At 39.6% G+C, this 72,089-nt stretch overlaps 1 protein-coding gene across 2 annotated transcripts; it reads left to right on the forward strand.

Moving 5' to 3' along the window:
• The first annotated feature begins 11,901 nt into the window (after positions 1-11,901).
• Positions 11,902-50,759, forward strand: RRAGB (Ras related GTP binding B). Of its 2 annotated transcripts, XM_003807436.5 has the most exons (11): positions 11,902-12,724; positions 13,619-13,652; positions 16,485-16,584; positions 21,598-21,681; positions 23,583-23,649; positions 25,654-25,876; positions 43,085-43,180; positions 45,378-45,500; positions 47,827-47,918; positions 49,201-49,316; positions 50,231-50,759. In XM_003807436.5, exons 1-11 carry the CDS (start codon positions 12,633-12,635, stop codon positions 50,326-50,328), a joined length of 1,125 nt encoding a protein of 374 aa, XP_003807484.1. In that variant the 5' UTR covers positions 11,902-12,632; the 3' UTR covers positions 50,329-50,759. The 2 variants fall into 2 exon arrangements, with proteins under 2 accessions (XP_003807484.1, XP_003807483.1); XM_003807435.6 differs by lacking the exon at positions 21,598-21,681 and having other exon boundaries at positions 11,959-12,724.
• Positions 50,760-72,089: the final 21,330 nt, after the last annotated feature.

Raw genomic sequence — 72,089 nt, forward strand, 5'->3', positions numbered from 1 at the left:
ATTAACAACATAGATAGACCACTAGCCAGACTAACAAAGAAGAAAAGAGAGAAGAATCAAATAGATGCAATAAAAAATGATAAAGGGGATATCACCACTGATCCTGCAGAAATACAAACTACCATCAGAGAATACTATAAACACCTCTATGCAAATGAACTAGAAAATCTAGAAGAAATGGACAAATTCCTGGACACACACAAACTCCTAAGTCTAAACCAGGAAGAAGTTGAATCCCTGAATAGACCAATAACAAGTTCTGAAATTGAGGCAGTAATTAATAGCCTACCAACCAAAAAAAGTCCAGCAGCAGACGGATTCACAGCCAAATTCTACAGAGGTACAAAGAGGATTTGATGCCATTTCTTCTGAAACTATTCCAAACAATAGAAGAAGAGGGACTCCTCCCTAACTCATTTTATGAGGCCACCATCATCCTGCTACCAAAACCAGGCAGAAACACAACAATAAAAGAAAATTTCAGGCCAATATCCCTGATGAACATTGATGCAAAAATCCTCAATAAAATACTGGCAAACCAAATCCAGTAAGACATAAAAAGCTTGTCCACCATGATCAGGTTGGCTTCATACGTGTGATGCAAGGCTGGTTCAACATAAGCAAATCAATAAATGTAATCCATCACATAAACAGAACCAATGACAAAAAAACAAGATTATCTCAATAGATGCAGAAAAGACCTTCAACAAAATTCAACACCCCTTCATGCTAAAAACTCTCAATAAACTAGGTAATGAGGGGACATATCTCAAACTAATAAGAGCTATGTATGACAAACCCATAGCCAATATCATACTGAAGGAGCAAAAGCTATAAGCATTCCCTTTGAAAATGAGCACAAGACACGGATGCCCTCTCTCACAGCTCTCCTATTCAACATAGTGTTGGAAGTTCTGGCCAGGGCAATTGGGCAAGAGAAAGAAATAAAGGGCATTCAAATAGGAAGAGAGGAAGTCAAATTGTCTCTCTTTGCAGATGACATGCTTGTATATTTAGAAAACTCCATGGTCTCAGTCCAAAATCTCCTTAAGCTGATAAACAGCTTCAGCAAAGTCTCAGGATACAAAATCAATGGGCAAAAATCACAGGCATTCCTATACACCGATAACAGACAAACAGAGAGCCAAATCATGAGTGAAGTCTCATTCACAATTGCTACAAACAGAAAATACCTAGGAACACAACTTACAAGGGATGTGAAGGGCCTCTTCAAAGAGAACTACAAACCACTGATCAAGGAAATAAGAGAGGACACAAATAAATGGAAAAACATTCCATGCTCATGGATGGGAAGAATCAATATCATGAAAATGGCCATACTGCCCAAAGTATTTTATAGATTCAATGCTATCCCCATCAAGCTACCAACGACTTTCTTCACAGAATTGGAAGAAACTTCTTTAAATTTCATATGGAACCAAAAAAGAGCCTGCATAGCCAAGATAATCCTAAGCAAAAAGAACAAAGCTGGAGGCCTCACACTACCTGACTTCAAACTGTACTACAAGGTTACAGTAACCAAAACAGCATGGTACTGGTACTGAAACAGATATGTTGACCAATGGAACAGAACAGAGGCCTCAGAAATACCACCACACATCTACAACCATCTGATCTTTGCCACACCTGACAAAAACAAGCCATGGGGATAGGATTCCCTATTTAATAAATGGTGTTTGGAAAACTGGCTAGTCATATGCAGAAAACTGAAACTGGACCCCTTCCTTACACCTTATACAAAAATTAACTCAATGTGAAATATAGACTTAAACATCAGACCTAAAACCATAAAAACCCTAGAAGAGAACCTAGGCAATACCATTCAGGATATAGGCATGGGCAAAGACTTCATGACTAAAACAACAAAAGCAATGGCAACAAAAGCCTAAATTGACATAAGGGATCTAATTAAACTAAAGAGTTTCTGCACAGCAAGAGCAACTATCATCAGAATGAACAGGCAACCTACAGAATGGGAGAAAATTTTTGCAAAGGGCTAATATCTAGAATCTACAAGAAACTTAAACATATTTACAAGAAAAAAAACAACCCCATCTACACATGGGCGAAGGATATGAACAGACATTTCTCAAAAGAAGATATTTATTCAGCCTACTTACATATGAAAAAAGCTCATCATCACTGGTCATTAGAGAAATGCAAATCAAAACCACAATGAGATACTATCTCCTGCCAGTTAGAATGGCAATCATTAAAAAGTCAGGAAACAAGAGATGCTGGAGAGGATGTGGAGAAATATGAACACTCTTATACTGTTGGTGGGAGTGTAAATTAGTTCAACCATTATGGAAGACAGTGTGGTTACTCCTCAAGGATCTGGAATCAGAAATACCATTTGACCCAGCAATCCCATTACTGGGTATATACCCAAAGGATTATAAATCATTCTAATATAAAGAAACATGAACACGTACATTTATTGCAGCAGTATTCACAATAGCAAAGACCTGGAACCAATCCAAATGCCCATCAATGATAGACTGGATATAGAAAATGTGGCACATATACACTATGGAATACTATGCAGCCATAAAAAGGATGCGTTCATGTCTTTGCGGGGACATGGATGAAGCTGGAAACCATCTTTCTCAGCAAACTAACAGAAGAACAGTAAATCAAACACTGCATGTTCTCACTTGTAAGTGGGATTTGAAAAATGGGAACACATGGACACAGGGAGGGGAACATCACACACTGGGGCATGTCCAGGCATGGGGAGCCAGGGGAGGGATAGCAGTAGAAGAAATACCTAAAGTAGATGACGGGTTGATGGGTGCAGCAAACCACCATGGCATGTGTATACCTATGTAATAAAACTGCACATTCTGTACATGTACCACAGAACTTAACGTATATTTAAAAAATAAAAATAAAATAAAATACAATAACACAATTCACAAAGAAATTTGATTACCTCTGTGATGTAAAATGATTTTATGTAACAAATATAATTATTAATAACATATACAAAGTCATATCAGAATTATAGTTTTCCATAATTTTATAACATATGTCAAAAACACATTTATAGAATTACAGCTCAAAGAAAGCCAAATACCATTTCATATTTGACAATGCTTCCTGTATAAGTTTTACACAAAATAAGTCAAATGTCACTATTGCATTAGTGCATTATTGATGTCAAACCCAGTTTTATTTTATTTTCTTTTATTTTACTTTATATTGTTTTTTAACATACTTTAAGTTCTGGGATACATGTGCAGAAGATGCAGGTTTGTTACATAGGTATATATATGCCATGGTGCTTTGCTGCACCCATCAACCTGTCATCTAGGTTTTAAGCCCTGCGAGCATTATGTATTTGTCCTAATCCTAGCCCTTCCCTTGCCTCCCACCCCCTGACAGACCCCGGTATGTTATGTTTCCTTCCCTGTGTCCATTGTCATTTTTCAACTCCCACTTATGGGTGAGAATATTTGGTGTTTGGTTTTCTTTTCCTGTGTTAGTTTGCTGAGAATGATGCAAACCCAATTCTTAATAAAACTTTATAGACAAATATAATCAATCTTAATCAGTTTGACCATAAGGTAAGATTTTCAGAAACCTTTTAATACCCTTTTCAAATTTTTGTTTAAGAGCAGATCATAAGCATGTTTTTGCTCTAAGAAAAACCTGTTGTGCTTTTATTCCAATGCTAAATTTACAGAAAAACTGAATAATACTCCTTTAATTTTAGGCAATGTCCACATACAGAATCTCTTTTACAAATAGTTTTTCACAAACCTTCCACAACTTGCTTAAACCTTTAGCTTTATCATAACTTAAAACAATCCTTTAACCCTTTTGGCAAAAAAAAAAAATCCACATTTCCATGACTTTTATAATTTTTTTTTTTTTTACCAAAAACACAATTCACTTTCCTTACAAGCCTTACATGTAGAACTGTTTCTTTAATAGTCTTAATTACATGTTACAGTGTTAACTTTTGGCAATTTTTACTTTCGATGAAAACCTTGGTAAGTTTAGGATTTTAATTATGTACTAGATGTGGAGCCTAGGACACAGATAGAAGTGCAGATAAGGTATGACTCTTTCTAGTCTCTAACTTCATGTGTCCCAGGCCTTACCTAGCTGTAAAACAGGCAAGTTGTACAGTTAAGAGTCATAGTGGCATTTTATGAAGTATTTAGGAGGGCTAATCACCTTTAAATTGCACATTTCTTGCATAAATTCCCTTTGCAAATTCTTTCATGACTTATACAGACCATCTATGACATGCTTGGACTTTCTGACTTGTCCTAAACATTGCTCTTGTTAAACAACTATTCGTTTTACTTTAGGACAAGAATTTACCATACAACATCCTTTGTTTTATAAAATGTCTTTTCTTTATAATTTTCTTTGCATAGCTAGGGAGCATGGCTAATTCAACTTGTCCCCAGGCCTTATCTAGAATCTAATGTCCAAGTTAGGTAAATTGAACAATTTTCAAAAGTCAAAGAAGCAGTTTATGGACTTAAAGCATTTAGCAAACTTAATGTCTAACCTGCTTAATTTAGACCAAATGCTTACATTTTTGAAGATATTTTTATTTTACCAATAATCTTTAAAAAGGTCTTTATTTCCCAAAGATTAAGTCACATGAACTAAAGAAAAGGCATTACACTTTTACTTTTCTGACAAAATATTTAATTTAAGCTCTTATTATTATTAAACCAATTAATTAATGCTCTTTTATATTACACACACATAACACATATAATTATACAGACAGACAGAAGATAAAGGACTCATTCTGCAAGCCAGGAATTAAAACCTGAACCTGGGCTACTATTGTAAAAAGAGAAAGCATGGCCACGTGGTTATAATGTCAAGCTTCCAAGGACATAAAAGGCAAGAGGGAAACCTCATCCAGTTTTTTTTCAGGGAACTGCAGCAAAGTTTGTAACCAGTTTTCTGGGCCATCTTGAATAGTGGGCTCTGGGGTCCTAGGGCCATGTTCCATCCCAAGGTACTCCGCTTTTATGACAGAACAATACAGAAAGACATACAAAGAATGCCAGATTTGCTACAGCTTAAGACTAGCCTCACAAATCCTCATAAATCCTTTTTATCCGTTAATCAAACATTACACAGGAAATAAACAGTGATTTTTACCATTCTTTCAACTGGTTTGCACGGGGGAGCGGGGGGAGAGAGAGAGAGACCAGAAGTCTGACTCATAAGAAATTCTTGCCCTTTTGCCCGCATGCCAGGCTTCTGGGTTTCCTTTCCCTGATTCAACCTAGTGACCTGGCTTCCTGCACCATAGCCCTGGGGGCCAAGCTGCAACACAAAGGAAAATTATCATTTTCTGTTCTGGCCAGAGCAAAATACATATGACAAAACATAGACATTAGCCACTGTGCAATATCAAACTGGCAAGGCCCAAACTTGCCCCTGGTTGGGCCCCATTATCATTAATCCAACCTCTGACCAGGAGTTTCAACTTGTGGTCTCTGGGCAAGATGGTCACCCTGAGTAATAGAAAAGATAGGAAAGAGAAAGGAGAGAAAGAAAAGCATTGCCTGTGGCAGGGTGGGGAAGGTGAAGAACTCAGGGAGGTAAAGCAAAAGACCCACCCCCTGCAGCCACACTGAATCAAAAGTTCAGATGGGCGCTTTTCAGTTGTGAAGGCATATTTTCCAGCAGTCCCATCAGCTCTCAACTTTCTCGTTTTTGGGGAGAAAAAAGCTCCCCATATCCCACTATCCTGTACATGCCTAATCCTGTCACCCACAGCAAAGGGTGCAAGGCAGATTATTCCAAAGATAATAGCAGTTAACATCCTGTAGTGCCAAACTCATTCTTAGCCAAAAGGGAATTTACTGAGAGGAGCCTCTAACCCCCTAAGTCTTAGAAGGGAACCTAATTCTCCTAAGTTGGGCCTCTAACCCAAGGTTGGTCAAGTGTCCTTGCCTTTTATTAAGAGGGGCCTCTAACCCACTCTGTATTATGAGAGACTTTAACTTCTCTAAATTGGGCCTCTAACCCAATCGCGTCCTTTACCTGGGTACCCCACCACTTACCCAAAATGGGACAATCAGTGCTGCAGTTTATTTCCTTTTGGTCGGGTTGTTTCTTCAGTATTGTATTGTCCCTTCGAGGTTTGTCAAAAAGATGTTACTAGACCCCACCACTTACCCAAAGTTAGTCTTTGGGTTAGGTGTTTCTGCAGTATAGTCCCTTTGGTGGTTGTAAGAAAAAATTCAGGACAAGTCCATAAAGTGAAAGCAAGATATTAGGAAAGTAAAGTAATAAAAGAACAGCTACTCCATAGACAGAGCAGTCCCAAGGGGCACTGGTTGCCCATTTTTATGGTTATTTCTTGATGATATGCTAAACAAGGGGTGGATTATTCATGCATCCCCTGTTTAGACCTTATAGAGTAACTTCCTGACATTGCCATGCCATTTGTAAACTGTCATGGTGCTGGTTGGAGTGTAGCAGTGAGGGCAACCAGAGGTCACTCTCGTCACCATCTTTGTTTTGGTGAGTTTTAACCGGCTTCTTTAATGCCACCTGTTTTATCAGCAAGGTCTTTATGACCTGTATCTTGTGCTGACCTTGTATCTCATCCTGTAACTTAGAATGCCTTAATTGTCTGGGAATGCAGCCCAGCAGGTCTCAGCCTTATTCTACCCAGCCCCTACTAAAGATGGAGTTGCTCTGGTTCAAATACCTCTGACAGTTCAGGTTTTTCTACCTAGGTAATGGTTCCCAGGGAGGCTTCTGCTCATGGAATTTTGGTCTGGAAACTTGTCATTATCTGTATTTGCCTCTCTCCCCAATTCTGGCAGCAGCTGTGTGTCCTGTGGCCTCACTTCTCTAAAGGAATTAAGACTAATTGTTGATTTTTCAGTTTGTTCAGTTTTTTACTTATTGTTAACATGGAGTGGTGACTTTTAAGCTCCTTATATGTAGGATTGGAAACTGAAAGTCCCCATATTAAGTTTTCATCAATCAAGTCGTTAAATCTTGTTAAATAGAACATTTTGTGATATTTTAAGCCATGATGTGGGAATGGGGAGAAAAGAGCTGCTAGCAGTATGTAGGAGTAAACTTAAGGAGCTCTGGGAAGTAGCAGTGAGCTATGGAAAAAGAGGAAGAAGGGAAAGGTGGAGGAGGAGAAGGGCAGGCAACTTACGAGTGACAGTTTGAGTATTGGAGACTCAGGAGTATGTTTGCAGATACAGGTAACTAGACTGAATTTAGGGCATAAAAGGAAACTTATTAAAGGATTTGTTGGGGGCCTGTATTACTTTTTCTTGCTGAGATGGATGGTTAAAAAAATATATGTGTTGGGATCTAGACAAAGGGAATGCTGATGTTTGTGTGAGTATAGTGGAGCTGAGGTGTTAAGACAGAAGCATCTGACAGGCAGTGGAACCTGAAATAGAGTGATGTTTGTATCCCCGCTGTCCAACACAGTTCCTGGCACCGAAAGGCTGCTCAATAAACATTTGTTGAATGAATGTGTGAGTAATAGAGCTTAGTTCACACTTTCTGAAAAGAACCTATAATTAAATGTTTAAAAATTAATTCAACAAAAAATAAAAAGTGACCTCCGCTTCCTATGTATGTAAGGGTTTTTTTTTTTTTAAAGAATAAAAATGTGAAAAATAAGCAGCCAAAGGTACCTGGGTAGAAACCAGAATCTGAACTGCTGGACTATATAGTGTCAACAAAGAGTCAAACTCTGGAAAACATTTGATGAGATTTATTCTGAGCCAAATAGGAGTGACCATGGCCTGTGATACAGTCCTCAGGAGATCCTGAAAACAAGTGCCCAAGGTGGCTGGGGTGCAGCTTGGTTTTATACATTTTAGGGAGACAAGGGACTTCAGTCAAATACATGTAAGAAATATATGGGTTTGGCCCAGAAAGGTGGGACAACTCGGAGTGGGGGTGGGAGGGGGGCTTCCAGCTTATAGGTAGATTGAAAAAATTTCTGGTTGACAATTGGTTGAGTTTAAAGACCTAGGATCAATAGAAAGGAATGTTTGGGTTAAGATAAGAGGTTGTGGAGACTAAAGTTTAATCATGCAGATGAAGCCTGCAGGTTCAGAGAGAATAGAATGTAAATGCTTCTTATCAGATTTAAAGGTCTGTGTTGATGTTAAAGCTGGAGAAATATAATGAGGCATGTTTGACCCCTACTTCCTGTCATGGCCAGAAAGTCACTCAGGATACATTTTTAAAGAGTGCCCTGGCCGAGGAGAAAGCACATTCAAATGGTTGAGGAACCTTGGTATTTTATTTTTGATTTACAATAGGAATGCACTGCACATTGGCCCTATTCACCATTATTTGGAATCTACGCTTATTTGATTTAGTTTCTCAATCCTTTTCCACTACCTTTCTTCCATTCCCTTCCTCCTACCCCTATTCCTCCTTTTTCCTCTTCTCCTTACCCCTCTATTCCTTCCCTCTTTCCCATCTCCCCACTTCTCCCCCTTTTCTTCTTCATCCCTCCCCTCCCCTTCTTTATCTGTTCCTTCCTCTTCTTACTTCTTGCCTCTTGGCACTTTGAGGCAACTATCAGCAGTTCCTTATGAAGCTTGTGAGGTAGTGAATGTGGGTAGAGAAATATAGCTCGTGAGTTGCTATAGGCCAGATCTTGAAGGTCCTTGTATTGACACACTTTTTCCTTAAGTTATGGGAGGATTTTAAAGTAGAGAAGTAGTCTCCTCCGATTTGTGGTTTAAAAGATTACTCAAGTTGAGGTTGCAGTGAGCCATGATTGTGCCACTGTACTCCAGCTTGGGTCAGAGAGCAAAACCCTGTCTCAAAAACAACAAGAACAACAACAACTACAACGACGATAAAAAGAAATTTGATCGCACCTGTAATCCCAGCACCTTGGGAGGCCAAGGTGGGCAGATCCCTTGAGGCCAGGAGTTTGAGTCTGGCAACAAAGTGAGACCCAGTCTCAACAAAAACTAGTTAATTAATTAATTAAAATAAAGGATCACTTGAGCAGCTTTTAGAGAGGATGGATGGTTTGAAGGAGGGGGAAAAGGATACCAGCAGCAACAGGGAGACAGTATTTTTTTTTTGCTTGCTTTGTTGCCCAGGTTGGAGTGCAGTGGTGCGATCTTGGCTCACTGCAACCTCCGCCTCCTGAGTTCAAGCAATTCTCCTGCCTCAGCCTCCCGAGTAGCTGGGATTATAGGCGCGTGCCACCACACCTGGCTAATTTTTGTATTTTTAGTACAGATGAGGTTTCACTATGTTGGCCAGGCTGGTATCGAACTCCTGACCTCAGGTGATTCGCCCACTTCGGCCTCCCAAAGTGCTGGGATTACAAGTGTAAGCCACCGCACCTGGCCGAGACAGTACATTTTTATAAAAGAGTGGTTTAAGGGGCCAATTTGGCTGGTGAAGCCTGGGGGCAGTAGGTGTTGGAAGACATATTTGAAAGCTGCCTTTAGAAAGCAAGCACATATTAATTACGTCAAATATTTTGGGGGATGAGATGACTAATGAAGATCAACTCACTCACTCCCAACCCCTTTGGAGCTGCCACTGTGGGAAAATCACTTAGTAGGCTATTGTGGATATCTAGGCCAGAGATTATGACAGCTGGAACAAAAAGAGTGGCAGTAAGAATAAGAGCAGGCAGGTAGTAGAAAATAGACTGATCATGACCTGGTCTCATTGACACGTATGGAGGGCAGTGAATCTAAGGTGACTTCCTGGTTTGGGACTCAGGATCTTTCATCAGACAAGGAAAGCCAGAATGGAAGCTTGTTTGGGGGTAGTTGGTTGGAAGGAGACAAAAGATTAGCTAGTGATAGAGCGAAGGATCACTAATCAGAGTAGAATAACTTTTTTCTTGAGGCAAGGCAGTTGTGGAGAAAAGGAATCACACAGGACCTCAAGTGGAAAGTGTGGGAGCAGACAGTGTAACTGCCCAACGGGTTCACCTTGCCTGCCGCCTAGACAGAGCTGATTTATCAAGACAGGGGAATTGCAATGGAGAAAGAGTAATTCATGCAGAGCCAGCTGTGGGTGAGACTGCAGTTTTATTACTCAAATCAGTCTCGGGGGATTGAAATTTTTAACAATAATTTGGTGGGTAGGGGCTTGGGAAGTGGGGAGTGTTGACTGGTCAAGTTGGATATGGAATCATAGGGGGCTCTAAGTGAGTTTTTCTTGCTATCTTCTGTTCCTGGGTGGGATCGCAGAACTGGCTGGGCCAGATTACTGGTCTGGGTGCTGTAAGTGAAACGAGGGAAGTTCCCCTATCCCCCTTGCAGGGCATGCCACAGCGGGAGTGGCTCACTGCTTCACAACCTCTAGGGGGAGCATGCAGAGGGGCAGGCTGTGGGGCTCCGACCCCATGGCAACCTCTAGGGGTGAATATAACATTTGGGTGGGAAGGCAGGAGTGCCTATCCTCACCTAGGTCCATGGGCACAGGCCCCAGGGTGGAGCCCTAGCCAGGGACCCGCCTTTCTCTGCCCAGCACTTTCCTGCCCCGCTCCTGTATCATAAGCTGGTGCATCTGAATGCAGGGTCTGCAAAACATATCAAACAGTGATCTTAGGTTTTAAAACAGTGATGTTATTCCTGGGAGCAATTTGGGGAGGTTCAGACTCTTGCAGCTGGAGGCTGCATGGCCCCTGAATTGTAATTTCTAATCTTGTAATCTTGTAGCTAATTTGTTAGTCCTGCAAAAGCCCACTGGTTCCCAGGTAAGAAGGTTTTTTTTTTTTTTTAGTGGGGGGCCGCGGGAGGGAGAAAGGGCTATTATCAATTTTGTATCAGAGTTAAACTATAAACTAAATTCCTTCCCAAGGTTAGTTCGGCCTACGCCCAGGAATGAACAAGGACACCTTAAAGGTTAGATGTAAGATGGAGTCGGTGAGGTCTGATCTCTTTCACTGTCATAATTTCCTCAGTTACAGTTTTTGCAAAGGCAGTTTCAATAATGGTACTCTGTTTCCTGCAGTTTCTCTTCCTTCCTTCCCTTTTTTTCTTATCAAAGTAATATATGTACACACTTACGTGTAAATAATACATGTAGTATATCATATATTAATTATAAATAATATAATTAAGCTACACATTTATTTAAAATAACATATTTATAACATATTTATTAGTTGATTATATTAAATATAATTAAATGTCATATTAATCTTATTATTATATATCATTTATACATTATAGAAATATATATAGCACAGAAGGGCTTCAGAGAAAAAATAATAGTCCCCTGACATATCACGTCCTATCCCCTACCCCATTCTCCAGAAGGAACATCTTTGAACCCCTCTGGGCATTTTTCCTGGTGTGCATATCCCTACCAGTAGTCTTTCTGTTCTCAATTCTAGACTTCACTTATTTATAGATGGGGTCTCGCTATGTTGGCCAGGTTGGTCTTGAACTCCTGGCCTCAAGTGATCCTCCCTCCCCAGCCTCCCAAAGTGCTGGGATTAAAGGCATGACCCACCACTCCCAGCCCTAGACTTTATTTATTGACTTCTTACTATGGTACTTCCTTCACTTCCTGTTTTAAACAAGTGGGAAGATGAATGTGTGTGTTAAAATTCCTGATGAATCCCTGGTTTCAGCAATAACGATAATTTATACAGTATTTGCTATGTGGAAGACACAGTTCTAAGCGCTTTGGATGTATTAATCATTTAATTACAAACTCGATTGCAAGAATTAACAATAAAAAGCAGGAAGGCAAAGACAATGCTCGGTCTTCCCAGTCAAAAACCATTACCGGTAACCAGCAGTAAAAAAGAGAAGCTCAGAGGCACTGAAATTGCAACCGGCTCCTTTAATTCTCCATAGCGGATGGGTGGGGCCAGGCCCACCCACATTAGAGAGGCTGAAGGCTCCCAGCGCCCTACCCCGCCCGAGGCGCGGAGCCTGAGCCAAGGCCACGTGATGATGACAGACGGCACTCTGGCTTTCCTGGAGCTGTCTCTATGGTATTCTTCCCAGCCCACCCGTCCCTTTGGTAGCGGCAGTCACGTGACAGACTCCGGGTTAAGGCAGATGCCCACGTGATCCTGGCCTGCAGTCGGGTGGCTGCGGTGAGATACCTGGGTTCCTGACGGGCGGGTGGTTAGGTCGTAACTACTGCCCCCGCCGGCTGACTCTCCGAGCGGCCGGGCTCGGAAGCCACGAGCCAGCTGAGGCGTTCTCCGCTTAGTGCCTACGGCATGGGTCAGCTCTTTCTGCCACCTCCGCCTTCGCGGTCCTCACCTCTTTGCGGGTGAAGTTACCTTTGGGTTTCCAGACCTTGGGGGCCTGAGGCCCAAACTCGGGACGAACCCCTAACCCACCTCTCTTTTCCTGTCATTCTCCAACTCTTACTTTGTACCACGGAATCACTTGGCCTTAAAGCTAGCCAGCTCGGCCGTGCCTTGAGGCCAGGTTCGGGAGATAAAGGTAACCGTGGGGAAAGCGGCCCCCCAGTGGACAAAGGCGGAGGCAAGAATAGAGCAAGCCTGAGGGCCATAGGCGATGAGAATAGGCGGTTGAGGGGTGAAAAAGAAAACAAACAACAACAACAAACCCTGAAGAGTACTGAAGATTTAGAAGGGACTGGAAAGGACTTGTTGCGCAATGGAAGAATCTGACTCTGAGAAAACGACGGAGAAAGAAAATCTGGGGCCGAGAATGGATCCACCACTAGGGGAACCGGAAGGATCGCTTGGGTGGGTGAAGGGTATTTGTCAAACCTGGAAGTGGGGGTGTTCAAATTGAAGAGAGTATTGTGAATTAGAACACTTCTCCCCACCCCGCCCCATGATAAATTGCTTTGATTTACCAGTAATGTTGATTGGTATTATGCTTTGGACGACAGGATAAACTGGAAAGCGAATTGGTGCTAACTGATCAGAAACAACCCTTGGGAAGGGGCTGATATTCCTGGTGGTGGTGCTGGAGGAGTGTTCTAATTAAAGCAGTTATGAGTTGCTTTGAATTATCAGTAAAGGAGATTTGCTGTTACCAGGTTGGGGATGGAAAGACTAGAAAGAAGATTTGCATTTCCAGGTCAGAGCTTGAGGGTGTTTTCTGTGCCAATTTGGACCTGAATTTGAGACTTACATCTACCTTGTGTCTGTGATGAGTGAAATAGGGCTTGGAAGGACAGCTGAAGGACTAAAAAGATACTTCCAGATTTTAAAATTAGGAGGCTGAATGTTTTTTATACATAGAAGATATTCAATACTCAGTCCTCAAGTAGAGGATATCAATATATTCTGTTTTTTTAGAAATAGAAGATATTGTTTGATTAAAGCAGCTGTGTTGCTTTGATTAAGATGATGAAAAATTGAATCTTGAATTTTAATGGCTCATTTGTATTCCTAAATAAATCTTCCTAGGAGTTCTCTCTTGAACTTCTAATTAGGAGATAGAGAGTATACACACAGTTTTATAATTTAGGAAAATGGGGCCTCTATTCATCTGAGGTCCCACACACACAGCTGTACTCAGACGTTGTACTAAACATGCTCTTTTGTACCTCCATGTTTATTTATACTTCATTAATTTCAATTTCTAAGGGAATTGGATCATGGAAACTGTTTTTTGGTTTATATCTGCAGGTGGGTGCTACCAAATACAGCCATGAAGAAAAAGGTAAGACGTGTTAGATACGTCAAAACCATGAAGGTAAAGGTAAGAAGTTGATATTCAGGAACTTTGTGACATATATACACCATCTTTTCTGGACTATTGCAGGAGCCTTCTGTGTGGTCTGTCTGACTCTCTTCTCCTTGTATGCTATCAGATTTAATTTTTCTAATATGAAAATCCGACTGAGTCATCTACATACTTAAGAACCTTTAGTAACTTCTTTAAGCCCATGGAATAAAATCCAAATGATTTCATGGCCCTTTAAAATCTGTTCCTGACCAAACCCTGTGCCACACTTATGCACCCTATCACAGCCCTACAGAATTTATTGTTCTCCAGATTTACAAATTAATTTGCACTTTGTGTAAGCCATATACACACACCATACAGGCCTCTGTCTGCACATTTATTTTTAACCTAACTCAAGTGTTACCACTATAAGGTCTTATTGAGTTCTTCAGATAGAATTGGACACACCTTCCTTTGTGCTCTCATAGTACTGTGCCCTACGTTGGGGTTTAGGCAGAATTGGTAAGAGTGCAGCTCAAGCTAATTTCTTAACCTTTTGGGGCTTCAGTTTCCTCATTTGTAAAATGGTAGTAATAATATTAACTGTATCGTAAGATTGTTGTGACGTTTAAATTAGTAAATGCCTGTAGAACACTTAGATCAGTACCTAACATGATTAGCCTTGGTAAGTCTTTCATAGGCAATTGAAAGAGGTACACTGTATAAATTAATAACCGAAGGAAATGTACCATATTTAGCCTTAGCTTCATCTAATAATTCAGTTCTGTAACTACAGTTTGCTAAGAGAATGTTCTTGATGAGCCTGTCTGAAGTTGCTTTCATTGAGAATGCCTAAAAATACAGAAATTTCTACATGATTAAGAACAAAAATTAGCTTGATTTAATCATTCTGCATTGTATACATATATCAAACATTGCATTGTACCTCCTAAATATAAAGAGTTATTGTTTTTCAATTAAAATTTTAAAGTACAAAAGCAAACTTTTTGTAGCAACTTTAGACTGGCTCAGCAGTGGCATTTCCTTAGTGAGATAAAGTTATATAGCTACATTTTTAGATTAAATCAAGTCTGAGTGTAGTATATTTTCATCAATACTTCTTATATTAGTAATTAGAAATTTGTATAAAATATCTTGGGATTGAAGGTAGAACATAGGTTCCCTTCATTTGAAAAGCAAGTTAAGGCTGGGCACGGTGGCTCATGCCTGTAATCCCAGCACTGTGGGAGGCTGAGGCAGGTGCATCACTTGAGGCCAGGAGTTCAAGATCAGCCAGGCCAACATGGCAAAACCCTGTCTGTACTAAATATACCAAAAAAGAAAAATAGCCGGACATGATGGTGCATGCCTGTAATCCCAGGCATGGGATGGCTGAGGTGGGGGGCTCAGGTGGGGTGGCTGAGGCATGAGAATCACTTGAACCCGGGAGGCGGAGGTTGCAGTGAGCTGAGATCATGCCACAGCTCTCCAGCCTGGATGATAGAGCGAGACTTGGTCTCAAAAAAAAATAAAATAAAAAAGAAAGAACGAAAAGGAAAGCAAGGTAATTGGAACTATATTTCATAAATTCTAGATTTGAAAGGACTCTCAAAAGTCACTTTACTAAATTCCCTTTTAGTACGAGAGTATACAACATCATTGACAAGTGCTCTCTGTGTGACATGCTGACATTGACAGGAAGGCTGCTTACCTTCATGAGGCTACCCTTTCCCTTGGACAGTTCTCACTGTCAGATACTCTCTTGCTTTCTATATTTGTTTTGATAACTTACTTGTTCTTTTGATGTACATACTTTGAGCATCTGTTGTATGTTAGGCACTGGAGGTATGAGGGGACTTTCTCTCCCCTTCCAGAGCACAGAGTCTTCTGAGAGAGAAGGACAGACCCCCCAAAATAAGTAACTGCAATGCATTATAGTCTTTGCAATGAAATAACAGTGCCATGGGAGGACAGAGGTAAGACACTTAAGTCAGCCTAGAGCATTAGACTCAGAATATCTTCTTCCAAAAATGATTACTGAACCAAGTCTTGAAGGATAACTGCAATTTAGCTGAAGGAAGAAAAGAGAATGGATAGTTTACTGGCAGAGAGTACTGCGTGAAACAATGGCACAGATGCAGGACCTCCCAGACGGCTGGGAGCAATCAGAGGGACTACCAGCAGTTCAATTAAGTGTGGCTGTAAGCTAAAAGTTTCAGGCCAGGAGGGACAGGAGATGAGGGATGAGAAGTAAATAGACTAGATCAAGGAGGGTCTTATATGTAGTCTAAGGACTTCATCCTGCAGGCCATGGGAAGCTTTTGAAAAGAAAAAGGAGGGACAGTAATAAATGGAATAAGAGCATAGAGATAAGTGGAAGGGATGAGATCAAAGGCAGAGGTGGAAAGATTGACCTTGAGCAGGAGGAAGAACTTTCAGTTATGTTGCAATCCTCTGCTAGGTAATTCAGTTAACAAAACATTGGGTTATAATAGAACAGGGTTTAGTTTCCTCTAAACTTGGTATTTTTCTAACCTGTTTCTGAACATATTAATGGTGCATCTTAATAGCATAAATTCAGTGTAATTCTGTCACCTAAAGGATGTGTGTCCTGTGACAGGTAAGTACCTGGCTCCTGGAATTCTAAGTATCTCTGCATTCACCCTTCGTTGGGAAGAGTTTAGTTAGTTGTGAGTATGCGCACCAGGTTGTTGGTACTGTCAGTTCAGGAAAATATCAAATCCAGGAGAGAAATAGATCCCTTTAGACTTGATTTGCTCTAGATTGCTAACTTTTTTCCTTTCCTTTTCCCTACTTTGTCCTTAGGTGCTGTTGATGGGTAAAAGTGGGTCTGGTAAGACCAGCATGAGGTCTATTATCTTTGCAAATTATATTGCCAGAGACACACGTCGCCTTGGCGCAACAAGTAAGATGTTTTATCTTATTGTAAAGTCAGGTGATCTTAACTATTAATAATCTGCATAACACACTTGGTTTCAGTACCTTGGGGATGCAGAGAGGTTGGGGGATTTGTTATGGAGCATGTTTACCCTTTTTGCATTCGTTTTCAAAGAGGTGTGGCCTAATTCCAGTTACTACTGCTTGCTGTCTTGGGGGAGGTTCTTTTCTTTCTAGGTTGTTTATGAAGTGGATTGCCCTTGTCCAACTTTTTGTTTATCCTGCTATTTCTTAAACAAGCATTGTTTGTTTGTCTTGTGGGGAGAGTGTTTTTAACTCCTATACAAAGGGAAATCCATAGGTATTAACAAGCATAACAGTAAAATATCCTAAGATTTTTTAAAGCAGTAGTTACACCTTGTCTTCGTTGAAAGGTAAATTACGGTGGTGGGAAGGAAAGAAGTTAACTTGATCTGTACTCTGCTACTTCTTTTCCTGGATACACATAGATGATCTCATTAGAGTTTTGGTTCTGACTTAGGGAATATGTTGTTGCCTTTTATAGTTTGAGTGTTAGTATATACTAATTGGGCTGCCATGGACAGTGAATGTAGGATCCTGGGAGAGCCCTTCTGTCTCTGGGTTGTACTGCCATTTCATTCTGCAGCATTCAAGCATTTCTGGATTCTGCTTGGTCCTTGATTTTTAGGGAAAGGCCACCCACTACTCTACACAGTTCCTTAAGTTTCAAGAACAACATTTTAAAAACACAGTATGTTTCAGACCCTAGGAAATAAAGGAGAAGGAAACCTCATTTCTGTTATTATCGTGCTTGGAGTGTAAGTGTAGACTCTCATAATTGGGGCAGCTTTGTTGACTAGAAAGCTGTTTCTTGAATGTATATATATGTATTTTTTGAGATGGAGTCTTGCGCTCTGTTGCCCATTTTGGAGTGCAGTGGTGCAGTCTTATCTCCTGGGTTCAAGTGATTCTTGTGCCTCAGCCTCACGAGTAGCTGGAATTACAGGCAACCACAACGACGCCCAGCTAATTTTTGTATTTTTACCAGAGATGAGGTTTCACCATGTTGGCCAGGCTGATCTCTAACTCCTGACCTCAAGTGATCTGCCCGCCTCGGCTTCTCAAAGTGCTGGGATTACAGGTGTGAGCCACCGTGCCTGGCCTATTTCTTTTTTTTTTTCTGTTAGCTTGTTCTCTTTCTGTTCTCTTAAGCCTCTACAAATATTTGAGGATAGTCAGTGTCTCAGTTTGTCCTAGCGATCTCTTGCCTCACAAATCTTTTTTTTTTCTTTTTGGAGACGGAGTCTTGCTCTGTCATCCAGGCTGGAGTGCAGTGGCATGATCTCAGCTCACTGCAGCCTTCACCTCCTGGTTCAAGGGATTCTCCTGGCTCAGCCTCCCAAGTAGCTGGGACTACAGGTGTGTACCACCACATCCAGCTAATTTTTTTAATTTTTAGTAGAGATGGAGTTTGACCATGTTGGCCAAACTGGTCTCGAACTCCTGACCTCAGGTGATCCGCCTGCCTCGGCCTCCCAAAGTACTGGGACTGCAGGTATGAGCCACCATGCCCGGCCATCTTGCCTCACAAATCATGTCTTCCTTAAGTTAAAAATGTCCAGCTCTTCCATCTATTTCTCATTTGACATATTTTGAAACATTTTTGGGGACTTGTTCAAACTTGTTTACATTTTTCTTATGGTATTGAGAGTTAGATGCAGGTGGAGTCTGATCAGGGCAGAGTGGGCCTATCACATCTCTTATTCAGGACATTACATTGCTGTTAGCACAGTCTAACATGTATCCTCCTTTTTTGGAGTAACTTTCGTTATGAGGAGACTTACTAAAAAACTCTTTCAAATAGTTCAAATTCCCTTTCAGATATATTGTTATTAAAACACATACCCTTCTAGCTCTTGTGCAGTTAATATTTTGAACCAAAGAATAAATGCTTACTTCTATTAAATCATTTAGTTTTGTTTTAGCCCATGATATGTTCCTGTACCCTTTGTTTGTTAACTGTGAAATCCAGAACAAGTCCAATCCCTTTTTCCTCATCCATAAAAAAAGGGATTGGATCCTATTTTCATTTTAGCTACTTATTCTCTTATCTGATATATTAGCTATCTTTCCTAACTCTAATATCTGATACATTAGCTATCTTTCGTAACTCCATGGAGTTTGTACATTTGATGAATATCTCATCTAGTTTTCATCTAAGTCATTGATCAAAAGTTTTGGTCAGGATAGTGTCCTATGGCCTGTCATGCCTCTATAATTGACATCTGTAGCTCTGGCCTCTGGAATGTCTACCTGTCCAAACTTCTCTCTGCTTGATTTGATAGATTAAAACTTTTTTTTTTCTTTCAAGTTAAATATCTGGGCCTAATTACCCTTATGATTTCAGTAGATTAGAGGAAGCTAATGGTTATTGAACAACTGTTATTTGCCAGACTTTTGTTTACTGTTTTATTTACTTTAGTTCTCATGTTAACTTCATTTTTATAGAGAATAAAGAAGGAGGTACAACTTAGAAGTTAATATTACTCAGCTAGGAAGTATCAGAGCTGGAATGTCAATCTATGCTCTTCCTTTATTCCTTATGCCACATTCTATCTAGCTTACCCTCTGCTAACAATTCCCGGCAGACTTATTTTTATTTCTGTTTTAAATTCTGAACACTTTTGTTGAAGCATCTTTTTCTAGTCCAATTGCTGTTGCTGTTTTTATATAGCTGATCAGAGTTGACTTATTACCCTGAATCCAGAGAACAGTCTTGCAACCAGCATTTCAGAGTTATTCAAACTGCTTGAAATAGTTTTGACATAACCTAGCAGCCTTATTGTGAACAGAATTTTGCAAATTATATGAACCCCATACATTAAGGCAAACCATTTATTCAGCAAGTACTTTTCTGAAACTTTTTATGTAGCGGGCACAGAGAACGGGACAGAGCTCTTGCCCTTAAGAATATCTCAAGCAGGACCTTTATTACTAATACTTTGTTAGTAATCACTGTATCTCCTTACAGGTAGTGAAAGTATACTTTAAAATATTATGTTGGTCTTAAGGCTTTAGGATATCATCATGAGCTAGTTTGTCATTGCTAAAGAAATACCTGCGTTCTATTGCTAAACTTATAGACAAGTTCAAAATGCATATATAGTGCATTGCTTTTTACTTGATAGTCCTCTTTATGTAGTTGCTGATTTTCTTTAAAAGTAGTAAGAGTACTTTTAAAATATTGCATTGATTTTAATGTTTTAGTGTTTTTCTAGTTTCTTATTGCTGAAAATAGTCCAGTTTTATTTTGTTAAACTTAGAGCCTACTGTGTTTTGAAATTTGAAGTAAGAATACATGATGGTGATATTATTAACTTATTAGGGGGCTGCTAAAATGTATTTGTTGGAACAGTAAACTTGTCAATAAAAATGATTATGAAGTATTTTAGTCTCAAACACTGTTGACGGCTCCAAGATTTCCTACCTTCTCAAAATTCTCTGTTCCCTTGGCTTTTATTTAATGCTCTATTACCCTGGTTTTCTTCCATTATCTTTAATCATCCCATCCCTCTTTAAAAAAAAATCTTTATCATAGTATTTTCTTCTTTCTGCCCCGTAAGTGTGTGTCATTCCCCAAAGCTCTGTTCTTGGTTCTTTTTAGTTGTTCTTGTGATAATAGGGTAGGAAGACTAGGAGAGCTAGAGATCCATATATGGAAGACATGAGACTAAAGAGGGAAGCAGGAAGTGGGTGGTTAGATCATAAAATGTCTTGTAAGCCAAGTTAGATAGTAGGAACTGAGGGTAAAGAGAGTTTTAAACAGAAGAGCGATATTTTACAGGTCCCAGGGATTAAGGAAAATGTTAAAAAAAAAGAAAAGCAAAATGAGCTGATTTATATTTTATTATTTTTAATTTTCAGTTTTAATTACAAAAGTAGTACTTGTGAAAAATTCAAACATTACAGACGTGTAAAAAGCCTCTTTTCTCCCTCACTCTCAGGCCTGCTTCCTAGGGACAACCACAATTAGTAGTTTTGAGGTTATCCTTCTGGCCCTTTCTTTTCTGGGTGTATACAATCGTGCATATGCGGAGAGACATGGTTTTTTTCTGTTTAAAGAAGAATAAAAATCTGCATTTTGGAGAGAGATCACTCTATCTGTAATATGGAGGATAGATTGGAGGGAGGCAAGGCTAGAAACAGGTTGGTAAGTTAGGAAACTATTTTAATAGACCAGGTGAGAGATGATGGGGGCTTGATTTGGGCTAGGGTGATGATAGTGGATATGGTGAGAAGCAAATGGATTTGAGATCTATTTAAGAGATAGAGTCAGCCGGACTTTCTGGTAGATTTGGGGAGAATGATGAGGAAAAAAGTGGACTGAAGGTTGAAACTGAGGTTTTGGCTTAGGCAACTGGTTGAATTCACTAAGATAAGACTGAAAGAGGAATAGATTTTGTAGGAAGAAAGGGGAGATGATGAGTTACATATACTTGGATACGTTGAGTTTTGGATACTTGTGGTTCATTCAAATGGAGATTTGTAATATATGTCAGAAAGGTAGAGAAATCTGTCCTAGAGATACCTGTTTCTGAGTCGTCAGTGTCCAAATGGCAAATAAAATAATAAGAATAGACTAGCTTGCCTTGGGGAAGGTGGCCAAGGATGGAGTCCTGAAGAGCTCCAACATTTAAGGGACAGAAAGAAGAATAGGAATTGTAAGGGAGGATCTGCCAGAGAAGTTGTAGGTATGATATCAGAGACCAAGAGAAGAGAATTTTTTGAGAAGAGAGTAGTCAACAGTGTCATGCTGCAGAAAGTAAGACAAGGACTAAAAAGTCCACTAGATTTGGTTATGGGGCCATTGGTCACTTGATGAGAATAATTTCTATGATATGGGAGTAGAAACCTGATTTCTATCCCATGTGCCCCATGTCTAAACAGTCACTGACTCCTGTCACTTCTTTTGTTATTGTCTTTCCCTTTCTCAGTAGCACTTCTTTCCATTTTTTTTTAGTACTAGACCGTATACATAGTCTTCAAATTAATAGCAGTTTGAGCACCTACTCTCTCGTAGACTCTGTTGGAAATACAAAGACATGTAAGATATGATTCCTTTTCCAAGGAGGGGGAAGTAAAGGGGAGAAGGGAAGTAGTTTGAGCACCTACTATGTGCCAGGCACTTTATGTATGATAATTCATTGAATCCTCATAGTAATCCTGTGAGGTCAGTGCTATGCCCCGCCCCCCCGCTTTCTTTTTTAATAGAAGAGGAAACTAATACCCAGAGCTTAAGTGACTTGCCCAAGGTCACACAGAGAGGTAGAGCTGATATTTGAATGAAGATTTGTTCGATTCCAAAGCCTGTGCTTTTTAAAATAATGCTCTGCTGCCTGTGATGTAGTTTATAAGAAGATAAAATTGCACAAAAGTTAGATAGCAGTCAATTTAAGCAACAGCTTTGAGATAGTCATAGGAGAGATATCACTGTGTGATTGATTATCACAAATTGTATAGATGATAATTCCTAGACTTTGATAAATTTTCAGGATAAAATCTTTCATTATTACTCCTTGGGGTTTTTAGTGCCTGGCAGAGAGTAGATGCTTAATGAGTGTTTGAATGAATTCAGAGGGAGAGATGATGGTAAGTAGGGGTAGCTAGGCAGGGCTTTTAGAGGAGGTGGGATTTAGGCTGGCTCTTAAAAGATGAATATATTTTGAAAGAAAGATGGGGAGGGATTTCCAGGCAGATGAACAGAGTAGGTGAAGAATAGAGGGGAGGGAAGTGTAACTCAGAGGTCGCAAACAGGCAGCCTATATCCTGGATAAGGCCTGTAGATGTGTTTTGTTTGGCCCATGTGATGTTTTCTAAAAATGGGAATTAGTTATCAACATGTAAAAGTTTTCATAAAAATATGGATTTCCCACTACTGCTGAAAAACTTAAAGATCTGGTAACCCAGAGTCCCCATTCCTGCATGGCAAATGAACCAGAGCTGAGTAACTGCTGCTCACTCTACTATCTCATTGGGTAGATGTTTACACTCCATATGTGGCCAACTTTGCTCATGTACGGTTACTGGCCTGGCCCCTGTTAGCAAGTTTGCGACCCCTGGTGTAAAGTATTTTGGGGGTTGGGGAGGCAGTGGGGTTTGGGAGGACTGTGAATAAACCAAATTGGGCTGGAGTGAAAGGCTTTATTAATGTGGATCATTGGGGAATGTATAGGTAGATTGGAAGCCAAATTGTGAAGGACCTTGAATGCCTCCCCATAGGCATGGAGGAGCCATTGAAAGTGTTTTGAATGGGGAGTGACATGTTCAAAGTAGTGTTAAGAAGATGAGCCTGGCAGTAGCCTGTCGGATGAAGTAAAATTGAGTAAGGCTTTTTGGTGGGGAGGTGAGTTATGGAGCTATTGTAGTAGTGTAGACTTGAGATGATAAGGGGCTTCCTTAATGTTTGTGGTAGGTTATAAAATAAGGAATGGATTTGAGAGAGATTACAAAGGATTAGCAATGTATTGAATGTGGATAGAGGAGTCAAAAGTGGGAAAAAGTTAGGGTCATTAACTGGAAAGGAAATCAATAGCAGGAGTTCATTTGGTTATTGTTTTATGTTTGTTTTTTGTTACTTTTTTTTAATTTTTGTGTGTATGTGAGGTTGGTGGGGGCAAGTGGGACAGGGAAGACTGATTATATGGTATATATCTATTACATGTTGAAATTTTAACAGTATTATAGTTGGAGATTGTTTCTGCTCTAAGTATTAAACTACTAAAAAGTGAAATGACTTAATATGAGAGCCAGTTCTATAGCCCAGGGTAGTTTAGGTGCCTACCTTGCCACTAAACCACACTACTCAGCTGAAAATCACCTTCTTGTTGTGGCTTTGAGCATTTCACTCCACTTTGGTCCTTCTAAATTTCATGGGTTAGTGCTTCGCTTATTTTGAATTTCACTTCACCTGTTATAATTACTAGATTTGTCATATTTGTCTTCCAGTTGATGTAGAACATTCTCATGTTCGATTTCTGGGAAACCTGGTATTGAACCTGTGGGATTGTGGTGGGTAAGTACCATCTGCTTACTTGTTTGTGAAGCCGATGTCAGTAATCGTGGCATCTAGTATATCAGCATGGCGAATACACCTAGAGTAACTATCATTTGTAATAGATTGGATAGAAATTACTTTAAAATTGACACTTGAGTCAATAAACATCTCTGACTTTTATGGAATTGTGAAAATGCCCTCTGTATGTGACATGTTTAAATAGCGCTAATCCAAGCTCCATCTAGGTATCTGTAGTTTGGGATAGATTATCCCCTTTCGTGGAGGAATAAATTAGGTTTCTGTCTCAGGCAGCCTGACACCAGTGCTGAGCTCTTAGCTGTCACACCATACTACTTTGTTCTTAGTTATAATACGTCAATAATTTTCTCCAGGCAGTCTCAATACTGTAGATCAGACACTGAGCACACATTCTCTAGCTAAGTTACCTACTTTTTGGAAGAGTAGGAGTTAGCTCTTCCTCTTATGAGCAAAATATTCACCACATATTCCATGACAAATGTACACACACTGTGGATGTATGCTGGCTATGGTACATCTCTGTGCTGAAGGAGCAGTGTGCACTGCACAGTGGATAGGAGCATAGGTTTTGGAGTCAGATTGGGGTTTGTACCTCAGCTCTGTTAGCTGTGTTATCTTGGGTAAATCATTTAAACTCTCTGAGCCACAGTTTCTTCATCTGTACAGTAGTGAAGGCAATGGTACCAGCTCATAGGGTTGTTTTGATGATTAAGTAAGATAATTTATACAAAGTTGCATAGCAGAGTGCCTCACAAAATACATAGATATTGTTAGCTCAGTGTATCTCGCTCTTAGCATAGAGCCAGCCATAGAGTGGGTGCTCAGTGAATATTTGTTGAAAGAATAATGCAATAGCTAAATACTCTTTAAGAAAATGACTCCATTCCTGCTAGCAGATGGATCACTTAACATCCTAACACATATCTCCATACAAATCCTTCCTCATTATCATTGGTTCTAATTTTCTAATCTGTGTTAAGACATTAGTCCCAAGTCCCTTGCTTTTAGGCACTAAGATGTGATGATCTTCATTTTTAGAGATAAGGCAACTGAGGTCCAGGGAGATTATCATTCTGCTGAGTTCACACAGCTAATTAATAGCAAAGTACAGGACTAGAACCTAGGTTCCTGATTTTTTTCTCCTACTACCGGATGCTACTGTTTTCTGCCGGCCAAGTGGTAATTGAGAACTTCCTGGAAAGCAGCACTTAGCCTAACGAGCAAAGAGCAACATTCTGTTAAAAAGTTACCATTGGAGTCATTTTAATGTAGTTTAGAATATTTGACTATTGAGTTATTCATTCAGCAAATTTTCATTGAGTACTTAACACTCCATTAGAAGCTGGGAAACAATGAAGGATAGTAACAGACATGGAACTTGCTGTCTAGGGAAGTGAATGGTGTTAATGAAAAACTCACAAACAAGTGTAATAACTTGTGGTAAATGTTAGAAGTAAGAGGAATGTATTGATATAAGAACCTATGCTTAGTGGATTGACCTGTCAGGAGGCCATGGGTAGTTTCTGTGAGGAAATATGGATTGAACTGAAATCTAAAGAGACAAGCAGGAGTTAACTAGATGAGGAGGTGGGGGGTAGCATCTGAGACAGAGTGAACAGCATGTGTAAAGGCCACATAGTGGATAAACCATGTGCCACTTGAGGAATTGAGAAAAAGTCAGTGTGTTTAGAACATAAGGAGAGGGGCAGAGAAATGGATCTGGTACAGGAGAATCAATGAGACCGGGTAAGAAACAGAAAAGGGGCTGCACCAAATGGTTGATATGCTCTGCAAACTTCTTTTGTTGGCTCAAGTTGTGGCTCAAGAGGTGAGAAGGTAAGGCCAGACTTATTTGTTATGATTTGCCCTTTAAATTGAAGCCTTAAGATTATCTTTCACATTGATCAAGCCAACAAAAATAGGTTATAAGGAGGAGTGATTGAATTGAGGATTTGCTTACTATATATATATTTTTTCTATCAGGCAAGACACCTTCATGGAAAATTATTTCACTAGCCAACGGGACAACATCTTCCGAAATGTGGAGGTTCTGATTTATGTCTTTGATGTGGAGAGCCGCGAACTGGAAAAGGACATGCACTATTACCAATCATGCCTGGAGGCCATTCTGCAGAATTCTCCAGATGCCAAAATATTTTGCTTGGTACACAAAATGGATCTGGTACAGGAGGATCAACGGGACCTGGTAAGAAACAGAAGAAGTGCTGCACCAAATGCTCGACATGCTTTGCAAACTTATTTTGTAGAGGTATAGGTAAATTTGTACCATTTTTTCAGGAATAAAAAGTCAGCAGAAGTTTTCAAAGTAAAGTTTTGTCATTTACTTTAACTAAACACTCTTTTAAACACATTTTCAATAAGGGAAAGATTTATTAGTAAATAATTTTCAGAATTAGGCAAGGAATCTGTCCAAGTGATCTCACTAAGCAGCATTTATTTATTTTTAAAATATATTTGCTGCCCCAGTTTTATTGTCCTTCAAAGCAGGGAGATAGTGTCAAGGTTAAGACCCACTAGGAGTGAGATGAAGAGAGGTTGCTGCTTCATTAGATTGACTTAGGAAACTGGTATGTACCAGTTCAAGTGCCAACCACAGTGTGTTAGGCACTATGCCAGGTCCCTCATAATCTCACTGATTTACTAGATTTCTCTTTTCTGACATGGGAGTTAGTACACACAAATTTAAACCAGAGAAGGCACAGTAGCGGTGATGTCACCAAGATAGTGGAGTAGGAGATAACCAGTCTTCATTCCCCTACAAAAAAACAAATATAGATAGCTATCCACAAACCAAAATAGCCCTGAGAAGGCTCCAAGGCCCATTATAGAAAGACATAGTAAAATGGGTAAATTCCTGCTTAGCTGTGAGACTCCAGGATTGGCAAGTCATATAGTCTAGCTGCAATATAGTCTGTCTAGTTTGCTCAGTATAAAATAAGAGGATTGGATTTTAAGGTCTATGCTAAAAGAGAAGATCCTCCTCTATTTCTAAGGGTATAAAACTAAGGAAAGCAGTTTTAGGATATGCTGGTCATATAGAGGAATACAGTTTCTCTTTGAGTTGGAGTATAAGAATCTAAGGAAATCCTTTAATGAAAGGATTTTTTGGTAATTGCTGTGGTAAGGAATACTTTTTTTATATGACTAGTTACAGGATTGCCTCCACTGTTCTAGTGTTTTGGTATTTATAGGTTGGCTTATAGGCTTTCAAAAACCATTTGAAGGGTTCCATATTTGACTCAGAAAACTGCTTTTGATTATTTAGTAGTCTTTTTAGCTCTTTCTCCCTCAACTTCTGTCATGAAGTATTAATTACTGTTTAATACCTAATAATTAATATGGTTTTACTTCAGCAGAAAATCATGTACGCAGCTTGGGTCTTGAGTTTGTGAGGGCCTTGTTATTGCTCTTGCTGTTTTATTCTCGTTTCCTTTAAAAATCACTTTATTTCCTATCCAAAATTGCAGTAGAAAAACTTACAGCATTCCAATAAATGAGCTCCTTTAAACATTTAGAAGTGTTTTATTCACTTGTAATTTTGTGGGGTTTTTTTTAGTATTTTAATTTATTTTATTATTTCAGTAACTTTATGGTTATATGTGGTTTTTGATTACATGGATGAATTGTACTATGGTCACGTCTGGGCTTTTAGTGCATTCATCACTTGAATAGTGTACATTATACCCAATAGGTAATTTTTCTTCCCTCACCCCCGCCAACCTCCCCGTTTCTGTGTCTCCAGTGTCCATTGTACCACTCTGTATGCTTTTATGTACCCATAGCTTAGCTCCTACTTACAAGCGAGAATGTGCAGTATTGGGTTTTCCATTCCAGAGTTATAAACAAGAGATAGTTTGACTTCCTTTTTTCAGTTTGGATCCCCTTTATTTCTTTCTCATGCCTAATTACTCTGGCTAGGACTTCTAGTACTATGTTGAATAGACGTGTTGAAAGTGGATATAATTGTCTTTTTCCAGTTCTTAGGGGGAATGCTTTAAACTTATCTCCATTCATTTTGATGTTGGCTGTGGGTTTCTCATAAAGGGCTCTTACTATTTTGAGGTATGTTTCTTCTGTGCCTAGTTTGTTGGAGGTTTTTTATCATAAAGGGATGCTGGGTTTTATTGAATGCTTTTTCTGCATCTATTAAGATGATCATATGGTTTTTGTTTCTAATTCTGTTTATATAGCAAATCACATTTATTGACTTGTGTATATTGAACCATACTTGCATCCCTGGGATGAAGCCCACTTGATCTTGGTGAATGATCTCTTTGATGTGCTGGTAGATTAGGTTTGCTAATATTTAGTTGAAGATTTTTGCATTTATGTTCATTGAGTATATTGATTTGTAGCTTTCTTTTTTTATGTCCTTTCGTGGCTTTGGTATTAGGATGACACTGGCTTTGTAGAATGAGTTAAGGAGGATTCTCAATCTTTTGGGACAGTTTCAGTTGGATTGGCATCAGTTCTTTGACTGTCTCATAGAACTTGGCTATGAATCTATCTGGTCCTGGGGTTTTTTTTTTTGGTTGGGAAATTTTGGGTTTTTGTTTCTTTTTTTTTTTGAGATGGAGTCTCACTCTTTCACCCAGGCTGGAGTGCAGTGGCGTGGTCTCGTCTCACTGCAAGCTCTGCCTCCCAGGTTCACGCCATTCTCCTGCCTCAGCCTCCCGAGTAGCTGGGACCACAGGTGCCCGCCACCACACCCGGCTAATTTTTTGTATTTTTAGTAGAGACGGGGTTTCACCATGTTAGCCAGGATGGTCTCAATCTCCTGACCTCATGATCCGCCTGCCTCGGCCGCCCAAAGTGCTGGGATTACAGGCTTGAGCCACCGTGCCCGGCTGGGTTTTTTTTTTTTTTATTACTGATTACGTCTCACTAATTGTTAGTGCTCTGTTCAGGATTTCTATTTCTTTTCCTGATTGAAGCTTGTGTGGTTGTATATTTCCAAGAATTTATCCATTTCCTTTAGATTTTGTACTTTGAGTGCATAGAAGTGTTCATAGTAGTCTCAGTCATCCTTTGTATTTCTGTGTTTATCAGTATGATGTTTCCATTTTCATTTCTGATACAGCTTATTGGAATCTTCTTTTCTTGCTTTATCTAGCTAGTGGTTTATTAATTTAGTTTATCTTTTCAAAGAACCAACTTTTTGTTTCATTGACCATTGTATTTTTTTAATTTATTTTCAATTTTCTTGAGTTCTACTCTAATCTTCGTTATTTCTTATTTCTTTTCTTCTGCTAGCTTTGGGTTTGGCTTGTTCTTGTTTCTCCAGTTCCTTGAGGTGTGATGTTAGGTTGTAAATTTGTGATCTTTTTGTCCTTTTGATGTAGGCATTTAGTGCAATAAACTTTGATCTTAGCACTGCTTTTGCTATATCCCAGAGATTTTGATAACTTGTGTCAGTATTTTAATTCATTTCAAAAAATTTTATAATTTCCATCTTGATTTTATTTTTGACCCAAAGATCATTGAAGAATAGACTATTTAATTTCCATATATTTGTATGGTTTTGAGAATTCCTCTTGGAATTGATTTCTGGTTTTATTCTGCTTTGGGCTGATGTGATACTTGATATGATTTTGATTTTTTAAAATTTATTAAGACTTCTTTTGTGGCCTGATATATAGTCTATCTTGAAAAAGTTCCACGTGCTGACAATAAGAATGTATATTCTGCAGTTTTTGGGTAGAATGTTCTGTAAATGTCTGTTAAATCCACTTGTTCTAGAGTCCAGTTTAAGTCCAGTGTTTGTTGACTTTCCGCCACAATGATCTATCCAGTGCTGTCCATGGCGTGTTGTAGTCCTCCACTATAATTGTATTGCTTTCTATCTCTTTTTCTTAGGTCTAGTAGTTTCTGTTTTTATGAATCTGGGAGCTCTGGAGTTAGGTGTGCATAAATTTTGGGTTGTTATATCTTCTTGTTGAATTGATTTCTTTATCATTATATAATGACATTTTTTGTCTTTTTTACTGTTGTTGATTTAAAGTCTGTTTTATCTAAGAATAGTTATTCCCACTCGCTTTTGGTTTCCATTAACATGGAATATTCTTCCTACCCATCTGCCTTAAGTCTATAAGAATCTTTACAAGTTAACTGGGTCTCTTGAAGACAGCAGATATTTGGTTTGTGTTTTTTTCCATTCTGTCCATCTATTATCTTTTAAGTGGCACATTTAGACCATTTACATTCAATGTTAATATTGACATGTGATGTACTGTTGCAGTCATCGTGCTGCTACCTAGTTGCTTGGTTTTCTTCAATGTGTTACAGTTTTGTAAGTCCTGTGAATTTTTTTGCCTTCAAGTGTTTTTATACTGGTGCATATGACCTTTCATTTAGATATTTAGAACTCCTTTTGCATTTCTTATAGGTCTGGTCTGGTGGAGACAAATTCCATCAGCATTTGCTTGTCTGGGAGAGACTTCATTTCTCTTTCACATATGCAACTTAGTTTTGATAGATACAGAATTCTTGGCTGACAGTTATTCCGTTTGAGGAGACTAAAGATAGGACTCAATCCCTTTTGGCTTGTAAGGTTTCTGCTGAGAAGTCTGCTGTTAGTCTGATAGGTTTTCCTTTGTAAGTTATCCAATGCTTTTGTCTCACTCTTCTTAGAATTCTTTCCTTCATGTTGACTTTAGATAGCCTGATGACTTGGTAATGTCTTTTTTTATAATGAATCTTCTAGGAGTTCTTTGAGCTTCTTGTATTTGGATGTCTAAATTTCTAGCAAGACCAGGAAAGTTTTCCTCAAATATTTCCTCAAATGGGTTTTCCAAGCTTTTTGCTTTTTCTTCTCCCTCAGGAACACCTGTGATTCTTAGATTTGGATGTTTTATACCTAAACCCATATTTACTGGAGACTTTGTTCATTTCTTTTAATTCCTTTTTTAAAATTTTTATCTGATTGTGTTAATTTGAAAGCCTTGTCTTCAAGCTCTGAAATTCTTCTTCTACTTGGTCCAGTTATTTCTTTATGTTGGTTTCTAACTTTCTCTTGGATATCATTTAGCAACCTAATAATTAACATTTTGAATTCTTTATCTGATATTTCAAAGATTTCATTTTGATTTGGATCCATCACTGGAGAGTTAGTGTGATCTTTTTGGGGGTGTTGTAGAACTCTGTTTTTGCATGTTGCCAGAATCATTTTTCTGGTTCCTTCTCATCTGGGTGGACAATTTCGTCTTATTATTTTTGAATTTATTTCTGATTTTACTGGGTTTTTAAATGTTTTTCTCCCCTTGAGTATGTGACTTTAATGTGTGTAGTGTATGGTCACCTAGCTTTGGCTCTGGGTGCTTTCAGTGGCAAAGACTGTGTATGAGCTCTTTGGTTGTAGAGAATCTTTGTGCAATGGCTTTCTTAGCTGCTGGTTGTAGTAGCAGTGTGCTGGGTGTGTGAGAAGGCTCACTGTCTCCCATGGGCCAGAATGGCAGAGGTCTCATGAAGCTTATCTCATTTTCCCGTGGTGTATATTTTGTTATTTTTGTGAAAAATATACTGGGGAAAAAAATAACAAAGTGCATACCACTGGGGAATGAGATAAGCTTCATGAGACCTCTGCCATTGAATAGTTCAGCCTTCATGCTAGTACAGGCACCCACAGGTAAAAACCAGCTGCAGCTGAAGTAGGTGGGTATATGCAGTACCCCATTTGTGGGCAGAAGGCCCAGCCTTGACTGAGCTGGCTGGGGGAGCTCTCAGTGAAATGTACTGAGGTCTTTACAGGGAGACAGAAGGGAGCCACCTCAGCTCCTCTCCCAGGCCAGCAGGAAAGCCATCTGCTTCCCCATCATGCCCTTGTCCCAGTGTTCTGGATATTCAGATCAGACAAGCACCTCTGTCCATCTGCAGGAATGCTGACATTCCATGTAAAGAGGGGTTGTGACTTTACTTCTTGTGCAAGCCTGAACCCAGAGGGCACTCCTCTTGTGGAGATGTAGTCACCCTGAAGTGCTCCAGAAAGACTGTCTATAGGCACACTCATGCTGAGTTCCTGGAAGAGAAGCCCCAGCTGTATCTGCAAGTGGTGGGCAAGGGAGAGAAGTTTCCTTCTCTGGGTCCCTTCATGAGCACTGGAGCTGCCTGACTGCTGGGGTAGAACTGCAGTTTTTCACCACTGAGCATGGCCTTGCACCTGTGTCTCTGCTGAAGGAAACTTCCCACAAGTGGAAACTTCTGGGACTCAAGGCCTGCAGTCTGGTTTCTTTTGTCCCACAGGGTGCTCCCTTGATGTGGTGCACTCCCTGTTCCCATAGGTGTGGCAGTCCCTCAGGGCCAGACTACTGCAAATCCTGCTGCGCATCTGGTCTAGCCGCCTTGTGGGGCTTCCACACTCTAAGCTGGTGCTGGGGGAATATGTGCAAGGCATCCAGTGATGTGAAGACACAAGGATTGAAGGTCCCTGAGCAAAACAAAGTCTCACAATGGGTGCACATCCAGCATGGCACCCACTGCTATAGCTCAGGTCCAGGAGGAAAGTGTGAAGGGACCTTGTGTGAGCAAGGTAATGCCCTTGAGGAGTCCCTAAATCGCAGCCCACTCTGGTACTTGTGCTCGTGAGTGCAAAGAAGTCCTCTTTGAGCTTGGATACCAGCAGTCTGCTGCAAGGGCCAAGAGCACTCCCACCTCCTCTGTCCGCAGATTATTAAGTCTCTGAGGGTTTGATCTCTGCCAGCTTCTTGTTACTTTCTTTTTTCTTTTTTGGTGTGTCACAGATTCTTCCACTGAACTCTCTGATAAGCTCCAGCACTCTCCGCTTAACATTCCATTTGGGCTATGATTATTCACCTGTAATTTTGGTTCTTCCTTCTGAGGAGAATTGGTCACTGATGCTTCTTATCAGCCAAGTGGAGAAGCTCTCTGATGCCAAAGGCTGTGGGACAGGTCTGCAGGATGTGCAGTGTCTTAGGCTCTGCTCTGAGCTTCAGAGGGGGACAATGTTGGGTGGATCTGGACCAAGCTGTCCTGCCCTCTGGTCTCCCAGCAGGTGTAAGCACAAGCTATGATAAGGGTAGCAGGGGAGTGACATAGACTCTGAAAGATTTCCCTGGCTAAAAATAGCCTTAGTGTGATGGCTTTCTCAAATCCCAGCTATAGTAGTAATGTACTAGGCACATGAGTAGGCTCAAGACCTCCCGATTAGCTGGGATGGTGTGGGTAAATGATGTTAGCTGAGGTCACGCAGAAGTTTTCTCCTTCTCAAGTGGTGTGTTATTGTGTCAGCAGATGTTGTAATGGGCTGCACCAGTTGCCCTCTAGCCAGGAGGTGGCGTTTGTAGGAGAGAGCCAGTTGTGATGGTGGCCATGGGATTTGTGCCTGGCTTATGATACTCAGGGGAAGAACTTGTGTCTCAGGCGATGGCCAAGGCCATGGAACTCCCAAAAGTCCCTGTCTGTTGTGTTATGCTACCAGGGCAGGTGGAGGGGCAAACCGGGTTTGGGCTGGGTCAAACAGATTTGCACTCTGGCTCCCCATGTGTAAGCACAAGCAGTGGTCCCAGTGGGGCTTGGAGGGCAGTTCCCTGGCCACTAGGGTAATGTTCCAGGGAGAAGCACAACTGACTCTGCTGCACAAAAGAATCCACATTGGGAGAAGGAGTAGCAGGTGTCAGTGAGACCCACCCAACTCCCACAGCTTTGACAAGGTAGGTATCACATCCACAGTCTTCTGCTAGCAGCAGCTAGCTGGATCCCAGGCAGTCTGTGTTAAGAATGCAAAACTGCCCCAGGCCATAAGCCTTCCTGCTGCCTGAGACAGAAACTATGCCTTTCAGGCCTCACCTCTCCCTGTTTGTTCACGAAGCTGGGGCACTTGGCTGCTGCTCCTGTGGCGAGAGCGTACTTCCCACTCGCCCCTCAGTTCTGGCCAAGGGAGTTTGTCCTCACTCGAGAGATTAGACTGCAAATCTCAGTTGGGAGCTTCTCCCATCCTGTGACCACTGCCTGAGTTAGCTGTGAGGTTCCTCTATCAGGAATGGTTTCCTTCTGTCCCCACTGGGGTTTCAGGGTACATGCAAAGTACTTCTCAATACCGCTCTTTTTCATATACTTCCCACTGCTCACCAAATCAACTGCAGTGCTGGGTAGAGTTAAGGTGCTCCCCTGTGGCCTGGCTTGCTCAGCTTCTCAGTTGGAATGTGTATCAAGGAGACATTGTCTCCCCCTTTCATGCTCTGGAGACTCACAGTGGTCTGCCTGGCTCATGGTGTAGGTTGCTGCCCACCACTTCTTTCAAAGTGTCTGAAGCTTCTTTCAGTTTTTCTGTTGAGTTCCTGTGTTCCTTCTTGGATAAAAATTTACACTGTGAATCTCTACACACCACTCTGCTGTTTCCAAGCAGGTGAGGTCCGCTAACAAAGCCTTCAGTCTACCATCTTGGAAAAAACAAATCACTTTTGATTAATCGTCTTATTATTTTCTAAATGCGTATATAAAGATTTCCAAAGATAGATTAATATTCTTCAAGATACTTTAAGCTTAGTTAAGAAAAGTATATTCTTTATTTTATTAAAAATGTACTTAGAAGTTTTAAGGTAAAATGGTTAGTGTACTTCCCTAAATATCCATTTCAGCTAAGACTGGTGCAAAAATAATTGTGATTTTGCTGGGCGCGGTGGCTCACACCTGTAATCCCAGCAACTTTGGGAGGCCGTGGCGGGCGGATCACAAGGTCAGGAGATCGAGACCATCCTGGCTAATACGGTGAAACCCCGTCTCTACTAAAAAATACAAAAAATTAGCTGGGCGCAGTGGCGGGCGCCTGTAGTCCCAGCTACTTGGGAGGCTGAGGCAGGAGAATGGCGTGAACCCAGGAGGCGGAGCTTGCAGTGAGCCCATATAGCGCCACTGCAGTCTGGCCTGGGCGAAAGAGCAAGACTCCATCTCAAAAAAAAAAAAAAAATCATTGTGATTTTGAACCATGAATTTTAAATCATTATGACTAGGCTCAAACACATCTTTTGGAATGAAAATAGGAACCATTACAGTCAACACATTTTTGCCAACAAGAAACAAATTTGTTTATTCCTGTAGCACAAAAATCCGTGCTTTGGGATTCAACAAACTTTTGGAAAGAATTTTCTGCATCCTGCTGGCTGTGGAAGTGTTTTCCCTGCAAAAGGTTGTCGAGATGCTTGAAGTGGTAGTTGGTTGGCAAGAGGTAAGGTGAACATGGTGGATGAGGCAAAACTTCATAGCCCAATTTCTTCTACTTTTGAAGTGTTGGTTGTGCAATGTGCGATCGGGTGTTGTCATGGAGAATTGGGCCCTTTCTGTGACCAGTGCTGGCTGCAGGCGTTGCAGTTTTTGGTGTGTCTCGTTGATTTGCTGAGCATATTTATCATATGTAATGGTTCCCCCGGGATTCAGAAAGCTGTAGTGGATCAGACCGGCAGCAGACCAACAAACAGTGACTATGACTTTTTTTGTGCAAGTTTGGCTTTGGGAAGTACTTTAGAGCTTCTTCTTAGTCCATCCTCTGAGCCAATTGTCACCAGTTGTCATATAAAATCCACTTTTTGGTGCACATCCCAATCCAATTGAGAGATCATTTGTTGTTGCATAGGATAAGAGAAGACAACACTTCAAAATGATTTTTTTTTTTTTTGCTCAGCTCATGAGCAAACCTTTTGAGCTTTTTCACCTTTCCAATTTGCTTCAAATGCTGAACAACTGTAGAATGGTCGACGTTGATTTCTTTGGCAACTTCTCATGTAATTGTAAGAGGATCAGCTTTGATGATTGCTCTCAATTGATCATTGTCAGCTTCTGATGGCTAGCCACTATGCTCTTCATCTTGAAGTCTTGTGTCTCCTTTGCAAAACATCTTGAAACACTACTGCACCATACGTTCGTTAGCAGTTCCTGAGCCAAATGTGTTGTTGATGTTGTGAGTTGTCTCCACTGCTTTACGACCCATTTTGAACTCGAATAAGAAAATCGCTCAAATTTGCTTTTTGTCTAACATCATTTCCATATTCTAAAATAAATATAAAATAAACAGCAAGTAATAAGTCATTAGCAAAAAAACATAAAGCGAAAAATGGACATTAAAATGATGTCTAACATAACCACATTTACTTAAGAATGTATTCCAAAATCAAATGGCAAATTGCAACAATACAAAAACCGCACCTAGTTATTTTCTTCTATGTGTGTATCTTAGGGTTCTCCAGGGAAGCAGAACTAACTAATCATGTGTGTGTGTATGTGCGCGTGCATAGAAAGACAGGAAGAGACACACACACGCAGAGAGAGGGGTATTTATTTTAAGGCCTCCAACTGATTAAATAAGACTCACTTATATTATAGAGGGTAATCTTTACCCAGAGTCTCCTGGTTTAAATGTTAATCTCATCTGAAAAATACCTTCACAGTGATATCTGGACTGCTGTTTGACTAAATGTCAGGATACTGTGGCCTAGTCAAGTTAACACATAAAACTAAATATTACAGTCATACCCCTTGTCAACTTGGCACTCATACACATCTACTGAAACCATACCTAATCTTCAAATAAAAACAATAACAAGGTCATACTTCCATTTAACATGATACAGTAATCCTGCATACAACCAAAAATGCAATAATCATTTTCCCAGAAGAGGATGTAAAGTTATTGACTAATGTTTACTCTTCTTTTACATTATAATGTAAAGTTAACAATACTTAAATATTATGATATATCATATGATATGTTCATGATAAGGGATTAAAAGGGAAAAAACAGACATTTACTATATATACATATTCATAACAAAATCAAGATGAAGTACTCATGACAATTGCAATTCTCATTTGTATAACTGGTCACGTGATTTTTAACTGGTCTTTATAACTGCCTTATTCAGTTCCAGATTACCTTTGCCCACAGCACTCACCTCAGCTTGTTGTATATTCTCTGGTGGGGTGACCCAAAGACCATTAGTGGACCTTCCTGAATTGGGCATTGTCGTTTTCCATTAAGTTTAATCACAGAGCATGGTATTACTAAGAGACATCCTAAGAGCTCTCCTATATTCCAGAAATACTCTTCTTCCTTATATCTATTTTGGAGGAGCAATCCAGTTTCCCCATAGTAGTCAGGATCAGTCAGTCCAGTCAGCATAGTAACTTCCTTCTTTGCCTGTTGATTCAGAGGCTTGAGGGACCCAAGGTGGCTGGTTGGCAGTCTTAACTTCCAGTTCAGTGGAATCACTATGTCTCCTGGTAGACACATTTCTGCCTTTGGAACTGAGACCTCTAGGCCAGCAGAGCATAAGGTCACAGGGGCAAGAAACAAAAATTTTGCTAGTGGGTCACTGGAGTGAGTGGTGGCACTCCAGTTTCCACCCCATGAATCCTCACTATAAAATTAAAAGCACCATTTACTGGACGCTGATTCAGAGCACATACAGCCTCCTAGAGAACCTTGCCTAGCTCTGCAAAGTATTGCAACTATCTAACATAGTTGGCACTGTAAATGAGTCTTCAAAAGGCCATTCTAACCAGGTATGATGACTCATGCTTGTAGTTCTATCTCCTTGTGGGAGGGTAAGGCAAGAGGGTTGCCTAGCCTCGTTGAAATCCAGCCTAGGAACATAGTGAGATGCATCTCTAATTAAAACAAAACAAAAGGCCATTCTGCCATTCTGTCAAGCCAGCTGCTTTAGGATGGTGGGGAACATGGTAAGACCAGTGAATTTCATGAGGATGAGCCCATTGCCTCACTTTATTTGCTGTGAAGTGAGTTCCTTGATCAGAAGCAATGCTGTGTACAATACTGTGATGGTGGATGAGGCATTCTGTAAATCCATGTATGGTAGTTTTGGCAGAAGAAATGGATGCAGGGAAGGCAAATCCATATCCAGAATGTGTAATTCAGTAATCATGTCCCTTCCATGATGGAAGCAGATGAGTGTAATCAACCTGCCACCAGGTACTTAGCTGATCACCCTGGGGGATAGTGCCATATCAGGGACTCAGTGTTGGTCTCTGTTGCTAACAGATTGAACACTCAGTCATGGCTGTAGTCAGATCAGCCTCGGTGAGTGGAAGTCCCTGATGCTGAGCCCATATATAACAACCCTGCCACCATGGCCACTTTATTCATGAGCTCATTGGGCAGTTACCTGCATGGTTGGAGAAAGGGGCTGAACAGGTCATCCTATCTACTTGGTTATTAAAATCCTCTTCTGCTGAAGTCATTCTTTGGTGGCATTCATATGAGACACAAATATCCTCACATTTTTCACCCATTCAGAAAGATCTGTGTATATACCTCTTCCACAGACCTTTTTGTCACCAATTTTCCAGTCATGTTCCTTCCAAGTCCCTGACCATCCAGCAAACCAGTGGCCATAGCTCATGAATTGATAACTAATTGTACATCTAGCCATTTCTTCTTCCTAGCAAAGTGAACAACCAGGTGGTCAAAGTTCTGCCCATTGGGAGGATTTCCCTTTACCACTTTCTTTCAGGGCTGTCCCATAACTTTCTTTCTGTAAAGAAAGTTACCACTTTCTTACAGGGCTGCTGTAGTATTGCAGTTGTCCACTTCCGGATGGCACCTGCGTATCATGCAGAACTATCTGTAAACCAGTCCTGAGTTTTCTTTCTCTGTCAGCTGATTGTGGGAAACTCCCCATAAGGCCATAGTTGCAGGCTAGAAAAGAGAGGGTAGTATAGGCCGGACATGGTGGCTCATGCCTGTAATCCCAGCTCTTTGGGAGGCTGAGGTGGGCAAATCACTTGAGGTCAGAAATTCAAGACCAGCCTGGCCAACATGGCAAAACCCCATCTCTACTAAAAATACAATAATTAGTCAGGCGTGGTGGTGTGTGCCATGCGCCTGTAGTCCGAGCTACTCAGGAGGCTGAGGCACAAGAATTGCTTGAACCCGGGAGGTGGAAGTTGCAGTGAGCTGAGACTGTGCCACTGCACTCCAGCTTGGGTGACAGAGTGAGCCAAAAAAAAAAAAAAAAAAAAAAAAAAAAGGTAGTATAGCAGGAATGGGGACTGTGGCCATGTTCCTTACTTGTTCATCCAAGGCCTACTTGAGCCTGATCTCATATATACCGCTTTAATTTGGTGATGGAGTCCTACTGCGTATGCACAACTTTATGGCTTGGTAGGTCAAATAATACCCAGTTCATGATGGGTAGCTCAGGTCTCATGGTTACTTAGTGGCCCATGATTAAGTGTTCAGTCTATACTAAGACCTAATAGCAAACCAAGAACTGTTTCCCAAAAGGGGTATAGTTATCTGTGAACAGCAGCTGGGCTTTGCTTCAGTATGCTGAAGGCATGTGCTGCAGTTCACATATGGGAGCTTGCCAGTGACTCCAAATGGCATCCCTGTCTGCCATTGACACTTCAAGCACCATTGGATATGCTGGATCATATGACCCAAGTGGAAAGCAGCTTGAGTTGCAGCCTGAACCTTCTGTTCTGGGACCTACTCAAAACTGTCAGGTTTTTGGGTCACTTGGTAAATGGGCCAGAGTAACACAGCCAAATGAAGACTGTGTTGCCTCCAAAATTCAGAGGCTTGCTAGATGTTGTACTTCTTTCTGGGTTGTAGGAGGGGCCAGATGCAACAACTTATCCTTCACCTTAGAAGGGGTATCTCCCCATACCACTGCACCCCTCAAAATTTCACTGAGGTAGAAGGCCCCTGAATTTTTGTCAGATTTCCCATCCTCTGACATGCAGCTATCTTACCAGTAAGTCTAATGTAGTTGTTGCTTCTCGCTCATTAGGTCCAATCAGCATAATGTCATCAATGTAATGGATCTGCCTAATATCTTGTAAAAGCGTGGTCAAGATTCTTGTGAAGGTGGTCAAGATTCTTGTGAAGCAAATTATGACATAGGACTAGAGAGCTGATATACCCCTGCAGCAGGACAGTGAAGTGTATTGCTGGCCTTGCCTGCTGAAAGCAAACAACTTACAGTGTACTTATGGTGGGCCTTAATAAAGACAGGTATGGAGAAAAGAGCATTTGTTAGAAAACTAGCTGCATACAGGTACCAGGGGATATGTTAATTTGCTCAAGCAATGAAACCACATTTGGCACAGCAGCTACAATTGTAGTCACCATCTAGTTAAGTTTATGACAGTCCACTGTCCAGGAGCCATCTTTCTTCTACACAGGCTGAATAGGAGATTTGAAGGAGGATGTGGTGGTAATCACCAACTCTGCATCTTTCAAGTCTGATGGTGGCACTAACCTCTGCAATCCCTCCAGGAATATGCAATATTGCTTTTGGTTACCATTTTCCTAGGTAGAGGTCATTCTAATGGGTTCCACCTGGCTTTTCCACCACAACAGCCTGCACTCCACAGGTCAAGAGACCAATGAGGGATTCCGCCAGTTGTTGAGCATGTGTGTTTCAATTTTGTACTCTGGAACAGGGAAAATAACCCACAAGAAGGTTGCAAGGACCCACTGGGCCTACATGAGACAGACCTGAGCTAAAACTCCATTGATTACTTAACCTTTATAAGGCCCTACTTTGACTGGTGGACCACAGTTACATTTTAGGTCTCCCTAGAATTAGGGTCAATTCAGAGCTAATGCTCAGTAGTAGATTATTTCCTTTTCTGTAACGCACAGTCACCCTGCTAAAAGGCCACATAGGTCCATTTGGAGGAGGCTGGGAGGAAGATTAACAGTATAAATACTTGGCAGTGTCCTTCCTCAAGGGGACCCAGGCTCCCCTTCATTCAAGGGGTCTGGGTTTGTAAACTGGTAGAAGTCTGGGTATTGATTGAGAAGCTGTGAGTCTCCAATTTAATAATCCAAATTAAATTTTTTATCACTTGACCTAGAATTCTTCCACGTATACAGATCAAGTAAAAAATTAGTAGACTTCCCATCCATTTCACTTCTAGGAACATCATGATAACTAGCCAACACCATAGGTCTCTACGAGTCAGACTATTCTGATTAATGCTTTGACTCTGCTTCAGTTATGGTACTATGACCACCTTGTCTTTGGTGATTAAGTGCCCCCACTTGGTTCCTGCCATTCTAGGATCCAACTACTCCCGTCGCATTTAGGTTTCCCAATTCAGTGGCAGCAGTTCCCACTGAAAGTTCTAGCCTACAGAGAAGAATGATCACATAATTGGGGAAAGAAGCTGGGGCTGCCCTTACAAATTTATTTTTCATAGTCATGATGAAAGAAAGGTGTGTCTTCTGGAACCTCGCAGGTTTGGTGAGTAGGCCTTAAATGAATCTGTTAATACTTGAACATTACAATGTCCCTAAAGCCTCTTTTTCTATGGATCTCTTCTTCTAGAGTATACCAAGGCAGTTCTGGCATTTCAACTTCATGTCGTTTAGGCCACCTTTTGGTCCATGTTTCATCCAACCATCCAAACATACTGTTAAAAGCTCTTTCTTACCCCATGGGCTGCAACATTAAGTGTGGAACCTCTGCTTAATGAGCTCCTATCGGTAAATTTAGCCTGATCCAACTTTATATTTTTTCCACTATTATCCTATACCTTTAATATCTATTCCCATACATATTTCCTTGGTTTTTGTCTGTAAATTGGAGAAATTATGTGGTTCTTTGGAGTATAGCATAATTCCTCATGGGTCATACTTCACACGTCACCTTTAGGAGTCTGCTGAGACTTGAACTAGTTATAGGTGTAGAAGCAAAGAGGGGTAGTGGGAGTGAATCAGGAGTGTCTTGCATGGCAGATACCTCAGAGGAGACCATTGCAGTTTTCTCAGGCCAAATAGAGTTAATATCAGATATGGATGGAGTGGCTGCTTCTACTGGCAAAGAAGACTGAGAATTTAAGGTTTCAATTTTGCCAGCTTCATCAGGATCTTCCCAAATAACCTCCATTCCAAATTTTAGAATCCTACTTCTTCTTGGTCAATGCCCTCACTTTATTAGCAGATGCCCTGTGAGGTTGTGAATTCAGTTCGCATTGTAATTCATCCACTTAAAGGATGAGATTCTGAATTTGGTTTCATCAGTCTCAGCTCTGCAGCTATAGGGGGTAAGAGTTTTTTTTCAGGGCAGTCATAGAAACTTTGTGGTCATTTATAAAGTATTTATACTGATAATTCAGATCTCTGAGCTCATTCTTTCTCTACTTTGTTCAGCACAATTAGGATCAGCCAGCCAATCTCATATTTGTTATTTTGACAAAAATGTTCGAAATTATGTATGTGGTCACCTGGAACCTTGCCTCTTAAAAGTATTTTATTAGGAATATCCAGTGGTGGTATTTTGTGTATCTCTGCTGCCACATCACACTATAGATTATCAGTACTGTCTTTTCTACTGGAAAGTGAGTCATTAGGGCCTTTAAATCTAATCAGATTAGAGAACCAACCCCAGAACCAATTTAGAAAACTCATCCTTAAGATTATTCTCTAGAATCACTCTCAGTACTGAAGTCTGTGTTAGGGTTCTCCAGAATAACAGAATTAATAGAATATGTGAATATACATATACATACATACATACGTGTGTGTGTGTGTGTGTGTTTAGAGAGAGAGAGATTGAGAAAGATTCAGATTGATTTTAAGGAACTTTCTCAACTAATTGTAGAGACTAGCAAGTCCAAAATTTGCAGGGCAGGCTGACAGACTGGAGACCCATGGAAGAGTTAATGTGGAGTTAATTTTGTGGTTCGGGTCAGAAAGCAATCTGGAGGCAAAATTCTTTTTTCTTGGGGAAATGACAGGCTTTTTCTCTTAAGGCCTTCGACTGATTAGATGAGGCCCACCCACATTATACAGAATAATACTCAGAGTCTACTGTTTCAAATGTTAATCTTAACTAAAAAAATGCCTTTGCAACAACATACAGATTGGTGTTTAACCAAATGTCTGGGTATCATGGCCTAGCTAACTTGACACATAAAATTAACCATAACAGTGTGTATGTACATATTTAACAACAATCCACTGACTCCTGGGAAAATATCTGTGTATATATATTTATATAGATATTTTTCCATATCTATATATGTGTCTGAGAAAGATATATACAAGGGTTAAAATATTTTCATTTATATATTCTTGGTATCTGTATAACTATCTTAAAATGACCCAGATTTGGTGCTTTGGAGTGTTTGATGTATTTTATTAAGACTCCTCTGTATGATAAGCTTTATTTATAAACATAGTGCTCGTACTGAGTATTCAGCATAAGCAGGATAGGCCTGAAGAATTCTAACTATTGTGCTTTTAGACCTGACCAGAAACAGTTTCTGCCATCCTAGTTTGTGAAATAGACATACTTAAAATTCCTCTTAGAAAGGAACAAAAGCTCCTGGTTAAAATATGATAAAATAACTACATCTTAGCTTGAAAGATGGGAACTATTATATGCTGATCAGTATGTTGGGCTTTTTAATTTAGATTTTTAAAGAGCGAGAAGAAGATTTGAGGCGTTTGTCTCGCCCATTGGAATGTTCTTGTTTCCGAACATCTATCTGGGATGAAACCCTCTATAAGGTGTGTATGTCTCCCTGAGTTCCCTCATTTTAAGAGCATGAAAAAAAACCTAGAAGGATATTAACAAAACTAAAAGATTTTAAACTATTTCATAGCCATCTAGATTTGTTGTACTAAAAAGAAAAATAACCTGCAACAAATTGTTTGAAGAATATCAAACTTAACATTAAGAGACTTGGGTTTTGATCTTAGATTGGGTTGACATAGCTACCAAGTCACACTGAATTAGCCAGTTTGGTCATGATTAATTTGATACTGGTCTTTGTAATAGCAGAGGTTTCACTTACTGGCCATCATCCATTTTGACCTGTTGTGGTCTCAATGCTGATTGGAGTTGTATCTAGTATTCAGGTACTTCTACATGATATAAGCTAGTCTGCCTAAGTTTGGATGGCAATAAAATGAAAATATTTAGGCAAGAGATTGGAGAAGGAGTCTTAGAATCAGACATGTTATGCCTAGCATATGGTATAATAGCTTCAACTTTCATGCCAAATTGGAGACAAGCATTCTTTCAACCAGAAGTACTGTTCCCATTGCTGGAATGGATACCACACTGCTTACACTAATTATGGAGGTTACAACAATAGCTTTGTTATGGATGAAGCTGAAATTACCTCATTGGCACATAGGCTCCTTATTCTGATTCCTCCCTTTCTCCTACTGATCTAGTTATTTGGAGGACTAGGTCCTTTTGGATCCTTCTGTAGTTAGCCCTTCCCTTCAGACTGTTTCTGGTATCCATTGACAAGTCTGACTCTGGGTAGGAAAGCACCCTTCTCTGTCACTGGTAGCTACAGCCTCAGTATCAACAGCATCTGACAAGTATCTACAACCAGAAGCACAGAAACCTGATGTGGCAAGGAGAAAAACCATTGGACTTTTAAATAGCCATTGCTTTTTTTTTTTTTTTAACTAATTCATTTTCCCCAATATTATGTTGACCCAGCCTCACTCTAATAACAGATCATTTTGAGATACCTGTCTAGGAAATACTGTTCTAGATTAATATGGGCCGAATTTCTCTCAAAGCCTTATTCCCATAGAACAGGTAACCGTGAATAAGGATGGACATGACGCACTGATAAGAACCAACTGCGGTGTGAAGGATGGCAATACATAACACGACCAAAGACAATTGGCTAATCACAACACTGCTGTGAGTGACAATGTCTCTGCTGTGGTTAGCTTTGGTGCCTTCTCCAAGGTAAATTCAGCAGTGACATTAACACCGACCTGGGAACTTGGAACCTGAACCCTCATGCCTAAGTAATAAAACTAATTGGAACAGAGACATGGCACTTCTGTCTCTTACATCAATGTTGCATAGAGCTAACTTAAATTTTTATATTAAGTTTTATTCAACAAGCACTCTTTACATACCTGCTTGATGCTGTTGGATACACAAATGACTAAGACCAGGTTCCTGCCCTCTTGTAGGGGAGAGAAGAACAAAGTACACCTTACCAGACAAATTGGAGTGAGAGTGAAGGAAGTATTATAGTGAAAATACAAATAAAAGAGCCTACAAGAATAGAGGGAGAGTGTGGTTAATTTCAACTGCTTACATTAGTCATACTCCTGGATGAAGTCAGTTTTAGGCAAAAACACAGTAGACCATTTTGAATTCAATTGGATCAATAATTTATGCGGATAACAACAAACCTTTGGGAATGATAATGCCACTAGTTTCTCTTTTAATGGTATATTATTCTATTGAGGGGAGGGGCCATTTGTCTATGTGGCTCTGCTACTTTCATAAAATTGATTCTTAGGTATATGTTAAATATAGCATAATTAGGTTCTGATCTTTAGAGAAATCTACACTGTTGGACTTAAATATTTGTGACTAGATTAGGAGCTTTTTAGCAAAGTAGATCATGTTTTTCAACTTTTTTCCTAAGGCAACATGATGGCATTAAATATTTGTTTGCTTTCAATTATCAATGGAAAGAAGTTTCTCCAGCATTTTACAAAAGTGTTTGAACTTAAAAAAAATTCAACTCAAGGGTAAAAATCAGATGCTAGCTTCATTTTCTCATTTCATTTGTGTTATATCATATTTAATGTCAGTATTTGTTTGGGACTGGATTATCATCATATTTTGCTGTCCACATGTTATAGTGTACTTACTAATTTCAAAGGTCTGGGACTGACTAGCTGTTAATAGTAGTACACTGTGTTTCTGTTCTGTTAGGCTTGGTCCAGCATAGTTTATCAGCTGATTCCCAATGTTCAGCAGCTGGAAATGAACCTAAGGAATTTTGCTGAAATTATCGAAGCTGATGAAGTACTTCTTTTTGAGAGAGCTACTTTTCTGGTAAGAACTTTCTGCTTTGCAGATGTACTTCACACTGTACGTTCTTTGTTTTCAGCAACAGAGAACAGCATGTCACTACTTTGAGGAAGAACCTTTTTCCCTCTTGTCAACTTTAGCATGTACAGACTTATTTATAAAATAGTATTGTCAGCAAGTGACCTGAAAGAAGCCCTTTGGTGTGTAGCTCTTTGGAAGTTAGTGAAACTTAGATTTTTCCAGGTATGTATTATTAGAGAGTTCAGATTGTTGGCTGGGCATGGTGGCTCACGCCTGTAATCCCAGCACTTTGGGAGGCCGAGGCGGGTGGATCACCTGAGGTCGGGAGTTAGAGACCAGCCTGACCAACATGGAGAAACCCCGTCTCTACCAAAAAATACAAAATTAGCCAGGTGTGGTGACGCATGCCAATAATCCCAGCTACTTGGGAGGCTGAGGCAGGAGAATCGCTTGAACTCGGGAGGCGGAGGTTGGGGTGAGCTGAGATCATGCCATTGCACTCCAGCCTGGGCAACAAGAGCGAAACTCCATCTCAAAAAAAAAGAGAGTTCAGATTATTTATGCTAGTAACTGTTCATTTATGTTAAAGGATTCCTATTTCCTGTGGACTTTTATTATGAAATGTGGGATATTTTCCTTTTGAGAAAACTCACATCCTATCCTTTTCTCTAAAAGACTCATTGAAAACTTTTAATGTAGAAGAGATGTTATGGTCATCTCAGTGACATAGGAGTTCACATGAAGAAGTGGAGAGGGAAAGAGGCATGTTGGTATTTTTATTTTTCTTGTAAATTGAACTTAGCAACTATTTTAGAGCCTATTGTTTGTATAACCCTGAAAGGGGGATGCAAAAACCAGTATTGTATTTGTAAATACATTTTAAAAATAGCAATAATAGAAACTAAGGTGTCACAACACACTGCATAAGTAATTGCTAATTAGCCTTGGTAAATGTAACTCTAAGAGCAGTTCCCAGTAAATAATTTGTTTCTGAGCCCTGCCAATGCTTGGTGATTTTAGAAACAATTCTTAATCTCTAGGGGCTTGTTTTCCTTCTACAAATATCTATATCATAGATTTATTGTGCAGATGAAAATGGGACACAGGAACATTGAGCACCCAGCAAGCCTTGGCATTTAGTTGACAAACTATTAAATATTGATTCCTTTTGCTACTATAGCAACAGGGCAGAGAATCCAAAGTACAATTTTTCCCTCTTCCTTTGTGGAAATATTATTTGTAACCCCAGAGGTATTTGGGAGCCATCTTTCTAGCTGGTATAGATGGGGCAAGGAGTCCTAATTAGAGTATCTTTCTGTCTCAGCCCACTGGCAGAGGTCACTTGCTTGGAATTGTGCTACCCTGAGCCTGTTTTTCCTGCTAGTGTGAGTAACAATGAGCAAGAAAGCTATTCTGTCTTGATGTACGTGGCAGGACCGAAACCTGCTTCAGCAGTATTCCCCTACTATGTCTGCCACACATGGTTGTAGAGGTTAACCTAATATAAGCTCCCTGTTCCTTACTAATAGTAACAGGTAGTTTTTGTTTCTCTTGAGACCAAGTTTAGATGTGACTGAACATTTTCACTGAGCGGGGTGAAGTCAAGCAAGGGGGATTTGTTCTTCCACTGGTATAGAAATTATGTTTTGAAATTTTCACATTGTCTCATGGAATTTCCCTGTGAGTTTTCTTCTGGTGAGTGACTCAGTTTTGCTTCCTACTAGACACTCTGCATCTGTATATTCAGCCTATAGGTAATACTTGTGTGGTTTTATTAAAAACTGAAAAAGTTAGAAAAATTATTTTCAGCTGGTGTGGGTGTCCATCCTGAATAAGTTCATTTGTAAATATTCCTCAGGGATTGGAATCAAACAGTTAAGCTTTTAAAATACAATTCCAAAAGCTATTTGGTTAGCTTGGCCTTTATTAAAATTAAACACATGAAGTATACCTCAAGAACAGCTAGGAATTTTTATTTGTTTTTCTTTTTGATTGATACTTTTTAAAAATCGAAGACCATCATGCGAAATATTGAAATAAAATGAATATTTAGTGATTAAAGTTAGAAAAAATAGCAGTGAACCAAAATAGGCAATACGTAAATGATTTAATTATAACCAAATGGTACTAGATGGGCCATCTGAATGGACGTTGAAACCACACAGAATGTTGATAATATATAGGACAGAGGAAAAGAGACAATAAGCCAGGTGCCAAGTCTACCCTAAAAACCAGTGACCAAGGGACTGACAAATGTCTGCTTTGAGGAGTAGCAGAGGATGATGTAACTATTTTGCATGGATTCAAAGGACAATATTCTTTTTCATAGGTAATTTCTCACTATCAGTGTAAAGAGCAGCGTGATGCCCATAGATTTGAGAAAATAAGCAACATTATTAAGCAGTTCAAGCTGAGCTGCAGGTAAGAGATCTAGTAGGAATGATCTGTTTATCTCTTGAAAAAATTATTGTCATTTTTTAGAAGTTCAAATAACTATAGTTAACTGTACTTCTATATTCAGAATAGTTCCTTCAATCAAAGACAAAGCTAAATTCTAAGGGGCCTCCAGTTGACTGAAATGCAGGTCGTTGTCCTTTAATGCAAACTCAGCTGGTACAGAAGCGTATGAAAAATATCCAAACAGAATATTCTTTTGAGATGATTGATACTATTTGGGAAGAAATAAATAGAATATCCAAGGGAGTTTTGAAAAAGAAGGAGGAAGGAGAATTTGCCTTACTGAATACCAAAATTTACTCTAAAACTACTACTTTAAGTATTTACTATTTGACTTTAAAATAGTGAGGTACTGATTCAGAAATGGTACAGAATGGAGAGTCTAGAAATGTTTAATCACATTGTGTCAGCTATTGTTAAATAAAGTTTGAATCATAGCATTGTGAATCTAGGAAAAAGGAATGGCCGAACATCATAATTTAGCAAAGATTTAATAATCAAAATCCTTACCCTGATAAAAGTTTGATTCCAGAACAGCAGGAATAAGTTTACTCTCTTTATGCCTTAGCACACTTTGAGACTTTCTGGAATGTTTATGCTAACATTTTGAAGAAGAAATAGCCAATGACAAGCAAATATAGTTGCCTTGTTTGTTTTCAAAGAAAAAAGATCATTTCTTGAATTTAAATGTAACTGAAAAGTTATATTAATCTCAATGATAAGGAAATTTCAACTTAAGATGCTTATTAAATATTGAAGAAGTCTTCTGAAACATGATTTTAAACATGGATCTAGGTCTAAGCCAATTTTCATTTCACAGTCAGTTTCAAGTGCTTTAGCCAGATGTGGTGGCATGCACCTCTGTAGTCCCAGCTACTTGGGAGGCTTAGGCAGGAGGATCACTTGAGCCAGGATTTCAAGGCTGCAATGAGCCATGATGGCACCACTGCACTCCAGCCTGGGTGACAGAGCGAAACTCTTGACTCATAAAAAAATAAATTGAAATTTAAAAAATTTTAAAAGTCAAGTCCTAGCCTACTTTTGTCCCAGTTACTTTTCAAAACATGTTAAATTCAGTATAAGAGTTTCCTTGGAAAAAGTAGAGTTAGTGATTAACAATCTTAATGAAGTGGTGAATTGAGGTATAATGCTATACCTCAATCATCAAAAGATGTTTAACATAAATAAGAGCTTGTTGTAGTGTTATTATTTCATTCTTTAACCTCTCTTCTTCATTTTCCTATAGCAAGCTGGCTGCCTCTTTCCAGAGTATGGAAGTCAGGAACTCTAACTTCGCTGCTTTCATTGACATCTTTACATCCAACACTTATGTGATGGTTGTGATGTCTGATCCGTCCATTCGTAAGTTTAAACTTAGCTGACCTAGGTTCAAAGCCACATACTCTTTAAACGATTGTCCCAGAGGTAGTACTTTATTAGATACTTAAAAGCTATTTTATAGTGGGGATGGTTACATAACAATGTGAGGGCACTTAATCCCAATGAACTGTATGCTTAAAAATAATTTAAATGATAAACTTTGTGTTATGTATACTTTACCACAATAAGAAAAAGTATTTTAGTACTAGTGGTAAATAGTTTTTATTTAATAGACTTATATTTTAAAGCTTAAAAATAATTTAGCTTCTAGGGTATTACGTTTTTCTTCATGGGAACTTCAAAAAGCAAGTCACTAAATCCAAGAATTTTAAAGAAAAAACCCAAATACATGATTTATGCTGCATCTGGTATGGATTTTTAAAAGACTAGCCAGTCTAAGCTCTAAACTATTAAATGACAAACCATTTCATATGTCATTGCATATTCCTATGTACCACATTCTCATATTTCTGTTATGGGCATGAAGGGGTGTTTGATGCTTCCATACCATAATAACCATGACTATCACAACCATTGAAATAAAGGTTCTTGCAGTATTTTCAGGATGGTCCCAGAAATTTAAATTAATCTCTCATCCATTGGCTTTTGCAACTTTAGGTTAATATTAAAATATAACATACATTTTTGGGGTTTATGCTGTTAGCTCCAAACCAAAAGATTTTGGAAATTTATTTTGGAAATTTTGTGTTTAGAATATGAATAAATCTGCTTATTCAGAAAAATTAAACCTTGATAACTTGGGACCTCCTATTCCTGTATGTTCTCTGACATACATTGAGGGATTTGGCTCTCTTTTGTTTATTTGTTTTACTAGTCAGACATTCCTTTGGCTGCCCATACTTAATTCTGTTGGGTGTTTCCGCCCCCGCCCTCAGCTTCTGCAGCTACTCTGATCAACATCCGCAATGCCAGGAAACACTTTGAAAAGCTGGAAAGAGTGGATGGACCAAAGCAATGTCTTCTCATGCGCTAAACATTGATGAATATTGTTTCACACAAAAATTAAAAGTTTCCTAATTAATGTTGTATTCATATATGTAGGCTCTGAAATGTTGTGATGCTTATTGCTTCTGTATTTCTTCTCTACTCCCTAGTCTTAATGTTTAACCTTGAATGCTATTAACTTAAATAGCCATTGAGGAGTTAGAAGATGAATTGTTCATGAAGTCGGTGTTACATAAAAGTAGGTGATATGTAAGTTTTCTGATAACAAGGTTCTAATAGTGTTTAAATGTACTGGCAACCTGGTTCCAATAGTTGTGTTTGCCCAAGCCTTTCTCGGCATCATCTTGTATTCCTTATCAGATAGTAAGTAACCTGTAAGTTTGGAGTATTACTGTTTTCTCAGCATGCATTAAAAATATTCCTTAACTTCAATTGTAAATAAACTTTTGGTGTTAGGGATTTCAGTGTCTATTTTTCTTTTCCTTGTTTCTTCAACTTTGTCCTAAGAAAGAGTAAAGGAATTTCACAGTTATCCTAGGTGAAGGGGACCTTCTGGTTGGGAAGGCACAAAATAAAATTGGATGGGAAGAATGTAGCCAGATTATGGCCTTAAAGCGAGGCAGAAGAATTCAGATATAAGACATCTAAATGTGATAGGATATAGGAAAGCATTGTGGGCCTTTGAGCAAGGGAATTATGTGAAAGCAATTTTGAAAGAAAGTTAAGTTAGACCATATGTACTGACTGATAGCAGCTGGGGAAACTCTGGTAGTAATCCATGCCTGAAGTATATTTAAAGTCTATTCAGGATGCAACTGGAGAAGGAATGCATAAAAAGTGGAGGGAAAATAGGATTCATGAGATCCAGGAGTGGTTAATTAGGTGTAATTCCATAACACCTAATGAGATGTACCTTCATTATTCTATCAAGCAGTATTAAAACCTTTTTCAAGCTGGCAGTTGTCTTTAATTTTGTCCGCTAAGGAAAAAATGAAGCACTGTGAACTGTGAGAAACGGAGTTTGATAACACAAAGCCCTAACCTTTTCAGTTTCCATTTGCAGGAAAAGAGAAGACAGAACCATTTAGGGAATCTATAGTACAGTAGACAGTAGACTCATCTCATTTCTTCTTCTGCATGTCATTAGGGAACTTCTTCTAAACCACTGGTCTCTCACCTTTTCTCATCTTAGTTTAATAGTCCTAGTTGAGGGATAAGTAGAGTTTTCACTGAGCAGCAAAAAACATGTTTTTTTGCTACGTGACCTATGTTATGTAGACTAAAACTCTCAACTTGTAAAACAATTTTATGGGAATATTTCTATCAACAGCTGTGTTAATCTTCTGCAGAAGGAGAGATTTAAGTATTCCAGAGTCTTTATCCTGTTAGCATCTAGGAAAATGAAAAGAGTTCAGGAAGGTGAAGAGTCATTGAACAGGGGTGTATTCTGTGACTAGTAATGAGTCATTATTTGGCATGTTATTATTTTCAATATCTGGGGTGGGATTTAGAAGTGGGATTCACTTCTAAATCAGACATTCACACTACTTGAATGTGTTCTTTATAAGGTGGATAGATATTGATACATATAGAGACATTAAATTAGATGAGCCCAGAAAAATCATAAGGTTATGTCTTTATCCTATTTGCCCTTAGTTCATTTAGTCCTTGCTCAGATTATAGTTATAACTTGGACATAGATGTTTTGAAAGGTTGGACAAATGAGGTTCTGATTAGACTTAATCCTTCTTATGGTGATGGCCAGATAGCTGTCTTTGTCACTGAAGACAAAAGAGTTTTGAGATATATATTTATCCAAAGATGCAGTCACTTAGAAACAGAAGTGGAATCAGGTGGATGGTGAAGTCATGCACACAGAAACAGATGGAGAAAAGAAATAAAAATTAGAGATGAAATGATACAATGAAATAATGCTTTTTATAGGCCGTGTTACCTATGTCAGTAGGATAGGGGCCAGTGGGTCTCAAACTTGAGCATGCCTCAGAATCACTTGGAGGGGGGCTTATTAAAACAGATTGCTGCCCCACCCCAAAAGTGTCAGATTCAGCAGGTCTGGGGTGAGGCTCATGAATCTGCACTTCTAACATGTTCCCAGATGATGCTGATCCTGCTGGTCCAGGGACTACACTTTGGAAACCACTGCTTTAGGGAAGGGAAGACGAAATGTAGACAGGAAACAAGTATGGGAAAAGCATGTGTTTACCACTTTGGCAATACTGAAGTGAAGGCATTATACCAAGTACAATATATATGTTTTAAACCACTAATTCTCAAAGTGATCTATAAGTTTGAGAAGCACTCTTGTAGACAAAAGCAATGCCTGGGAAGCTTGTGTTTCATAAGTAATATGTTCAAATGGAAACCCTTGCTAGTATAAAGAGACTGTGGGTACTGATTTGTATTGGGACGACCTAGCTTGTTCCAGTTTCATCCAGCTTTATTTGCTAACTCAATAGGATACCAAGAAAAGTTAGGTAGATTGCCAAATGAAAATGGTGCTATCCTTTAGTTGAGTACTTACCAAGTATCAGTGCTTTATAAGGATTATCTAAGTTAATCTTCACAAGAACTACATGGCATAAGTACTATCACTGTCTCCATTTTGAAGATGGGGAAACTGGGCTCAGAGAAGATAAGAAACTTGCTAGTAGTTATTGTGGTAATGGCAAAGCTGGGATTTGAATTCGGTCTAACTGGAGCTCATGTACTTATTCTTAACCTTGAAGTTATATGGCCTTCCTGAATGTAAGGGCCTATTCAGGGTGGAGAGTATGAGGTGCACCCAGGTGTGGTACCTCACTGTGAGACTACCACTATTTGGCTACTATGAAATAGTAAAGCAAACACTCGTGAACCTGTCTTACTCCTGGTTTTACTGGAGCATAGGAAGCCTTACCACAGTAGGCAGTACAAAGCAGTCACCAAGAAAACAAAGCAAAAATCCCTCCAGCTTGAAGGATTTAGGTCAAACCTAAACAGTCTTTTAATATTTAGAAGTTTTGTCCCTGAATTGGGTTACTGTAAGCAGTTATAGCCTCTACTTCTCTGGGGCCATTTGTTAATAAAAATAAGAGGGAGAAAGTGTGTAACTTTGTAACTTTTTTAGGTCTCTTACAACAGTGCTTTGCATAGGCCAGTTTAATATTTCCCGCTCAAATTCCTAACTCTTCATTATAAAGCAAGAAGTAGTTAGGGCCCTCCTGTAGCTCTCACTGACAAAATTTCTGGCCTCATTAGTTAGTTTAGTCAAAAGATATTTTTTCAATACTTACTATGTTTCAGACACTGTTTTTGAAGCCCAGGATATGAGAGTGAACAAAATAAAGCCCTTGTACTCATGGAGTTTATATTCTAGGAAGAGGAGACAGACAACCAATTAAGTAAACATAATATATTAGGAAAGACAGGTATATGAAGAAAATTTAAGCAGTAATGTGGGAAGGGGCTGGGGGCAGGCAGAGTAATGGCCCCATAGAGGATTACATCCTAATCCCTGGACCTATAAATATGTTTTGTTGCATGGCAATGAGGAAGTAAGGTTGCAGATGGAATTTAGGCTACTAATCAGCTGCCCCCAAGATAAGGAGATCATCTGGGTTTATCCAAATGGCCTAATGTAATCATAAGGGTCCTTTAAATGTGGAAGAGGGAGGTAGGAGAGTCAGTGTCAGAATGACTTGCCATGAGAAAGACTCAATTTGCTGTTCTTTGTTTTGAAGATGGAGGCAGGGGGCCATGAGCCAAGAAATGTGAGCAGCCTAGAAGCTGGAAAAGGCAAGGAAACTGATTCTTTCCTAGAGCCTCAAGAAAGAAACAGAGCCCTGCTGACGTCTGGATTTTAGCCCAGTGAAACCCACATCAGACTTCTGACATCAAGAACTATAATATAATAAATTTTTATTGTTTTAAGACACTAAGTTTGTGGTAATTTGTTAGAGAAGTAATAGGAAACTATATTAATCAGGGTTCTCCAGAGAGGCCGAGAAATCCAAAGATCTGCAGTCGGCAAGTTAAAGACCCAGGAGAGCCAATGATGTAGTTAAGTCTGAGTCCAACGGCCAGAGAACCAGGAGAACTGATAATATAAGTTCCAGTTCAAAAGCTGGCAGGCTTGAGACTCAGAAAGAACCAGTGTTTCAGTTCAAGTCTGAATGCAGGAAAAGACTGATGTCCTGGCTCAAGGCAGTCAGGCAGGAGAAGTTCCCTCTTACTAATGGGAGAGTCAGTCTTTTTGTTTATTCAGGCCTTCAACTGATTGGATGAGGCCTACCCACATTAGAGAGGGCAATTGCTTTACTCGGTCTACCCATTCAAATGTTAGTCTCATCTAAAAACACCCTGACAGACACACCTAAAATAATATTTCACTAAATATCTGGGCACCTTGCAGCCTAGTCAAGTCAACATGTAAAATTAACCAAGGATTTATTTAGTTAGGGAGATCAGAGATAGCCTCTAACATGAGATGACATCTGAACAAAGAACTGAATAAAGTGTGAGAGAGAGCCATGTGTATAGCACGTTGAAAAAAAAAGACATTTTAGGCAGAGAAAACAGCAAGTACAAAGTCCCTGAGGTGGGAGGGTTCTCGGAATATTAGAGAGGCAGCAGCAAGGCCAATGTGGCAGGACTGGAGGCAAGAGTGGTAAGAAGAATAGGAGACTGAGGTGAGGAATTAGATAAAGATGGGGTGGAAGAGAAGACTGTGTAGGGCCCTGTAAGCCATTGTAAGGATGTTTGTGTTTACTACCAGTAAGATGGGAAAGCCACTAGAAAGTTTTGAGCAGAGGGGTGATGTGATCAGACTTAACTTTTTAAAAAAGATCACAGCTAAAGAATAGACAATTTGGAGATAAGAGTAAAAGCAGGGAGACCAGTGAAGAAGCCACTGTGATACGTAATATTAGGTATCAACTTGACTGGATTGAGGGATGCTAGATATCTGGTAAAGTATTGTTTCTGGGTGTGTCTGTAAGGGTGTTGCCAGGGGAGATTGACACTTGAGTCAGTGGACTGGGAGAGGAAGACACCTTCAGTGTGGGTGGGCACCATCCAGTCAGCTGCCAGTACTGCTGGAACAAAGCAGGCGGAAGAAGGGGGATAAAAGCAGCTTGTTTACTGAGTCTGCTTGTTCTTTCTTCGCATGCTATGCCCGATGCTTGGCTTCCTTTCCTTCTGCCCTGGGACATCAGACTCCAGGTTCTTTGGCCTTTAGACTCTAGAACTTGCACCAGCAGCTTCCCAGGGGCTCTTGGCCCTTTGGCCTCAGGCTGAGGGCTGCATTGTCAGCTTCCCTGGTTTTGAGGCTTTCAGACTTAGACTGAGCCATGCTACTGGCTTCTCTCTTTCCCCACCTTGCAGATGGCCTATGGTGGGACTTCACCTTGTAACTGTGAGCCAATTTTCCCTAACGTGCTCCCCCGTGTATGTGGGGAGCATATATACACACATGAGGGAGCATATGTGTGTGTGTATACACATACACACATATACACAGGGGAGTACATGTGTATATGTGTGTGTATCTCCTGTTGTTTCTGTCCCTCTGGAGAACCTTGACTAATACAACTATTAAAGTAATAAGTGAGAGATGATGGTGACTTGGCTTGGGTTAGAATGGTACCAGAGGAAGTGATGAGAAATGGTAGGATTCTTGCTAAGTTTCTAATGTCAGGCCAACAGGGTTTCTTAATGAAGTGTGTAGGAGAAAGAGGAATCAGATAACTTCAAAGTTTTTGGCTTGAGCAACTGGATTAATGAAGCTGCCTGAAACTGAGAATGTTGAGGGAGAACCTGGCTTGAAGAAGAAAACAAGAGTTGGGAGTTTTGCACATGGTATGGTAAGCTTGAGATACCTGTAATACACAAATGGAGTTGCTGAGTATGAGTGTGAATATGAGTATGATGCATAAGTGTCAAACTTAGAGGAGAGGTTGAGCTACAGATTCAAATTTCGTTTTGACATTGGATGAGATCAACTCAATGGCAAGTGTAGATAAAGAAAATAATTAAATAATTATTTAAAATTTATAAAGAAAGGAGGAAATAGCTTGCCACAAGCATTAGAATAGATAGCTGATGTTGTAGAATCTCAGACTCTTGTATATATACGGTCGTGCGCCACATAATGACATTGTGGTTAATGACAGACCACATATATGATGGAAGCTTCATAATATTATAATGGAGCTGAAAAATTCCTATTGCCTAGTGGCATTGTAGCCATCTAACATTGTAGCATGACACATTACCTTTTCTATATTTAGATACACAAATGCCATTGTGTTACAATTGCCTACAATATTCAGTACAGTCACATGCTGTACAGGTTTGTAGCCTAGGGGTGATAGGCTATATTATATAGTCTAGGTGTATACTAGGCTATACCACCTAGGTTTGTGTACGTATACTCTATGATGTTTGCACAATAACAGAATTGTCTAACGATCCATTTCCCAGAACATATCATCATTAAGCAATGCAAAACTATATTGTCATTTTCTGAAAAACTGTGGGATTGAAATGGATAACTCCTTAAGCTTACTTTCAGGCCTGTATATGTCCTTAATATTGATTGGCTGAATGCCTACAACAAGAATAGCAAATAATATTTACTGATCTGTTAAGACGTGCCAGGCATAGGATCTAATTGTTTTTACATGTATTCACTCACTTAACTGTCACAGCAGCCTTATGAAATGGGTATTGTTATTTCTTTATTTTGTATGAAGAGACCAATTTGTACTTTAATCAAAAATCCCTCTAAACTTATAATTCTGTCTTGTGAATATATTTTGTAGTTCTCACATTAGTTTCTCATACATTGTCTTTTTTGTTCTTCCCAACAATCTTGTGAAATGGATAGGAAAGGTAGTAGCACAGTTTTATAGATAAGGCAAGTGAGCATCAACAAGGTTGTGATTTATCCAGTATCACAAATTAGTGAAGAGTGTAGTTGGCACTTAAACCCCAGTTCTGATTCCAAGCCAACCTCACCTATACATGCCATACAAACTTGCTCTAAGACAGCACTGTCCAATAGAGGTCTCTGTGATGATGGAAATGGAAATTTTCTAATCTGTGCTGTTCAGTATGGTAGCCACTCAGCACATGTGGCTATTGAACACTTGAAATGTGGCTAACATATGTATACATGTGCCATGCTGGTGCGCTGCACCCACTAACTTGTCATCTAGCATTAGGTATATCTCCCAATACTATCCCTCCCCCCTCCCCCCCACCCCACAACAGTCCCCAGAGTGTGATGTTCCCCTTCCTGTGTCCATGTGATCTCATTGTATGTAACTAACCTGCACAATGTGCACATGTACCTAAAACTTAAAAAATATAATAATAAAAGAAAAAAAAAACTTAAAAAAAGAGTGAACATAAAATAAAAAAAATGTGGCTAACAAAACTAAGCAAGTAATTTTTTATTTAATTTTAATTAAATTTAAATGAATATAGACAGATGTGACTAGTGGCTGCCATATTGGACATTGCAGCTGAAGAATATGAATAATCATTAGCAAATGAAGATTATATGAAAATGTTACTATGGAATTCCACATCTCTTTGTGTCACAAATAGACCCTGGTGAATTTTTTCCAACTGTTTCAAGAAGAGTTAATCCTGTATTGTACTATTTCAAAATACAGAAAAGGATGCTATGCTGTCTAGGTTGATGAGACAAATAAGGTTTTGATCCCCAAACCCCAAAATAACTTTACCACAAATGAAAATTTCAGGCTGATCATAACTTATGAACATCAGTCATTCTAAATAGGCTTGGCAAACCACACATTGCAAGTATTCCACATGATCATCAAGTAGAAATTTCAGCTTAAATTTGTTATAACAGAGTGGTTATTTAAAATTATAATAAATATATTTATTAAAATAAATATAAATTTAGCTATATAGAAAAAAACACCAAAAGGACAAATAATGTGTGACACAAGTAAAAGTTAGAGTAGGTAAACAATCTAAATGGTCACCTCTGTTTAATATCCAAATTTTACTTGACAGTTTACAAATTAAACAAATGCTTACTCCAGGACCCTCAGTAGTTGTGATAGGCAGTCTCCATGCATTTGTGTTATCCCTTCCCCTTAAGTGTAGACTGGATATAGTGACTCTCTTCTAACAAACAGAATTTTGCAAAAATGATGAGATGTCGCTTAGATTAGGTTACAAAAAGACTCGCTTCTGTCTTGCTTGCCTTTTCTTGCATGTTTAGCATTAAGAACTGAGGAACTGAGGATGGCCTCTGGCCAAAAACTAGCAAGAAGCTGAGGCCCTCAGTCCAATAGCTCACAAGGTTGTTGAATTCTTCCAACAACCACATAAGTGAGCTTGGAAGCAGATCCTCCCTCAGTATAACCTTCAGATGAGACCAGAGCCCCAGCCAACACCTTGATTGCCAGATTGTAAGAGATCTTGAATCCTTGAGGCAGAGACACTCAGCTAAGCCTCACCTAGTTTCTTGACCTGCAGAAACTGAAATGATAAATGCTTATTGTTTTAAGCCATTCAGTTTTAGTGTAATTTGTTACACAGAAATAAAATCTAATATACTAGGGAAATCAAAGATGCACTGGCTTTGCTTCAGCCTCATTAGGGAGCTTCCTTTGAAGTAGGGGAGAATGCATGAGGTGATACACAAAGTAGATCCTGAAGTAGAAAAAAATGCATTGCCTATGTAGCCATCAAAAATACATTTTTAAGGTACCATTATGTACCATTCAAATGCAAAAAATGACAGGGCTATTGTCAGCATATTGCTGAAATATACTTTGTATATTGCTGAAAGCTCCAAATCGGTCCTTTCTGACAGGGGATCTGGCAAAAATAATATTACAAAATTTTTCTTACCCTTTGATGTGGTGATGATTCCTTTTTGGCAAGCTATCCTAAGAAAATATCCAAAGTATATGTGGTTTTAGAGGGAAAATTTTTTAAATATGACTAATGCTGCACTATAAATAATAGCAAACAATAGGAACATTTCAAATACCTAACAGTGGATTAAAGATGTACATCTGATGCAGCAACTTAATGGAATACAGTAGAGTATCATATTGTCTAGGATTATGTTTGGCTACAGATAACCAAAAAACCCAAAATGGAGTAGCTTTAATAAGACTTTATTTTTTTCTCAAATAATAGAAGTTTGGAGATAGATCCTCTAAGATTTGGCTGTATGGTAAAATCAGAGACTCAGGCTCCTTCTAGTTGTTGCTTTGTTATCTTTTAAATGTTATCTCATGGTCCGATATGGCTATTTAAACTCCAGCCATCACATCCACATTTCAGCCAGCAGAATATTTTAGCAGACTTCCTGAAAACCACATACAGCACTCATTCATATCTCACTGTCCAGAATCTAGTCACACGATCATATGTACCTACAAGGGAGATTCAGAAATGTCATCTTTTATTTCATTTATTTATTTATTGAGACAGAGTCTCACTCTGTCGCCCAGGCTGGAGTGCAGTGGCGAAATCTCGGCTCACTGCAACCTTCGCCTCCTGGGTTCAAGCGATTCTCATGCCTCAGCCTCTGAAGTAGCTGGGACTACAGGCACACACCACCACACCCAGCTAATTTTTGTATTTTAGTAGACGTGGGGTTTCACTGTGTTGGCCAGGCTGGTCTCAAACTCCTGACCTCGAGTGATCCACCTGCCTCGGCCTCCCAAAGTATTAGGATTACAGGAGTGAGCCACTGTGCCCAGCTGCCATCTTTTAGTTAGGTACATTGCCTCCCCAAATGAAACAATGTTTTGTTACTAAGGAGCAAGGGAAGAATGGATGTTGTGGTAGGAAAATAGATTTTGCCACAAGCTGCTACTTATAGTTATGTCTATGGATTGAGTTGATAAATGGAGATATGCATAGCCGACTCTTGGCATTTATGAGGGGGTATCATCAGAGATCTTAAAAATTCTAGATCTGTAAAAGTGAAAATGTTGATTTAAGTGCCTGGCTTTTTTCTGGAATCATTTCTGTTGAGTTATGTATTTCCTATGCTTTGTCTCACAACACAAGTTAATCCCTTTCAATTTCGTTAAGTTTCCTCGATAACTATTTTTCAGAAAGAATTATTTTTCTCGCTTGATAAGAGTGCTGCCTATATAACAACAAGTACAGAGGAAAAAAAAGAATTAGGGATGCTGGTTATTTTTAACAGGGGAGGGTGACTTGCTTTTGTATAATTCAAATTTGTACCAGAGGAAAATGACCAATTACTAAGTCTTAGACTTTCAGGGAGTTGAAAATACTAATTACACAAGTATGTACATTGAAAAAGATCAAAACATGACTTGAATAATTATTTTTAAAAGACATCATTATTAAGTTGCTAACTTATTTTTAGTTTTATTAAAAAGCAATTGTTTCCTCAACTCTCATTCATTCCTCTACTTACTCCATTCTGGCGTCTGTCCTCACCATTCCACCAAAATAGCTCTTGTTAAGGACACCAGTGCCATCCATGCCATGGAATTCAATGGACACGTTTTAGTATTCATCTTATTTGACTATTAAAGGAATATCTGGCTCTGGTGAGCACTCACTTCTTTTTTAAAAATTTTTTTTATACTTTAAGTTGTAGGGTACATGTGCACAATGTGCAAGTTTGTTACATATGTATACATGTGCCATGCTGGTTTGCTGTACTCATTAATTCATCATTTACATTAGGTATTTCTCCTAATGCTATCCCTCCCCCATCACCCCAACCCACGACAGGCCCTGGTGTGTGATGTTCCCCGCCCTGTGTCCAAGTGTTCTCATTGTTCAATTCCCACCTATGAGTGAGAATGTGTGGTGTTTGGTTTTCTGTCCTTGCGATAGTTTGCTGAGAATGATGGTTTCCAGCTTCATCCATGTCCCTACAAAGGACATGAACTCATCCTTTTTATGGCTGCATAGTATTCCATGGTGTATATGTGCCACATTTTCTTAATCCAGTCTATCATCGATGGACATTTGGGTTGGTTCCAAGTCTTTGCTATTGTGAATAGTGCCACAATGAACATACATGTGCATGTGTCTTTATAGTAGCATGATTTATAATCCTTTGGGTATATACACAGTAATGGGATTGCTGGATGGTATTTCTAGTTGTAGATACTTGAGGAATTGCCACACAATGGTTGAACTAGTTTCCAGTTCCACCAAGAGTGTAAAAGTGTTCCTATTTCTCCACATCCTCTCCAGCACCTGTTGTTTCCTGACTTTCTAATGATTGCCATTCTAACTGATGTGAGATGATATCTCATTGTGGTTTTGACTTGCATTTCTCTGATGGCCAGTGATTATGAGTGTTTTTTCATGTGTCTGTTGGCTGCATAAATGTCTTCTTTTGAAAAGTGTCTGTTCATATCCTTTGCCCAATTTTTGATAGGGTGGTTTGATTTTTTCTTGCAAATGTGTTGAGTTCTTTGTAGATTCTGTATATTAGCCCTTTGTCAGATGGGTAGATTGCAAAACCTATCTCCCATTCTGTAGGTTGCCTGTTCACTCTGATGACAGTTTCTTTTGCTGTGCAGAAGCTCTTAAGTTTAATTAGATCTCATTTGTCTATTTTGGCTTTTGTTGCCATTGCTTTTGGTGTTTTAGTCATGAAGTCCTTGCCCATGCCTGTGTCCTAAATGGTATTGCCTAGGTTTTCTTCTAGGGTTTTTATGGTTTCAGGTCTAATATTTAAGTCTTTAATCCATCTTGAATTAATTTTTGTATAAGGTGTAAGGAAGGGATCCAGTTTCAGCTTTCTACATATGGCTACCCAGTTTTCCCAGCACCATTTATTAAATAGGGAATCCTTTCCCCATTTCTTGTTTTTGTCAGGTTTGTCAAAGACTAGATGGTTGTAGATATGTGGTATTATTTCTGAGGCCTCTGTTCTGTTCCATTGGTCTATATCTCTGTTTTGGTATCAGTACCATGCTGTTTTGGTTACTGTAGCCTTGTAGTATAGTTTGAAGTCAGGTCCTGTGATGCCTCCAGCTTTGTTCTTTTTGTTTAGGATTGTCTTGGCAATGTGGGTTCTTTTTTGGTTCCATATGAACTTTAAAATAGTTTTTTTCAATTCAGTGAAGAAAGTCATTGGTAGCTTGATGGGGATGGCATTGAATCTATAAATTATCTTGGGCAGTATGGCCATTTTCCCGATACTGACTCTCCCTATCCATGAGCATGGAATGTTCTTCCATTTGTTTGTGCCCCCTTTTATTTCATTGAGCAGTGGTTTGTAGTTATCCTTGAAGACGTCCTTCACATCCATGGTAAGTTGGATTCCTAGGTATTTTATTCTCTTTGAAGCAATTGTGAATGGGAGTTCACTCATGATTTGGCTCTCTGTTTGTCTGTTATTGGTGTATAGGAATGCTTGTGATTTTTGCATATTGATTTTGTATCCTGAGACTTTGCTGAAGTTGCTTATCAGCTTAAGGAGATTTTGGGCTGAGATGATGGGGTTTTCTAAATATACAATCATGTCATCTGCAAACAGGGACAATTTGACTTCCTCTTTTCCTAACTGAATATCCTTTATTTCTTTCTTCTGCCTGATTGCTGTGGCCAGAACTTCCAACAGTATAGGAGTGGTGAGAGAGGGCATCACTGTCTTGTGCCAGTTTTCAAAGGGAATGGTTCCAGTTTTTGCCCATTCAGTATGATATTGGCTGTGGGTTTGCCATAGATAGCTCTTATTATTTTGAGATACGTTCCATCCATACCTAGTTTATTGAGAGTTTTTAGCATGAAGGGCTGTTGAATTTTGTTGAAGGCCTTTTCTGCATCTATTGAGATAATCATGTGGTTTTTGTCATTGGTTCTGTTTATGTGATGGGTTACGTTTATTGATTTGCATATGTTGAACCAGCCTTGCATCCCAGGGATGAACCCAACTTGATCGTGGTGGATAAGCTTTTTGATGTGCTGCTGGATTCGGTTTGCCAGTATTTTATTGAGGATTTTTGGATCAATGTTCATCAGGGATATTGGTCTATAATTCTCTTTTTTTGTTGTGTCTCTGCCAGGCTTTGGTATCAGGATGATGCTGGCCTCATAAAATGAGTTAGGGAGGATTCCCTCTTTTTCTATTGATTGGAATAGTTTCAGAAGGAATGGTACCAGCTCCTCTTCGTACCACTGGTAGAATTCTTCTGAATCCATCTGGTCCTGGCCTTTTTCTGGTTGGTAGGCTATTAATTATTGCGTCAATTTCAGAGCCTTTTATTGGTCTATTCAGGGATTCAACTTCTTCCTGTTTAGTCTTGGGTGGGTGTATGTGTCTGGGAATTTATCTATTTCTTCTAGATTTTCTAGTTTATTTGCATAGAGGTGTTTGTAGTATTCTCTGATGGTAGTTTGTATTTCTGTGGGATCATTGGTGATATCCCCTTTATCATTTTTTATTGCATCTATTTGATTCTTCTCTCTTTTCTTCTTTATTAGTCTTGCTGGTAGTCTATTTTCTTGATGTTTTCAAAAAACCAGCTCCTGGATTCATTGATTGTTTGAAGGGTTTTTTGTGTCTCTATCTCCTTCAGTTCTGCTCTTAGTTATTTCTTGCCTTCTGCTAGCTTTTGAATTTGTTTGCTCTTGCTTCTCTAGTTCTTTTAATTGTGATATTAGGGTGTCAATTTTAGATCTTTCCTGCTTTCTCTTATGGGCATTAAGTGCTATAAATTTCCCTCTACACACTGCTTTAAATGTGTCCCCAAGATTCTGGTACATTGTGTCTTTGTTCTCATTGGTTTCAAAGAATGTCTTTATTTCAGCCTTCATTTCGTTATTTACCCAGTAGTCATTCAGGAGCAGGTTGTTCAGTTTCCATGTAGCTGTGTGCAGTTTTGAGTGAGTTTCTGAATCCTGAGTTCTAATTTGATTGCACTGTGGTCTGAGAGACAGTTGGTTGTGATTTCTGTTCTTTTACATTTGCTGAGGAGTGCTTTACTTCCAACTATGTGGTCAGTTTTGTAATAAGTGCGATGTGGTGCTGAGAAGAATGTATATATTCTGTTGATTTGAGGTGGAGACTTCTGTAGATGTCTACTAGGTCTGCTTGGTGCAGAGCTGAGTTCAAGTCCTGGATATCCTTCTTAACCTTCTGTCTCATTGATCTGTCTAATGTTGACAGTGGGGTGCTAAAGTCTCCCATTATTATTGTGTGGGAGTCTAAGTCTCTTTGGAGGTATCCAAGGACTTCCTTTATGAATCTGGGTGCTCCTGTATTGGGTGCATATATATTTATGATAGCTCTTCTTGTTGAATTGGTCCCTTTACCATTATGTAATGGCCTTTTTTGTCTCTTTTGATCTTTGTTGGTTTAAAGTCTGTTTTATCAGAGACTAGGATTGCAACCCCTGCTTTTTTTTTTCGCTTTCCGTTTTCTTGGTAGATCTTCCTCCATCCCTTTATTTTGAGCCTATGTGTGTCTCTGCATATGAGATGGGTCTCCTGAATAGAGCACACTGATGGGTCTTCACTCTTTATCCAATTTGCCAGTCTGTGTCTTTCAATTGGGGCATTTAGCCCATTTACATTTAAGGTTCATATTGTTATGTGTGAATTTGATCCTGTCATTATGATGTTAGCTGGTTATTTTGCCCGTTAGTTGATGCAGTTTCTTCCTAGCATTGACGGTCTTTACAGTTTGGCAAGTTTTTGCAGTGGCTGGTACCGCTTGTCCCTTTCCGTGTTTAGTGCTTCCTTCAGGAGCTCTTTTAGGGCAGGCCTGGTGGTGACAAAATCTCTCAGCATTTGGTTGTCTGTAAAGGATTTTATTTCTCCTTTACTTATGAAGCTTAGTTTGGCTGGATATGAAATTCTGGGTTGAAAATTCTTTCCTTTAAGAGTGTTGAATATTGGCCCCCACTCTTTTCTGGCTTGTAGAGTTTCTGCCGAAAGATCCACTGTTAGTCTGATGGGCTTCCCTTTGTGGGTAACCCAGCCTTTCTCTCTGGTTGCCCTTAACATTTTTTCCTTCATTTCAACTTTGGTGAATCTGAGAATTACATGTCTTGGGGTTGCTCTTCTCAAGGAGTATCTTTGTGGTATTCTCTGTATTTCCTGAATTTGAATGTTGGCCTGCCTTGCTAGGTTGGGCAAGTTCTCCTGGATAATATCCTGAAGAGTGTTTTCCAGCTTGGTTCCATTCTCCCTGTCACTTTCAGGTACACCAATCAGACGTAGATTTGGTCTTTTGACATCTTCCCATATTTCTTGGAGGCTTTGTCTGTTTCTTTTTACTCTTTTTTCTCTAAACTTCTCTTCGCACTTCATTTCATTAATTTGATCTGCAATCACTGATACCCTTTCTTCCACTTAATTGAATCAGCTACTGAAGCTTGTGCATGCATCATGTAATTCTCGTGCTATGGTTTTCAGCTCCATCAGGTCATGTAAGGTCTTCTGTACACTGTTTATTCAGTTAGCCATTCATCCAACTTTTTTTCAAGGTTTTTAGCTTCCTTGCGATGGGTTTGAACATCCTCCTTTAGCTCAGAGAAGTTTGTTATTACCGACCTTCTGAAGCCTACTTGTGTCAACTCGTCAAAGTCATTCTCTGTCCAGCTTTGTTCCATTGCTGCCGAGGAGCTGTGATTCTTTGGAGGAGAAGACGCACTCTGATTTTTAGAATTTTCAGCTTCTCTGCTCCGGTTTTTCCACATCTTTGTGGTTTTATCTACCTTTGGTCTTTGATGATGGTGACCTACAGATGGGGTTTTGATGTGGATTTCTTTTTTGTTGATGCTGATGCTATTCCTTCATGTTTGTTAGTTTTCCTTCCAACAGTCACGTCCCTCAGCTTCAGGTCTGTTGGAGTTTGCTGGAGGTCCACTCCAGACCCTGTTTGCCTGAGTATCACCAGCGGAGGCTGCAGAACAGCAAATATTGCTGCCTGATCCTTCCTCTGGAAGCTTTGTCTCAGAGTGGCACCCGGTTGTATGAGGTGTCTGTCAGCCCCTACTTGGAGGTGTCTCCCAGTTAGGCTACATGAGGGTCAGGGACCCACTTGAGGAGGCAGTCTGTCCGTTCTCAGAGCTCAAACACCATGCTGGGAGAACCACTGCTTTCTTCAGAGCTGTCAGACAGGGACATTTAAGTCTGCAGAAGTTTCTCCTGCCTTTTATTCAGCTATGCTGTGCCCCCAGAGGTGGAGTCTACAGAGGCAGGCAGGCCTCACTGAGCTGCGGTGGGCTCCACCCAGTTCGAGCTTCCTAGCCACTTTGTTTACCTACTCAAGCTTCAGCAATGTCAGACGCCCCTCCCCCAGCCAGGCTGCCACCTCGCAGTTTGATCTTGGACTGCTGCACTAGCAGTGAGCAAGGCTCCGTGGGTGTGGGAGCCAGTGAACCAGGCACAGGAAATAATCTCCTGGTGTGCCATTTGTTAAGACCATTGGAAAAGCACAGTATTAAGGCAGGAGTGTCCTGAGTGTCCTGATTTTCCCAGTACAGTCTGTGACATCTTCCCTTGTCTAGGAAAGGGAAATCCCCTGACCCCTTGCGCTTCCTGGATGAGACGATGCCCCTCTCTGCTTTGGCTTGCCCTTCGTGGGCTGCACCCACTGTCCTACCGGTCCCAATGAGATGAACCAGGTACCTCAGTTGGAAATGCAGAAATCACCCATCTTCTGCATTGATCACGCTGGGAGCTGCAGACCGGAGCTGTTCCTATTCGGCCAACTGAGCACTCACTTGTTTTTGGAACACTCTGTTCCCTTATCTTTCTTAATAGCATAGTTGTCCCCACCTCTTTGGCTGCTCTTGTCAGCATCCTTTGCAAAAAAGTAAAGGCCTCTCTCAGCTATACTATTTACCTAGACAAGTTTATATGCTTCAAATTCCATTATATGCTAAGCCTTCCAAATGCCTATATGATCTCTACAACTGCCTATGTAATATGTGCAAATGCTTACATGATATCTCCACTAGGATTATCTTCAGCACACCTCAAATTTTCTAAGTCTGGAAACAAATCCATGAGCATTCCCTAAAATGTTAATATCAAGTGATCATACAGGTTTACCATTATGGAACAGAGTCTAGCAGGGGCTTTGTTAATGTGCATTAGGAGGCTGAATTAATTAATTAAAGGTGTATTATGCCTTTAGGCAATGCTGAAGAAGTAAGGAGAGCATGGAATGTAGATGCGGTGCATTACTAATTATTTGTGTTGATGTTCCTACCATTCTGATAGGATGGGGCATGGGATGGGATGCTCAAAGTCATATTTATTTTGATTTAAAGAAAATAAAAGATATATGACATTTCTTACATATCTAACTTTGTGGAATAAGATTCATACCTGTGACATAATTATATATTCATTAGTGTGATTATTTGATTAAAATCTATCTCTTACATTTAACTGTATGCTTGATAAGTACAGAAATTATGCCTGTTTTGCTTACTGTTGTATCTTTAGTACTAACATAGTGCCTAGCAAGTAGTAGGCTTTCAGTAAGTGTTCAACGCACAATTAGTGGTCTGTATTTTCTTCTGTGTATTCTATTATGCACTCAAGTGTAGTCTGATTTACCCTTATTCTTTGTCCAAACATATATGCCTCCATGACTTAAAAAAGTGAAATTAGGCAAACCTGGCCAGAGAATAAGTAATACCAGACATATTCTCAGACTACTTTGTGAAGCATGGGGCATGCTGAACCTGTAGGTAGAAACTGAACCTATTCATTTAGAAGAGCCATTTGTTGCCTAATCTTGTTCTTATGCAGTTTGTCATTCTCAGTTTTGGTTCTGTCCTGGTTTTTGTGTTCTGTCAGATAGTCAGCTTCAAAAAATTATGTCCAAAATCAGAACAAAAAATGACAGATGGAAGTTGTCGAGGCAGGGCCCTAGGAATGCATAAACATTTGACTGTGTGAGGATTGGAGGGTTACTAAAAGCAAGGATTATATGGTTTACTCATGGATAACCTCAGCAAAGTGACTAGAAAAACTGGAGGCACTTTCGAAGTACAGGCGGAAGGCAGAGAATAGACTGATTACCTGTTAGAAACAGCTGTTGCAATGGACAGCAGTCAGGAAAGGGCTGGGGCCAGGAAATGTGTTGTGATAGACTGACTCTTTATGTCTTTTGGAGTAGACCATGGCTTACTCTTTTTTTAAAAAAAGCACCAGGATCTCTCTATGTTAACATTACTTTGCATTTCAAGGCTTCCAACTGATCTTACAGATAAGTAGTCACCTGTTCTGATCTGGGCCTTCTTTTGGTTCTGTGCTGTCCCTTTGGGTTTGCTCAGACAGAGGGAGGTGCTTATGGTCCCAGCTCTTGGAGATTGTGCAGTCCTGGACATTCTGACCAAGTGCTTTGTGCTTTGTGAACCCAGAAAATCTGAGACAGGTGTCAATTAATTTAGAAAGTTTATTTTGCCAAGGTTGAGGATGCACCCGTGACACAGCCTCAGGTAGTCCTGAGGCATGTGCCCAAGGTGGTTGGGACACAGCTTGGTTTTCTACATTTTAGAGAGACATGAGACATTAATCAATATATGTAAGAAGTACATTAACTTGGTCTGGAAAGGCGGGACATCTTGAAGCAACGGTAGAAAGACTGGAAGCTGGGAGGGCGCTTCCAGATCACAGGTGAGACACAAATGGTTGCATTCTTTTGAGTTTCTGATTAGCCTTTCCAAAGAAGGCAATCAGATATGCATCTATCTCAGTGAGCAGAGGAGTGACTTTGGATAGAATGGGAGGCAGGTTTGCCCTAAGCAGTTTCCAGCTTGAATTTTCCTTAGTGATTTGGGGGGTGCAAGATATATATCCTTTCACAGCTTCCACTGAGGATTGTCCTTTAAGTCCTTTCAGCATGAATGGAGAAACCTTGCAGCCATTCAAGGGACAGGTAAATATCACCTGAGAACCTAAGAAAATGCATTTCTGTGTCAGTTCCCAAGCTCAATGTGCCATATGGAGGGCCAAGGCATCATGGTTTCAAATACCAACATTGCTACTTATATGCTATGGGATTCTGCCTAAATCTTTAGATCTCTCTGCAGTTCAGTAAAACACTTTTCTATAATATGTGAATATTTTTTTCTGGATCCCTAATGACCATGTTCCACTTTCTTTTAGATACTTTTCAGTGTGTCTGGCAAGGTATATAGGGTTCAATATTTGGTGTGTATGTGTGTATCTGCATGTAAGAGAGGTCTATAATCCCTTTAGCAAATGCACACAAACACACACATACACACATGTTTGTAATAATTGCATAGTAATTATAGAATTACTATAGTATGTTTAGTAATATCCTGAGGCGAAGTGTTTTAAAAGGCTGTCATCTAATTGACCAAGGAAGTGACTTCCTCTATTCCATTCCCACTGTCTTGGAACAAAGGACCAGCTTCTCACTGCCAAACAGGAAGATCTAGAAAAGCAACTGGAGTGTGGGCTGAGAGGGTGGTGATCAGTCAAGAGTCAGTGTGATTGCCACGTAACACTTCTCATTCCAGACACAAATTCTGTGGATTATGCCTTATGTGTGGAGAATGGTGATCTGGCCTTAGCCTCACTCCCCTGGGCAAACAATACAAGGCTCCTGTCTGGAAACCTTGATAGGTTGCTTCAATGGGGCTGTGCTGGGTAATTTAAGAAGGAGCAGTGATGGGAAGGAGAACTAACATTTATTTCATAAGCAAATATTATGTGATTTCATTTTATCTTCACAACAATCCTATGATATAGGGATATTAAATATCTCCCATTTTAAAGATGAGAAAATAGAAGCTCAGAGAGGCAAAGTAACTTTCCCCAGGTCACAGAGCCAGAAAGTGAAATTCCAAACCATATTCTTCCAAATCCAAAACCTGTGTTATTTCTCTTATGCTATTTGGCATAAAAATGCAGGCAGGAAAATGGTTAAGAACAAGGACTCTGGGGATGGATTGCCTAAGGCTGAATAGATGTGTGATGTTGGCAAGTCACTTCCCATCTCTTGGTTTTAGCCTCATTATCTTAAAATGGGGACAGTAACAGTACCTACTTCCTAGGGTAATGTGAAGATTAAAAGAGTTAACACAAGAAAAGTACCTCCAGTGCCTAGAGTAAAATATGCAAGCTATTTATTTTCATCCCACAGTGCTTTGGAGCTCCAGCCCTCAGAGTATACTGGTAGCACAGGGCTCTCACATTCCTGGCTCTTGCCCTCATGTCTATAGCCTGGGGCCTCTTTAGCAGGGATTGTCTACTGCTAAAAGAAATAAGGCATTTTCCTGGTAGACTGCAGTGAACTAACTCTAATTGGCTTTTAGTATTACTCAGTTCAGCTTCTCAAGAGAAGGAGTTTTTAGTGCTGTGGGGTCATTCCCACTTAAGGAGGGGCATGGTAAATGGACAATTTGGACATAAAAGCAGCTTAATTTTTTTTTACTTTTATTTTAGGTTCAGGGGTACATGGGTGGGTTTGTTATATGAGTAAACTTGTGTCACAGGGGTTGGTTGTACAGATTATTTCATCAACCAGGTACTAAGCCTAGAACTCAATAGTTACGTTTTCTGATCCTCTCCCTCCCCCAACCCTCCACCTTCAAGTAGGCCCCAGTGTCTGTTGTTCCCCTCTTTGTGTCCATGTGTTGTCATCATTTAGCTCCCACTTATGAGTGAGAACATGTGGTATTTGGTTTTCTGTTCCTGCATTAGTTTGCTAAGGGTGATGGCCTCCAGTTCCACCACAGAAATTTAATACACAGAAATGAACATTCCTTGAGCAAAAATCTTTGTCTATCTAACTGTACCTTCTTAGTGCAGATTTCTTGAAGTGAAATGGCTGGATCAAAGGATAGAAACATTTTTAAAGCTCTTCAAATTTAGTATTAAACTGCTTTTTCGAGGCAAATAATATCCACACCAACACATAAGACGGTCATGAACCTGCCTATTCAATGATACCTCCATAAGCCATAGTGTTACTTAAAATGTTTCTTCTGAAAGAAATCATAGATGGCACAAACAAATGGAAACACATCCCATACTCATGGATCAGTAGAATCAATATTGTGAAAATGACCATGCTGCCAAAAGCAATCTACAAATTCAATGCAATCTCCATCAAAATACCACCATCATTCCTCACAAAATTAGAAAAAAAAATTTCTAAAATTCATATGGAACCAAAAAAGAGCCCACATAGCCAAAACAAGACTAAGCAAAAAGAACAAATCTGGAGGCATCACACTACCTGATTTCAAACTATACTATAAGGCCATAGTCACCAAAACAGCGTGGTACTGGTATAAAAATAGGCACATAGACCAATGGAACAGAATAGAGAATCCAGAAATAAACCCAAATACTTACAGCCAACTGATCTTTGACAAAGCAAACAAAAACGTAAAGTGGGGAAAGGACACCCTTTTCAACAAATGGTGCTGGGATAATTGGCTAGCAACACGTAGGAGGATGAAACTGGATGCTCATCTCTCACCTTATGCAAAAACCAACTCAAGATGGATTAAGTAGTCGAACCTAAGACCGGAAACTATAAAAATTCTAGAAGACAACATTGGAAAAACCCTTCAAGACATTGGCCTAGGCAAGGATTTAATGACCAAGAACCCAAACGCAAATGCAATGAAAACAAAGATAAATAGCTGGGATCTAATTAAACTATAAAGCATTTGCATGGCAAAAGGAACAGTCAGCAAAGTAAACAGACAACTCACAGAGTGGGAGAAAATCTTCACAATCTATACATCTGACAAAGGACTCATATCCAGAATCTACAATGAA

The sequence above is a fragment of the Pan paniscus genome, chromosome X, assembly GCF_029289425.2.
Source record: "Pan paniscus chromosome X, NHGRI_mPanPan1-v2.0_pri, whole genome shotgun sequence".
NCBI lineage: Eukaryota > Metazoa > Chordata > Mammalia > Primates > Hominidae > Pan > Pan paniscus.

Coding starts and splice junctions, on each gene's coding strand:
- RRAGB (XM_003807436.5), top strand. CDS start 12,633: ATGGAAGAATCTGACTCTGAGAAAACGACGGAGAAAGAAAATCTGGGG. Junction 13,653..16,484: donor ATACAGCCATGAAGAAAAAG/GTAAGACGTGTT, acceptor CTTTGTCCTTAG/GTGCTGTTGATGGGTAAAAG. Junction 21,682..23,582: donor TGTTGGAAATACAAAGACAT/GTAAGATATGAT, acceptor TTTGTCTTCCAG/TTGATGTAGAACATTCTCAT.